This window comes from Lissotriton vulgaris, chromosome 3_2 (genome assembly GCF_964263255.1).
Source record: "Lissotriton vulgaris chromosome 3_2, aLisVul1.2, whole genome shotgun sequence".
NCBI classification, from domain to species: domain Eukaryota; kingdom Metazoa; phylum Chordata; class Amphibia; order Caudata; family Salamandridae; genus Lissotriton; species Lissotriton vulgaris.
Window position 1 is genome coordinate 319559539 of NC_141690.1, and position 72089 is coordinate 319631627.

A 72089-nucleotide genomic window follows, 5' to 3' on the forward strand; every position below is an offset into this window, starting at 1 on the left:
GGCTAGTGATGAGGGCCTGGGTGACGGTCTTCCTGGTCTCGGTGGGGATCCACCAGAAGATCTTCCGTAGCATGCGTAGGATGTTGAAGCACGCCGAGGAGACGTTGTTGACTTGCCTGGTCATGGAGAGGGAGGAGTCCAGGATGAAGCCCAGGTTGCGTGCATGGTCTGTCGGTTTGGGTGCGGTGCCCAGGGCGGGAGGCCACCAGGAGTCGTCCCAGGCGGAGGGTGAAGAGCCCAGGATGAGGACCTCCGTCTTGTCAGAGTTCAGTTTCAGGCGGCTGGTCGTCATCCACTCGGCTACCTCTTTCATCCCTTCGTGCAGGTTGGCTCTGGCGGTGGCGGGGTTGTTGGTCAGGGAGAGGATCAGCTGGGTGTCGTCGGCGTAGGAGATTATGCTGAGGTTGTGTTGGCGTGCGATGGCCGTGAGGGGGCTCATGTAGACGTTGAAGAGGGTGGGGCTCAGTGAGGATCCTTGAGGGACGCCGCAGATGACTTCGGAGGCCTCTGACTTGTACGGTGGTAGGCGGACTCTCTGTGTTCTTCCGTCGAGGAAGGAGATGATCCATTCCAGCGCCTTGTCCTGGATTCCGACGTTGCTGAGGCGCTGTACTAGGGTGTGGTGGCAGACAGTGTCGAATGCCGCGGAGAGGTCTAGGAGGATGAGGGCCGCTGTTTCTCCGTTGTCCATCAGGGCTCGGATGTCATCGGTGGCGGCGATGAGGGCGGTCTCGGTGCTGTGATTGGCTCGGAAGCCGGACTGTGAGGGGTCGAGGGATCCATTCGTCTCGAGGAAGGCGGCCATCTGCTTGTTGACGGTCTTCTCGATGACTTTGGCTGGAAACGGGAGGAGCGAGATGGGGTGGTAGTTCTTGAGTTCGGTGGGGTCCGCTGTTGGTTTCTTGAGTAGAGCGCTGAGTTCGGCGTGCTTCCAGCTCTCAGGGAAGGTGGCGGTGTCGAAGGATGTGTTGATGATGTCTCGCAGGTGGGGTGCGATGACAGCGTCGGCCTTGTTGAAGACGTGGTGAGGGCTGGGGTCGGTCGGTGATCCGGAGTGGATGGAGTTCATCGTGCGGATGGTGTCTTCGGTGCTGATCGGGGTCCAGGCGTGGAGGGTGGTGGTGGGGGGTGGTTGTTCGGTCATGGTGTGCGTTGGTTGGTTGTTGAAGCTGTTGTGTATGTCTGCGATCTTGTTGTGGAAGGAATAAGAAGCGAGGGAGTCGCAGAGGTCTTGCGATGGGGTGATGTCGTTGTTTCCTGCGCTGGGGTTGGATAGCTCTTTCACGATGTTGAAGAGTTCCTTGCTGTTGTGTGCGTTGTTGTCCAGCCGGTCCTTGAATGCAGTTTTCTTGGCGGCGCGGATCAGCTGGTGGTGCTTCCGAGTGGCCAGTTTGAGGGTGGTCCTGTTGTCCGGTGTAGGTTCCCTTTTCCAGACTTTCTCGAGGGCTCGGCAGTTCTTCTTGGAGCTCTTGAGTTTGTCGGTGAACCACGGGGCTTTCTTGCTGCCGGGTCTGCTGGGCGGGGTCCTCAGCGGGGCGAGCTCGTCCGCGCAGTTGCTGATCCACTTCGTGAGGTTGATGGCGGCCTGGCTGGGGTTCGCTGAGCTGGCAGGAGGGTGCTGGCTCAGGGAGGTGGCGAGCTGGTCTGCTGTGATCTTGTTCCAGCTTCTGCGGGCGGCCTGTTGCTGGTGGTGGTGGGTCGTCGTTCTCTTGAAGGTGAAGTGGACGCAGCTGTGGTCCGTCCATTGAAGCTCTGTGGCGTGGCTGAAGTCGATGTCTGTGCTGGAGGAGAAGACTGCGTCGAGTGTGTGTCCGGCGAGGTGGGTGGGGGTGGACACCAGCTGCTTGAGTCCAAGATTGGCGAGGTTGTCGAGCAGGGTGCTGGTGTTGCGGTCGTTGTTGTTCTCCAGATGGAAGTTGAGGTCCCCCAGGAGGATGTAGTCAGCGGAGGGGAGGGCATGCGGGCTGACGAAGTCGGCGATGTCCTCGCTGAATTGTGTGCGTGGTCCCGGAGGTCGGTAGATCAGGGTGCCTCTGAGGGTGGTGTTCGGGTTGGTGTGGATCTGGAAATGCAGGTGTTCGGCGCTGGTCAGGGTGTTGTCGGTGCTGGTCGTGAGACGGATGGTGTTCCTGTGGATGATGGCGATGCCTCCTCCCATCTGGTTGGCGTTGCGGTCCCTCCGGACGATCTTGTAGCCCTCTGGGATGGCGATGGCGATGTCGGGGGCTGAAGAGGCGTTCATCCAGGTCTCCGTGAGGAAGGCAATGTCAGGGGCTGTGGCGTCTAGGAGGTTCCAGAGTTCCATGGCGTGTCTGTGGACGGATCGGGTGTTGAGCAGGATGCACTTGAGGTGGGTGCTGCCGGTGTTCGACTTGGCGGGTGCTGGTGCGAGGCAGGTCCGGATGCAGGTGAACTTGCAGGCGTGGCAGCTGAAAGGTCCGTGGGTGCGTCGTGGTGTGGCTTGGTGGCATTCTGGGAGTCGGCCGGTGTTGAGTGCGATGAGGGTGGCGGCGGAGTACGTCAGGCGGGTAGGTCGGGGTCTTCGTGGGCCAGGGGTCCTGGCGCTGGTGCCGATCCGGTCGCGGACGGGCGCAGACGGGCTTACCTTTGGCGCGCCTTCGGCGCACAATCGGCGCGCCCGCTGCGCGTTCGCACGGTCGCCATATAAGGCGAAGTGCGCGGGTGGGCGGGGCAGCTGGGAGGCGGGAGCGGGGAGGGATACAGAAGGCAAAAGGGGCGGGGCTTAGCGGCGGTGGCGGGAAGCGGGGAGGGAGAGCGGAGGTCGGCGAGGTAGGCGGGCAGACAGGAAGGAGAGAGCAAAAACAAGGGCACAATTACAAAGAGAGACGGGCAAAAAGGAGAAAGCACAAAGTCAAGGGAAATAATTTAAACAAACACTAAGAGCAACCGGCAGGCAGGCACGGACCGCGCCTCTCGGAGGGGGGGGCGTGGTCAGCGGCAGCGCGACAGGCAGCGAGGCAGCTAGGCAGGGCAGAGGGGCACACGCAGCAGCTGGTGGCCGTGCGGCGCTGGGGTGTCCCACATATATACATATATGGTCAGAGTTTCCTTTTTTAGGTCGAGCGTGAGACAGCACGCAAGCGCTTCTCTACAAAGAGCTCTGGTAGTTGAGTACAAAGAGAAGCTTTGCCCACTCCCGCCCTTATTTTTCATTGGCTTTTGTGATTCTGATTCATTATAAGGCTTGTTGGTCCCTTCCTAATACAAATATGTCGTCATTTGTATCCTCCCATGGCTACTAGCCCCTTTACTTGGTTGTTACACGGGCATGTACTAAATGTAGCATCACGCTGCTTTGTCCGTGCCTTCTCTTCTCCTCCTCCACCCCCCACCACCACCTGCCCGCCCTCCAGTTGTCCGTGCCTTCAACCCACCCGCCCTCCCTCCCTATCGATGTCCGTGCTTGTATTCCTGGATGTTGAGCATCTCAAACGCTGAAGCTGCTCAAAGATGGCGCAATATCACCTAAATACATCTGTTTCTTGCTGCCGCCATTTCGAAATACTGGACCAAAACCAGAGACCCCAATTGTAAACATCTTCTCTAGGCGTGGCATTTCCACCACTACGGCCCAGAATCTCAGAAAGCCCAGTGCAAGGTAAGATTAGACGCTGGCCTGAACACAGAAACAAGGCTGGCGCTCACTGTTTTTACTGCCTCACCCATTAGAGACCACTGCAAAACGTTCTCCTTCGAAGCCACCATATCAAGTCATGTGCAGTATAGCTACACGCAAAAGGGAAACCAAGTCCGCTGTGGAAAGAAAAGTTGGAAAATACTTAAACTCGCCCATATAATGTCCACTGCCCTCTTAACGTTACAAAACAATGTTTTTGGTTGTTATACCAAGCAGTGAAAACGGTCTTATCACTGTTCGGTATAACAACAGAAATACTTGCTGTTTGACACCTTTTGTGCTAAAAAAATGCTCATACAACATACGTTTTGCTATTCTTAAACTACTTCACGAATTCCAAGGAGACATTTGGGGGGCATGGAACCAAGGCTTTCAAAGGGAAAGGTATTAAACAACTTTGCTTCCCCCATTTGACAGGGAGGGCACCAACACTTCTCAGTACGGCTGTGATCATTTAAATAGGAGAGCAGTAGCACTTCTCAGGAGCAAACAGGTATTCTGGAAAGCGAGTACCTGCACGCCTAGGTTTATATTCCAAGGAACTGACCAAATTTACCCTGCGTAAAGCTGCTCTGAAACCACTCTGCTCGACGCACCTCAAAACACTCCCCTTTCTCATATGGAATGTTTTACCTTTGGACTTTGAAACACTGGAAGGGGTGCCTTAATGGCACACCTATTTTTTGTTTTTTTTCTGGGGTTTTTTCCAGTGGTGCAATGGGTCTTTGCAAACGAGGGTCCCAAACCTTGCTGTGCTATAGCTAGGAACAGGGTTTAAGTGGGATAAAAAAACTAGGGGGTCTACCAGATGGGCATGGTGGGTATAATTAAGGGCGTGGCTTAAAAAAGTAAACCTAAAAATCTGTGCTTATCATAGTGTGCCTCCTGACTGTATTTTGCTGCTTCTGTCATTACATATAGATAAGTAACATCACACCTCCAAAAAGCCAGAACTAATGGCTTTGTCAATGGCTGTTAGTTGCATAAAATACAAAAAAGCAACTACATTGGCTTCGTTCTATATAATATTGAAAATGGTTCAGTTCTAAAATGATGAGACTGTGAAATATCTATAACCTGCATCTTTTAAGTTACATCAAAGGCAGTGAAGGGTGGTTCTGCTGAAGAGTTGTGATTTTTTTTTTCCACCAAGGGTGAGGGCAAAAATGGAGAGCCCGATAAGGACCCGTTTCAGCACCTGCTTTTTAGACCGGGCACACTTAGGGCTAGATGTAGGTAAATCACATTTACCGATTTTGAAAAACCGAATATTACCGAATTTTACCGATTCGGTATTTCAAAATCGGTAAATGGGATGTAGGTACCAACATCTGGATTTTTTACCGATTCCTTTCAATTCAGTATTTACCGATTCGGTAAATACCGAATCGGTATTTGCTATTGAATCCTATGGGCCTTGAAGCCCATAGGATTCCATTCAAATACCGATTCGGTATTTACCGAATCGGTAAATACCGAATTTGTCAAGGGTGCAGGGGTGTCACTTTGAGACCCTCTAGCACCCCCAAATTGGGCATGTGTGCAATGTGGCACACAGAAATGTCCTAAGGGCACGTCTGTCTGTCACATGGCACATGTGTACATGCACAGATGTGCATGTACACAGGAATCGGTATTTTACCATGGATTTGTATTCCATGGTAAAATACCGATTCTGAAAGCCATGTGCGAAAGGAAAATTGGCTACCCACATTTCAATCTTGCATTTTCGGTAATTTTACCGAATCGGTAAATTTTACTGATTCGGTAAATTTACCGATCGGCTATATGTAGCTATTCGGTAAAATTACCGAAAATGCCAGATTTAAGGGCCCCTACATGTCAATGGCCATTTACCGGTCGGTAACGGCCGAATTCGGCCGTTACCGGTCGGTAAATGGCTATTTTCGGCCACCTAGATCTGGCCCTTAAAGCCCTGGCTAGGAGTCCAGCCGTGCATAACTGATGAGCCCAACAAGTCAGGAACATATCTGTCACTGCTTGAGTGCATGTACGGAGGGGAAGTGTCCTAGCAGCGCGGGCTGGGCTACCCTCCCCTTTTGGAACAGAACCATGACTGATGCGATGTGCTTGGTTTGTAGTTGAACAGTAAGCCAAAAATGACTGCCAGGAATGCAGCCCAGTGTCAGGGACTGATCCAAGATTTTCAGCCATCACTTCTCTGCTTTTCTCTCTCACCTGTTGGAAGGGACAGCACGTTCCATTCGCGTGCACAGGCACTGCCATAGACTGATCCTTCACTTCGGTTGTTACACAGTATGTCTTATTTAGTCTGTGAGCATGATTGTCTTTAATGAGTTTCTCCTACTGCCGGCACAAAATTGACATGCTTTCCTTAACCATTCAGCATGCCATGCGCACTTTCATTTTCTAAGCAGCACCAGGACCAAGGCAGCCGCTTCCTTGAAATTAAATAGGTCTCCCATTTTAAAGAGTTTGAGTTATTGGCATTGTAAAGGACAATACCTTTTATTTATGTGTAAATTATCAAAACAGATAAATTAAAGGCATTGTCATTTACAATGCCAATAGCTTAAAATCTCGCAATTGTGAGACCTATTGCATTGCAAATGCTTGCTCTGCATAGTTGTTGAACTGAATAGGCGCTCTAAGAAGAACACTTTGGGGCCGATTCCCTTCTCGGTCGGAAGGGCACGGAATCGGGTTCAGAATTAGCGGATCCGATTCGGAGGCTGAATTTCCATCCGAGTCGTACACGGGTTCGGACATCGAAGTAGGATGCGAACAAGCGCAACATCTCCGTCCGAATAATTTCCGGGTCCGAACCTGTCCATACGACTCAGTCACAAGCAAACCGTGGCATGCAATTGAGACGTTTCACAACCGAGCTAGTACGATGCTCGATTCGGACCACCGGATCGAATCAGAGTGTCCGGCTCACAATAGCTCCCGGAGTTGGACCCATGGGTCTCCCCAGCACAGGCATGTACGGTGCGGATGGCCCCAATGCCAACCCACTCAAGGGGGCGCACTTGTCCGTGACGTACCCATTCCGTCAATGGGAGCCCATGTACGTGCCGTACAACCGGCTCCCATTGACCTCTATGGGAGTCCGACCAAACCGAGTCCGACAGCATACAGTCGCATTGTACTCACTCAGTCGGACTGCAGGAGTCCTGATCAATCGTAAAACACCCCAGAACCGGCTCGATCGAAGTGCTTTCCGACCCAGAACGGAATCGGCCCCTTTGTAGTAACAATTCAGGGATGTACGGTAAATGGTCCGTTGGAGCCCAGCATTTACTATTTTTTTTTATTAGGTCTCTTGTGCAGCATTTTCTATAAGAATAAAAACAGTATGAAAAGAATTGAGTCTTCACACTTAATCGGTGATTCAAAGGGGTTTACTAAGTGCTGTACAACATCAGCCTCATCCTTCAGCAACACATCAGCAATGACCAGTTCATTATGAATGCCCAACCCCCCTCAGCATACAAACCAATACATTCCAATCACTTAGCAAGTCTACATCGGTTCCAGAACTGGATGATCAGCTGTGCATGCCAAGGATACCACACAACTCCCTCCCAATACACCAAGAGCATAACAAAAACAAACAGTATAATGAATACATAAATGCATATTATCAGTGCTTAATGTGTAGAATAATAAGTGCTGGGGCTCTTGTAATAAGGCCACTGCAGCTTGCACCACACATTGACCGTGCCATGCTGTGAATGATGGTAACAACACAACTACTAACCATCACACTCCTACAACTGTGTCATAGGCTGGTTTATGTGTTGTATTTATTTATTATTCTTTCCAACTGTAGACACCTGCTTCAATGCACTGGAAGCTCAGAATGATGTGCTGTCCACAGAAATTCCCCCATTATAGTTAGTTCAGCTAACTATAACTTGTGCCCCCGCAATGCACTGCTGATGACATCACATATTACATCACTCATGACATGGTCAGTGACATCACTGATGACATCACTGATGACATCTCAAATGACATCACTGATGACATCATCCAGTGACTGTGTGTTTCTGTAAAGTTTAAATATGTTTAATATATATAGGGAAAGGCGTATTGAAGAATGAGTGGGTGCATATGTGTTTGAATGGATGATTTAGTGGGTGTGTGACAGACTCTATAAGTGAGTGATTAAACGTATCTCACTGAATGCATGGGTTAGTGACTAAATTGTGTGAATGTCTGTATCCATCTGTCTGTTGGTGTGTAAGCAGCTGCATGGGTTTGTGAATAGCTACATGAATGTCTATATGAGTTATTGATTGATTGTCTGAGTATCTGTATAGGTGCCTGAGTGTTTGTGTGGGTGGGGTGTGTGTGACTCTGTGCATAGATGTTTGAGAGGGTGATTCACTGGGTGCATGGTGTCAAGAGTGCATCTGTGATGGACTGTATGGGTGTGTTAGTGAGTGAATGTATATCTCAGTGGGACATGTGAAAGGCAGTATATATGTGTGTTTGAGTATATAAATGGCTATGTTATGTTATGGAGATTTTTAAAGCGCACCATTACCCGGAGGTGTCCTGGCATTGGTTACTTCTCGTGCAGCAGAACTAGGAGGGAAGAATTATTTGTTAAAGAGCCAGATCTTCAACCCTTTCCAAAAAGCTAGAAGGTTGGTAGCATTCCTCAAGTGGACTGGGAGACCATTCCAGGCGTTGGCTGCACCTAAAGAGAAGTTTATGCCGCCCCACTGGGCCTTTTTTGAGGGTGGGACTACAACCAGTTTAGCTTCTGATGATCTCTGAGTTCTTAGTGGTCTATTCCACTGAAACTGGCGTCTCAAATTATCAGGTCCCCCACTTGCAGCGCTTTAAAAACTATACACAGGGACTTAAACTAGTGCAGCTTTTCTATTTCTTTGGAGATTGGGGCGAATTTGGGAGTACCCGTAAGAAGTCTGTCCACAGCATTCTGAAGCAGTTGGAGTTTATACAAAAACTTTTGCTGAATATTTAGGTATAAGCTGTTACAGTAGTCCAGCCTCGATAAAACCAATGCTGTGACCACTGTTTTCCGGCATTCTAACGGAAGGAGCCGTATTATCTTCTTGACAATTCTCAAAACATGAGTAACACAGGAGATCTGTAGTGGTGCTTCCAAAATGGAAAAAAAACGCACATACACAAACTATTTTTAAGTAGACAATTATAATGGATTTGTAATAGAATCTTAAGTTTTTTAAGACGGAGTGCTACATAGACCACTGTCAATCACTACCAAGAGAGACTACTGCCAGTCAAAGATTGGCAATTATATAGCTACAGAAGAGGGGTCAAGGAGAGCACAATCCTAAAGCACATGTAAGAATAAATGACTAATTTTTCATACTGTAATTGAACGACAGTCAAACTATAGATATCATATAGTGTTCACATTCAGACATGAAGAAGAGCAAAGAGTTCATATTTTCATTTTCTTTATTTGAAGATCCATCATAAAAGTAGAGTTGACAAAAAAACAATTGACACGTGTTGCATCAGTACTTTTGATCAGTACCATGACTTTCTCAAGGCTATATAGGCGGAAACAGTCAGGATGCATCCAATCTCGTTTTATATAAGATGGAGTATAATGTAGGATTCTAAGATCATAACAATATGGATTAAAGATGAGCAACAAAACAAGGAAGTCCAAAATCATTGAGATCCACTGTAATAGTTTAGATAACTTATCGGTGATGCCAAGACCAGTATGCCATGTCACACATTATGCGACACGATGGATGCCAGGCTCAGTATATAAATATTGTGATTTTAACAATGTAAAGTTGAAGCCCTGACAAAAAAGTGTAAAACGGATAACAATCCTAGATATAGACCCGGTGTCCGGATAGTAAATAAAGTTGGCCACGCCGCGTAAGTATCAGCGAACTGCAGCACTGCCCCAAAGAGGTCTAGAGGCGGTGAAATAGCACGTAGGTCAGCATAGTAACGAAACCGAGGAAACGTTTACACTTTTTTTTCAGGGCTTCAACTTTACATTGTTAAAATCACAATATTAACATACTGAGCCTGGCATCCATCGTGTCGCATAACGTGTGACATGGCATACAGGTTGGTTAATTTGAAATTGAAGGACATGGCTTTGCAAAGCGTTAAAGATATGGGCCTAAATACAGCCTGAATAGAGTTGTGATAAATAACTGCCAACCCACCTCCCTACCGATCTGGCCTATTAGAAACCTGGTAGTGGCGTCGCTATCACCAGATCACCAGATCAGGTCCGGATGCCTTGTCCGTCCATGTTTCTGTAATGAAAGCTATCTTTATGTTGTTGTCCTCTATAAGCCTTGCACACTCTAGGCTATGTTTGATCAAAGACCTTGCATTAACTAGCATACATTTAAAAGTTTTATTATTATCGGGTCCGGCTGCAGCTGTCCTTTTAACCTCCTTGGGACTAATAGGCTGATAACAAATAGCAGGTAACATTGTATGACACTTAGAACAGGCCCCTAAAGGAGTAATCGGCCGTAGATCAAAAGAAAGGCATATACAATCTGCGGCCCTATGAACCCTATTGAGGTTCAACAGGGTAGTTCTGGAATATGTATAGACCGGGGACTCACCTGGTCCCAAACTGCCAGGGATTCATGCGCTGTGCGCGGACAGAGCGCGGATGGGCGCAGAAGGGCTTGCCTTAGGCGCGCCTTGGGCGCGCCAGCGGCGCGTCCGCTGCTCGCTCGCGCCAGTGTCCATTAAATAGATAATGTGAGGCAAAGACTAGCCTGCTACCCCACGTACGCCCAAGATGGCTGCCCCCGCCTGACTCAAGCGCAAGTCAAGCAGTGTCCAGGATACCCCCGCAAAGTTTAGAAAATATCGGGTACACAGGTAAGCTTAAAACGATAAAAAATAGAATATAAGACTTTAAGACTTTTTTAAAAAGAGGTTAGTGCAGTTTACTTCATGTACAAAAAACACTGTGCAAACACTGTGAAAAAGGCAAATAAGAATACTAAAATGCAAATATTACAGTTTTCATCAAAGCAGAAAGGCGAGATGCCAAAACCTTGTGCTGCCTATCTCCCGGCTCAAGCCTCAGGGGAGTAATCGAGCGCGCTCGCGCCAGTGTCTGATTAAATAGCTAATGTGAGGCAAAGACCCCACGTCCTCCCAAGATGGCTGCCCCCGCCTGACTTGAGCGCGAGTCCAGGTGTCCAGGATAAGTGAGAGTGTGTGATTATTAGTGTGTGCTTGTATCAGTTATTGTATAAGAGCGTTAGAATGTACTAGTATTTGTAAGAGTAAGTGAGCTGGTGTGTGTATAACTGTATAGGTGAGTAAATGGGAGTGTGGTTAATTATTTGCATGACTGACTAGGTGTGTGAGTACCTCTATGGATAAGTGGTGGTGTGTGGGTGTCTATATAGGAGTATGAGTGTATATGATAGTCCTGTACTGAGTCACCGTAACTATGATTGACTGTTCGGGGAGTGAGTGGATGTGTGTCTAGACCTAAGAATCAGTGAGTGGGTACGTAGTTATTGATGTTGGAGTGTCTATAGTTTTGAGAATGGCAGTCTGTAATTTAGAGTGGGTGTATCAAAAGGTATAATAGGGTGTAAGAAGATGCATGAAATTATCACATGGATGATGTCATCAGTGATGTCATCAGTGATGTCATTTGAGATGTCATCAGGAATGTCACCGACTATATCATGAGTGATGTAATATGTGACGTCATCAGCAGTGCATTGCGAGGGCGCGAGTTATAGTTACCTGAACTAACTATAACGGGGGAATTTCTATGGTTTTGTGCGTGTGAAATGTCCAACTAACTATAACGCCCCTGAAACCTACGTTTTTTTTCCTGTGAATTTCTAAGGTGTTTTGATGTTAATTTCTAATTATAACGCCTCTGAAACCTATGGTTTTTTCAGTCAATTTCGAAGGCTTTTTAAATGATAATTTCTAACTATAACATGCCTGAAACCTATGTTTTTTTTAGTGAATTTCAAAGGTGTTTTACATGCTAATTTCTAACTATGCCTACAGAGGTAGGACATGTGAAGAACGAAGAAAAAACAAACAGAAAGTAGCAAAACAAATGCAGAAAGAAGCAACAGGAGTCCACAAATACGAAGAAAACTGCAGGAAGAAGCCAGACATGTGCAGAAGGAACCAAAAGAGGACCAGAAAGATGCCTTGTTGCCAAATCATCCTGTGCCCAAAACTTTTTCAGATGGGTACCGGTTGTAACTAACTCTGACTAACCAGGCCTAGAGCCAGTGCTATGCTAAAAGACACTTAGAATACAGTGAAAACACCAACATACACTAAGGAACACTATGCGTTGGGGTACCACTGTGATTAGCATGACCTCCTCTGTAACATGCTAGGAGGATTAAAACTACCTCTTAAAACGCACCACGGGCAAGTTTGCACACTGGTCAAGGGAGGTGGGGCCTGAGGTGACATGTGTGCAAACATGCCCTTTGGCCGTTTTAAGTTAGGGGATAAAGTCTCCTTGAATCCTGAGGGTCCCTGAAGGCTAACTAACCCACCAGGTATGTCCAGTAAGTACCACACAGTTGTACTGTAGAGATGTGTAAAATGGGGCATGGCCTCGGACCACCTCTCTGCAATGCAGCTCAGTGGTACTTACTGGAGGTACATGGTGGAGTAGTTGGACCCAGTGACTCTCAGGATTCAAGGGGACTTAATTACCTGTCATAGCAAACAGGAGTGTCCCAGGGCTGGGCACCCCGGGACAATGCAGGAGCCAGCCCTGGGGGGTGGCAGTCCCCTGGGCCATCACAGGCTCCAGGAGGAGCCTGAACTGCTGACCGGTATTACACCAAAGTTGGCAACAAGGTAGCCCTTGCTTCAGAAAGAGCCCTTTTTAGTAAATGGTATAAATCCGTTCAGTAGTTGCTGAAAAATTAGAAAAAGAAAGTTTCGATATCTGAGCCCTGAGGAGGGATCAAAAACCCTCCCAGGCACGAGCTTCACTCTGATTGGCTGCCAACACTCCTAACCCTTAAGTGTTGGCAGCCATCTTGTGACTCGGTAGAACCGAGTCACAAGTAAACAGTAAAACAAATATAAAAAACAAGAAAAGGGGGTAGGGTATAAACCCCCTGACCACCAAGGCCTGACCCTGGGCCCCCAAAATTATTATTTTCTTTTTACATTTTCGGCCGGGTCGCGCTGGGTGTGCGAACCCCATCAAAAATGAAAAACGAAGCGTGTGCTCCCGCACTTAATTTTTCAAAGCCCCTGGGTGGGCCTGGCCCCAGGGACAATCCTCATTATTTTAGTGGGGGCCAAGGGGGGCCCCCACAGCCCCAGGGAACTCTACTTCCCCATGGCTACATTAAATAAGGTGATGTCATCAGTGATGTCACTGACCATGTCATGACTTATGTAATATTTGACGTCATCAGCGGTGCATTGCGGGGGCATGAGTTATAGTTAGCTCAACTAACTAAAATTGGGGAATTTCTATGGTTTTGTATGAGTGAAATGTCCAACTAACTATAACGTCCCTGAAACAATAGTGTTTTCAGTAGCAGGCGATAAGTCGAGTTAGGAGAAACAAATTAACATCAACCTTTAACTGGTGTAAGGAGGTCGACTATCTACTGCGTGAATTGGACCAAACTCAAAGCCAACATGTGATAGAGATGCTGGTCATGCAGCTCCGAAACCTAACAAGGCCACAATACCCAGCGCTGCCACCACCAGAACCTCCCCCCAGAAACACCCCCTCTACTACCATCGAGGCAGCGAAAACAGGACGACGGACCTTCCCAAAACACCATGGCCCCTCAGCTGCACAATAGCTGATTGTTGGGAGATGTGGCAACCAACTATGTATAAAGGAGGCAAGTCACCAATCAATAATAATGCACACGATGCTAAGTGTAAGGCTGATGTGCTGCACAGACCTCACCATGCAAAGCACAAACCTCTCCATGTGGAGATATACTATTGATACTTGTAGTGTAGTGCACAATGGACGCAACCATGTTACCTCAGGCAGTGGGGAATTTGTCAGTCATGTAGCTGTGTTTTCCCCCCTGGAAGTGGAATCCGAGTGGGCTGGTCCGACGTGCGCCACTCCACCATAGGAGTATGAATAAATAGGCCAGGCCCTGGGCGTGGTTCACTTGTGGGAAGAACGACAACTCTGCCAGAGTGGCAGCCCTCACCCTGGTACGTGGCTGCCACCATGACTGCGGGCCTCCTCCACTCAAGCCCCCTGCAAAGCCAGTGGAATATCACCGCAGACTTCTGTCTGTACCGACTACTGCCTTCGAACTACACTGCGGACATTAGGGCTCACATATCAGATGCAGTGGCGATTGCATATGACGCAGTCCAGTACGCCAGACACGTTGCTCCCAGTGTGGCCCGCACAGACAACGCTTGATCACAGGCTGCACACATGCTGTGTGGTTCAGGTGCCCCTAACTCACTGCACCTTAAGTCATTGCCATGTGGCCTTATCAAGTCAAAAATCATTAGATAAAAGACATTTCTCCCAGTGAAGCCCGCCGGGACCACGTATCATCGCAGGATGCGCACACGCTGAGTGCTTCAGGTGCCACTAACCGTGCAGCTCAACTCAACGCCACATGGCTGTGTGCCCATCCTGACCGCTGCCTCCACCCTACACTGGGGTTAACACGGTTCACAATTCAAGATTAGTAGTGACGCAAATTGTGTAAGAGAATATAATGGGTTAAGAAGACCAAATGCTCTCAATCTGTGCAGCTCAATAAACGTCGCGTGGCAGTAGGCCTTTGCTGAATTCTGCCTTCGGCCTATACTGTGGAAGACCGTCGACACATGGTGTTGAGTAACCCTGTTCAATACAAGCCTATCCCACATGTGTAACTGTGTCTTGAGTCCTGAATGGCAGCGGACCCAACTTCATGGCAGCGACCACAGCACCAGAATCCCTTCAATCAGTGAGGGGTATTTGCATATGGAAGGCCGGCAACACGTGGTGCCACTGAACCTACACTACGCAGGCAGGTGGGTCCTCCAACGTATGCACATGGCTGTGGGCCCTTGCTCACCGCTACCTCTGACCTATACTGTGGAAGACCGGTGACACATGGTGCCACTAACCATCTTCAACACAAGCCGATTCCACATGTGGAACTGTGTCTTGAGTCCTGAATGGCAGTGACCCCAACTCCGTGAGACAACCACAGCAGCAGACTCCCTTCGATCAGGGAGGCATATGTCCATATGAAAGGCCGGCGACACGTGCTGTCGCTAACTCTGTTCAACACAAGCCGATCCCACATGTGTAACTGTGTCCTGAATGGCAGTGACCCCAAGTCCGTGGCAGCGACCACAGCACCAGGCTCGCTTCGATCAGTGAGGCATATTTCCATATGCAAGGCCAGCGACACTTGGCGCCACTAACCCTGTTCAACACAAGCCGATCCCACATGTGTACCTGTTTCGTGAGTCCTGAATGGCAGTGCCCCAAGTCCGTGGCAGCGACCGCAGCACCAGGCTCGCTTCGATCAGTGAGGCATATTTCCATATGCAATGCCGGCGACACTTGGCGCCACTAACCCTGTTCAACACAAGCCGATCCCACATGTGTACCTGTTTCCTGAGTCCTGAATGGCAGTGACTCCAAGTCCATGGCAGCGACCACAGCACTAGACTCCCTTCGATCAGTGAGGCATATTTCCATATGCAAGGCCAGCGACACGTAGTGCCACTAACTTTGTTCAACACACGCCGACCACAGCACCAGACTGCCTCTGATCAGTGATGCATATTTCCGTATGCAAGGCTAGCGACACATAGTGCCACTAACTTTGTTCAACACAAGCCGATTCCACATGTGTAACTGTGTCCTGAGTACTGAATGGCAGTAACCCCAAGTCCTTTGCAGCGACCACAGCACCAGACTCCCTTTGATCAGTGAGGCATATTTTCATATGCAAGGCCAGCGACACGTAGTGCCACTAGCTTTGTTCAACACAAGCTGATTCCACATGTGTAACTGTGTCCTGAGTCCTGGAAGGCAGTGACCCCAGGTCTGTGGCAGCGACCACAGCACCAGACTGCCTCTGATCAGTGAGGCACATTTCCGTATGCAAAGCCGGCGACACGTAGTGACACTAACTTTGTTCAACATAATCCGATTCCACATGTGTAACTGTGTCCTGAGTCCTGAATGGCAGTGACCCCCAAGTCGGTGGCAGCGACCACAGCACCACACTCCCTTTGATCAGTGAGGCATACTTCCATATGCAAGGCCGGCAACACATAGTCTCACTAGCCCTCTTCAACACAAGCCGATGCCACATGTGTAACTGTGTCCTGAGTCCTGAAAGGCAGTCACCCCAAGTCCGTGGCAGCGACCACAGCACCAGACTCCCTTCGATCAGTGAGGCATATTTCCATATGCAAGGCCGGTGACATGTAGTCCCACTAACCCTCTTTAACACAAGCCGATGCCAGATGTGTAACTGTGTCCTGAGTCCCAAATGGCAGTCACCCGAACTTCGTGACAGTGACCACAGTACCAACCTCCCTTTGGTCAGTGAATATATGCATATGGAAGGCCGGCGACACGTGGTGCCACTGAACCTGCACTACGCAGGCCGGTGGGGCCACCAAAGTATGAACGTGACTGTGGGCCCTTCCTCACCACTACCTCTGGCCTACACTACGGTCAGCAGGCCTCACAATTCAGATAGAGTCCCGATTACACATGACGCATTCCCGTAGGCAAGATACAATGCTCCCAGTGCGACCCATCCACAGCAAGCATCATCACAGGCTCATACAGTCTCAATGCTTCTAGTGTCACTAACCCTATTTGAAACAAGCCGATCCCACATGTGTAACTGTGTCCTGAGTCCTGAATTGCAGTGACCCCAACTTCATGGCAGCGACCACAGCATCAGACTCTCTTTAGTTTCATTTGTTGTTGTTTTCTTTAAATCTATACATGACCAAGATTCTACTTTGTCCAACCTCACAGGAACACTTTCAGGCCCAAGAAGGTTGTTGGGGGTATGTTGGTAATGTGAGAAGAGGGTGCGTTACCTGCATATGTGGGGAGAGGCAGCGTCAAAGGGGTATATCTCACAGAAAGAACTCCAGCATGTTTTCACAACTGCCTCTGACAGATCCAGCTGACAGACTGAATCACAAAATTATTTTTCGATACTTATGTAGAGTGAGTTATGAACAGTTCGCACCCAGGCTCAGAGAGGGACAGCTGTAGCCCATCCCCTCGACTCACAGACGCAGTACTACAAGAGGTCCACGTCATTGTGGCTATCCCAGTCCTGTTCTGTCGTACACCAGGCCAAGCCACTCCGATTATATTCTGATGTTTGCCCAACATAGCTTCCTGTTGCAGGCATACTCGCTGTTGGTGTGCAGGTCAGTGATCTAGTTCTCAACATCTCACAGCCACCCCCTGAGGGCAGGTTTCCACACACACCACACCCATCTGGCACATGCGCCACAGGCCATGTGACCATGCAAATATAATCGATCGACAACGTCACATCCTTTATTGCTGGTGCTGGCTTGATGGCAGACGCTCCATGGGTCTCAATCAGAAAGAGTCCATGAAAAGTTACACAGAAGGTTAGCTGTACTCTGAGCTGTATGGCCTTCAGGGGCCTACCACCAAGTGGTGCGGACTTCAGATGCACAGGGTTAGTGCCACCCAATGCTCATGTGGCCATCAGGGGCCTACCACCACGTGGCGCAGATCTGAGTTGCACAGGGTTAACGCCACAGGAAGCTGCTGTGCCTGTCAGAGGCCTACCACCATGTGGCACGGACTTGAGTTCCACAGGGTTAGTCACACCCTAAGTTCAATGGCCTTCAGTGGCCTACCACCATGTGGCGTTGACTTGCGTTGCACAGGCTTAGCTGTACCAAAAGCTGATGTGGTCTCTGCCATTGAAGACTCAGCAACATGCGGAGAAGATGATGTGGTCTCCACCATTCATGACTCCGGACTCAGTGACATCTGTGAGATCCGCGGGGAAGCAGGTGTGGTCTCTGCCATTCATTACTCATGACTCAGCGACATCTCTGAGATCCATGGAGTTTTGCTGGGCATGGAGAGTGGCCAGTGCTGCACACTCCGGTGGCACCAGGTAAATATTTCCTCATGGATGTGCAGAGGCTGCAGTGTCTCTATCTCTCTCTCTCTCACTTCCCCCCCTCACTCTCTCTCTCACTCTCTTTATTCCTTTCCGTCTCTCTCTCTCTATCTTCTCCCTTTCTCACTCCCTTTCTTTCCTTCCCTCTCTTTTTCTCTCTGGCTTTTTATTTATTTCTCTGTTTCTCTGTGTCTCACTCCTTTGATATGCGCATTACACACATCCTTATTTTGTGCTTTATTTTCCAGGCTCTGTCGTCGACATCCATGGTCCCCACAGGAGTGTTCCTCCTTCTTGTTTTGTACTATTTTTGTTAAATTTGTTTAAATTTGAAAAAAAACGTTTTTGTTGTTTTCTTAACTGCTGTGTGACTCTTTCTTGTTCTTATTACTGTTATTTGTTGTTGTCCACCATGGTGTTTAATTTTGGGGCAGGTATCGCGGGAATACTGGTGATGTCTGCAGTGATCGGGACAGATGTGCTGACTCCAACCACTGTACCCAATGTGCACCAAAACAGAATGGGGAAGTGGGTCAATTTGGTCACTGCATACTACGACACATGCAATCTCCCAGGCCAAGTTCCCAACATGCATGCTAAACATCCATGCATGCCATAAATGGGCACCATCATGACACTCCAGGTCTTGGGCCAACAGGGGTCACACACACCTGTCGTAATCCATGTCAGCTACCCACTCGTTGGGGAGGCACACGTTCGTGCACCACTGGGATAGGCACGTGCGAGATTGCAATACAGGTTGAATGCAGGTGACGTCAGCAATGCCGAAGCTCAGTCGGTAAGTGATCTGCAGTACTGCCCAAAGCTGTGCACCTAGGACATGCAGCAGACCTGCAAGGTATAGGTGGATGTGAATGGAGTTGACCATGCGTTCGGGATGCCTTGCCATTGAGTCAGTGGCTGTGCTTGTAGCTGCACTAGCTTGGCGTGTGCCAGTGTTGTGAATGAAATGGCACAGATTGGTGCAATGAGCCGGGTGTTTGTGCAATGGGTGCAGGGCAGGAGTGTGGTAGGAGTACGTGTGAAGGCCATTTCACGCACGCTAACTTCAACAAAGGACTTTTGAGTATGAGATGTGTACTCGTTGTTCTCAAATCGGGCAGTGTGGAGTGTGGGAGACGGATGCAAATATTATTGTATCTGTCAGGGATGGCTGGCCACTTGCAAGTTCCTTCTCGGAGCAGTAGATGTGCTAGTGCAAGATAGCTCAGACAAAGAACCTTTCTTCCCCACAGTAACTTCTCTAGCTGCATTCATACAGGAAGTGTACAAAGGCCGGTCGTGGGTGTTGTGGGATATCTGCGACCCTGGTCATCATGGATGAGATGCCCAGCACATGCACATGGGTGGGTCAGATGTGCTGGTGATGTCTGCAGTGTTCAACTGTGGTTTTGTACCTATGCATTCTCATGTACCTCTTTTGTACTGACGCTTTTGGACGTTTTTCTGCCACAGGCGAGTGCATTTGTGTCCCGTGTTGTGCGAATGTTTGTGTTTGGACAACATTGTGTTGGATGTTGATGTACTCTGCTTCGTATGTGTGTGTACTGCATTATGTGGGAGATGTCCCTTCATGCAAGTTTTTGTTCACCATTCTTCCTTTCAGCCAGTGTGGTTTTCACTTCTATGCTCATTCAGTGGTGTGATGTTGGCGGGTTGTGTGACTTGTGCTCCTTGTTGGTGGGTTTCATTTTGGCCATAGATTGTCTATACTTGTGCTGTGCTTAATTGTGCATGTGTGCCATTGTGCCCATCTCCCCCGTCCCACCACTCCCTGCTTCTTCCTCTTCCTGGTGCTGTTGTGTCTGTAATTTTGTTGCTCGACACATAAATACATGTAACTAACAAATTAGAATAGTTCCTTGATTCATTTAGGTTTCAAAACTTCTCTCTATTGTTTTTTTTTAATTTTCCATATAAACATTTTTTTTTAATATTCAAGGACACATAGAAGTCAGAAGTGCAACGTATTCCATCCAAGTTAAGGGTTCACAATTGTTTTAAGTTTGAACAGTGCCTTCCAAATGCAAGTAGCAGGTGTGGTTGAGTTGAGCAAATGTTATCCTATGATATGTACTCCACATGAAAACTGCTTTTTCTTAACCAATCACAAAGATGCTTTTCCACAAAACAAATGTGCACCCTACTTTTAAAAAACAATGCTTTTCATCTCCCAATCAGGTATCATTTTGTATGGCAAAAAATAAGTAGTTCCCCATCTTTAAACATATCTCTATTCTACGAACGGACTGCATGAGCTATAGACATCTATCCATTCCTCCCAGCCATACCTTCAAAATGCTGGTGTGGATCGTAGGACATAGCTATGTTTTCAGGTGCAAGAGGTTTGCAGAACAGAGATGTATTGATTTAGACCTAGGTTTACCAAATGTGGACATTTAATGGTTTGGACAGAGAGGATTGAAGTGGCACCATTTGTTGCCTTTGGTTAAAACCTGTTTGCTGCTTCAACACCCTGAACTCATGATTGTGCACTGTGGTGGAAACGACCTAGGCACATAGACTGGGGTAGGTTTAGAAATGCTAATGAAGGCAACCTTTTGACAGTTGATGTTGCTTTTGCCTCAAACTGTCTTTGTGTATTTCAATATATACCAAAGACAGAAGTGGAAATGGTCAAACCAATTTTGTCCTCAGTTTGAACAATCTAGGAAGAATGTCAACAAAGCTGTGTCTGCATACCTCAGAGACCATTGACCGGGGTTGATCCACAACAACAACAGATGTTTTGATATGGCTGATATCTACAGAAGTGATGGAGTACACTCCACAGATCAGGGAAATTGAGTTTTTCTGAATAAACTAAAGCAGTGCATCCGCACTTATATGTAGCTCCAACTAATGAACACAAGGGCTCTTTTTAGAGCCACCTTATATTCCCAATTATCGGTTCGCAGAGTGACAGCTGCAATCTGGCTAGCACAGGGAGACCTGCGGGCAATTGGGCAGGCTTGCAGAGGGACACCTGCGGCCCGTGAGCTCAGCTCGCACACGGTGAGCTGCGGGCAGTTGGCTCGGCTCTCACAGTGTGAGCTACGGGCAGTCGGCTCGCAAATGCACACCAGGGTGCTGGCTCGGAGAGGGAGAGCTCGGCTCTAACTCGCAAAGGGACAGCCCCTCCTACACCATTCAACCCAAACTTTCAATATAGGAGCTAATAAAAAAAAGTTACTTTTTGGATAAAATCAAGTAAGCGTGGGCGTAAAATTTGTTTCGTTGGCGGAATTTGTGGATTTTTGGCAAATTCGCGGTCTGTGAATCAAGCGAATTTGCCCAAAAATCCGCAAATTTGCAAGCCGCGAATTATTTTGCTTGGTCGCGCTTGAAAAATACAATATCGCGCGCGCAGCGTTGACTTACCGTGATTCTGAGTCCGCCGAGTTTTTTTTCTCCCGGTTTGCGTGTGCTGCGTCATTTTCGATCTTGCTGCGTGATCGCCCGAGAGTTTTTCAAAAGCAATTACGTCATCCGGCTCGCCATCTTGCATAGCAAGAGTTTGACAACGCAAGTACGTCATAAGGGCCCTCGATTACGAATTGCGGGAGTAAACAATGCCGAACACGTAGATACGGCGTGCAGCTGACTTCCGGCGGGAGATTTGAACAGGTCGCTTTCCCGAAATTGCAAAAATTGCAATTCTGCACAAGAAATCAACCGCAGGAAGCATAAACCTTCTGAAAATGATTATTTTGATCAGAATAACTCCTCAGAGTGACATTTGGCTGCACTTTTTGGTGCAAGGAGTCCATTTCTTTTTGGGGGGGGGAAGAAAGTGCCCCAGAGTCTCTAACTTCCTGTTCCTGTCCAGCAGGCTCCTCCCGGTGCTTTGGCCATGTCCTGGTCACTTTTGATTTGGATCTGGAGCTGGAAGGATTACTCTTTGTGGCTGCTGCTGGATATTTGTATTTGAGGACTTTTTGGACTTTTGAGTTTGGATCACTTTTGAACTTGAGATTTTAGAAGTAAGTTGGTATTGTTTGTTTGGGGCATTGCAGTTGCTGCAACTACAGTTTTAAAACTTTTTTCACAACTTTAAAAAAATATATATTGTGGGTAGCCAACGTATCCAGTAGGCCAAGGGTTAGTCATGGGTGCATGATACAACTGTTTCTGTAATTTTTTTTAACTTAATTCTCATTTATGTCATGGAATTTTAGCTCACTGTTATATGTTGATTTTTTTTTTAAATTTGGGGTGCCTGTAAAGCCTCACTAGCCAGTAGGCCCAGGGGTAGTGAGTGGTGCATGGACCAATCTTTCTGTGGGGTGTCTTGAATTTAAACATCATTGAGGGCATGGATGGCATTGGATTGTGGTGATTTTTATGTGTTTTTCAACTTTTTGGGGTGTTGTTGGGGCCTAGCCATTTGGGTGGTGGCCATTTTGAGGGCTGGTCCAGGCAGGGCCTGGCCATGTGGCTGGGGGTCAAGGGCCCATTTTGAAGCCAGGCAGTGTGCTCAGGCCTGCACCCATTTTGCCTTATGTTCATCCAATATGCCCATGGGTACTCAGTGGTGCATTGACCAAGTCTTTCTGTGGGGTTTCTTGAATTGAAACATCATTGAGGTGAGGTTCTGTAAATTACGAATTTTTTCGTGTTCAGCCTCCATTTTGAGATCGCCGCCATTTTGTGTTGCCCTCACTCAGGCAGCTCGGCGAACGCGATGTTTTTGTCGTTTCTGCTTTGCGTGTCAGGTGGCTTCCTCGCCTATGTTTGCTAACGAGTGTCAGGGTCTGGCCGAGTACACTAATTCCTGTCTGAGCTGATTAATCCCCGTCCAGATTACATGTCATTTCACACCAAGTTATCTTATCTGCTGTCCTTCGCTACATGTCTCATGCATTCTCCTGTTTCTCGACTGTCCTTCTACGACACGCAGCTGTGTTTTCTCTGCTTGTAAATTGAATTGTGTGAATTCGCTTGTGATTTACTTAAGGGGTCGAATGACAAACAGAACCGGGAACTTGAGTTGCTTTGGTCTTAAAACATTGTCTATAACATTTGACTATAGCTCATGCTCGTGTGTGATTGCATTTTGCATTGTGTTGTACCATATATAAACCTGTGCACCACGGAGGTAAGTGGCAGTCTCTTTTGTACCTTGTTGTACTGATGACTTCTAAGACCACTGTACTAGCTGCACCTAATAAATACCATCTTCTACGCCAGACGTAGAGTCTGTGTCTCTGTTTTGACAAGGCAGGTGAATCCCGGGGATTTAGGCGTACCCTGCTCCGCCGGGCCTTAAGGCTGCGGTTCTCCAACTGGCACCCAACGTGGGGCGACTTCAGCGGTAGCGGTTGAGCCCGAGGGTCGTGAGGAGCCCCGCAAGAAAACTCCAGAGGAAGCGCACCACGTGTGTCGGAAGTGGACCGAAGGTCTTTCACGGCGCGGCTACTCCTCTCCGACGGCTGCTGACGACTGCTGCCCTGACTGTCGCCCTGCCTTGGACCCTTCTGAAGTTTTGGTAGAGCGAGACAATAGACGGACCTTCGCTGGCGCAGAACGATTCTTAGTTAAGTATTTGGTGGGTCGCTCCCACAGACCTTTGTTTTGTTTTGTTCTTAGTTTCTGTTCAGATATTGCAATAGCTGAAGCCAAGGGGTAAGTACGATTGTACTGTTTCACTGATCTATACCCCTTGTTGTTTGTGATCTGTCTAGAGAAGTGACGATGCCTGGGCTGAGTAAGTTCAAAAGGTTTTGTTGTTTGGGTTGCAGAAGGGATTCCCAGTTGGAGGACTCATGTCCGATCCCTCTGGTTGAAACTCCGACTTATGAGCTCTATTCGAAACATGGTATTGGTCCCATTACCTTTAACGAGACATGGGTCCGATATACGAAAAATAGTGGAGTTTTGAGATGGCCCCAGAATGGTAGCTTTGATCCCGCTATATTAGATAATTTGGAAACAATTCTGTTTAAAAGAAAAGCCCGGCCGGCTATGTTTGACTCCTTTCGCCTCTGGCGCAAAGAAGCCAAACAGAAAGTAATCAAGCAAGCGAAAAAGGATAAGAAAGCACAAGACATGTCAGTCCTGCAGGCTGCCCAGAAGTTTAAGGACAATGAAGTAGATGATGCGAAGGAGATATCAGAGAGACAACATCGTATGGCGATAGACAGATGCTATCCGATGTTGCCTACTTCCTCTTTAGATAAAAGTAAGGAATTAGAAGAAGATTCCCTAATGTCTTGTTTATTGAATTCACCTCCGCCCTATGCTTAGAATGCGAATGCTCCTCCGTTACCCCCTCCTGTCGCTCAACAAGTGGTTGCTCAACTACCGATTGTCCAGCAACCATCTCAGCCCCTTAATGCTTCCTTGCCTGCTTCTGGTCCGCCCTTACAGCTTGTACTTCAGCCCCCACCTTCTCCCGCTCCTATTCCTCAGCCTGCTACATTTAAGTCTCCGTTGCCTTCTACATCTGTAATACCTCCTATCCTTTCGGTTCTCCTATTTCACAGAGGAGGATAGCAGATGCTGTTTCAAGTTTCTTTTCTCCTTTTGTTAGGTCTATAAAAATGTTTCCAGCTTTCTCTAGACGACAATCTCGTTGTCAACTTCCTTTTGGGGACGAGAAAGTAGCTTAGGGTTCTCTCGCTCGCAAAAGGATTGAGCATGGACCAGAATATAGTACCGATGATATCATGAGTTGCTTTCATCAATGGGGGGAACCCACGCAGAGATATGTTTTCAATATTATGTGTCAAACTCTTATTAGAAGTTGGGAAGATATGGAGTTAGATACAGTTCCTTCGGACATCCTGAAATTACAAGCTGATTTTGATAAAGGTTTTATTGTAGGACACCGAGTTGAGGAGGCAGTAACTAGTCTTATTGCGTTTTGAACAATGTTTCTGTCCTTGTCTTTTTCTGAGGCTGATCCCGTCAATATAAAAGGTAGCAAGAACTATCCGATGCATGAAGTCCCTCCCGTATGGTGAGAAGAGGTGCTTGGTCCACCTCAAATCCCTGCTCATTTCCAGCGTATATAGGTTCACGAACCCTGGAAGAGGTCTGAAGTATTGGCGCTTAAGCAAACTCTTCCCGACCCCCGTAAAAATCCTGCTGAATATTACAAAGAATTGTCCCAAACAGTTCACGCTTGTATTATGAATTTGGCCGACATTGATATGTTATTTGGAAATGTTGTTCCGCAAGGTATATGGGCACGGTTTCGCAAGGAGAAGTATTTGGTCGAATTGGGTGGTGATTGGGCTGCTATTAGAGCTGCGGATGCGAATCAGGTGGGTGGTGCAAAACCCGAGAATTTGATTACGGCTCTTCCAGGTAGAATAATTGAGTTGATGAAAACAATGATGCCTGCAGTACGAGTAAATTGGGATAAGTTGGCCTCGTGTAAGCAAAAAGATGAAAGTGTCTCGGATTTCTTCACTCGTTTCGAAGAAACATTTATAGACCACAGTGGTCAGGACTTGAGTGTAGATGGTGGTCAGCGATTGTTTGTGGACAAGTTTGCATATCATTTGCTTCCCGAATTATCGAATAAATTAAAGAGTTCTGAAAGTGCATGGGCTGTCTCTTCTCCTGCTAAAATATTGGCTACTGCACAGTATTTTGAGAATAGGGATAAGGAGGAGAAGAAGAAGCAAGAGAAGAAAAATAAAGATTTGAAAACTAAAGTTCTTTTACAGCAGTCGGATCCGCCTCGCTCGAATCAACATCAGCAAAACTCTCAGTTTCAGGAGCCTCCACAGTTTCAGAGATTGTTGCAAAAGCCTGAGTATTTTACACCGAGACCATCATTAGGTCCTAATCAATGCGCATATTATAGGGAAAAAGGACATTTCAAGAATAGTTGTCCGGTCTTATTACAGCGTAATAATGGGATGTCTGCTTCCCGAGGTCGTGGTAATTTTCATATAGGATCTAGAGGTAGAGGACGAGGTGCGTCCTCTAAGGAGCAGCGTTCTCTTGTTCCGTCTACTTCGAATTACTTTGACCAGCAGACAGTTCCGTCTACGCAGTATTACAATGATGATTACTACGTTGAAGAGAGGGCTGACAATTTTCAGACTGAATAGGACAGCCATGGACGAAGTGAGGGAGTTGTGTCGATTCCAGTAGATCAAAAAAGGCTGTATGTCACTGCCAATGCAATGGGTGTTTTAGAACCGTTTCTTTTGGATACTGGTGCGATGAGAAGTTCTATTATTTATTCTAAACTCCATGGGGCACCTTTGTCTGGCTTAATAAATACTTCTGTTGAATTTTCTGGCGCTCTAGTCCATAATCCGGTTTCTTGCCCCTTGCCTGTTTCGATTGGTCCTTATGATTTGGAAGCTCCACTTATTTTGACAACTGGTTGTGGTGAGAATTTACTGGGCGTAGATTTGTTAAAGCGACTGCATGCGACATTGTATTGTTCCCCTTCTGGTGTGCATCTCACGTTAGGAAAGAGATTGATGTCCCCCATGTATTTATCTTGGGACAAGTTTCCACCTGAGTTACTTTCTCTCCCAGAAAGTCTTTGGGCCACAGGCCCGAATGACGTAGGTCGTCCTGCGATCCCACCGTACGTTGTCACAGTTAAAGATAATGTTAGAATGCAACGCATTCCTCAATATCGTATTTCTAGTGATGGAGAGAGCGCACTGTTGGCTATGGTTGATGACTTCATTCAGAAAGGTGTGGTCGAAGAGACTAAAGGCAATGTTTGCAACAGCCCTGTTCTTCCGATCCTTAAGAGGACGGATCCTTCACAGCCTCCTGTCTATAGATTTGTTATTGACCTAATGGAAGTCAATAAAATAGTAGTACCACAGTTTCCTGCTGTTCCGGAAATTACAGCTTTATTGACAATGATTCCTGCTTCAGCAGTTTGGTTCTCGGTGATCGAGCTTAAGAATGCTTACTTTAGCATTCCCATAGCTGAGGAAAGTAGGGATATCTTTGCTTTCTCTTTGGGTGGCTGAAGTTTCCGATTTAAGAGAGCTCCTCAAGGCTATTATGAAAGTCCCTCTATTTACAGAAAAGCTCTTAAATGTCAGCTTGATACTTTTCCTTTGCCTCCAGGTGCTACGCTTGTTCAGTATGTGGAGGATTTGCTGGTGGCTGCTGATACGGAAGATGTGTGTAAGGACAAGACTGTTGCGTTGTTGCATCATTTGGCTGTTCTGAATCACAAAGTATCGCCCTCCAAGTTGCAGTATGTCTGACAAGAAGTGACCTATTTAGGTCATCTCTTGTCATCTCTTGTCGAAGGAGGGAAGGCGATTGACCCCAGAACGTATTCATGCTATTTCACAGATGTCTGTACCCACTACGTAGAGAGAAGTGCGTGCCTTTTAGGATATTACTTCCTACTGTAGACAATGGATTCCCAATTTTTCACTTTTGGCAAAACCAATGGTGGCATTAACGTTGAAAGATACGCCCCATCCACTCCCTTGGATGGATGAATGTCAGAAAAGTATTGTTGATTTACGTACTGCCCTGTGTTCCGCTCCAGTGTTGGGTACCCCAGATTATAGTAAGACCGTTACATTGTACGTTCATGAGAGAGAAGGTTGCGCGGTGTCAGTCTTGAAACAGCAATTTGGAGATAAGCAAAGGCCATGTGCCTATTTCCCCGCTACATTAGACCCAGTAGCTAAAGCTTTGCCCAGTTGTCTTAGAGCTACAGCAGCTGCCACAATTTCTATTAGACAGTCTGCGGGATTAGTATTGGATAACACACTCATTGTTATGGTTCCACATGCAGTGGATACTTTGTTAAGTAGAACTAAGACACAGCATCTCACGAGTGCTTGTTTGTCTGGTTACGAGCTGACACTTCTAGCGAGCCATATACATATCAAAAGATGTAACACGTTAAATCCAGCTACACTGTTGCCACTCCCAGATGAGAAAGACGATCAGGAAAAGCATGATTGTTTTCTTCGAACAGAAGAAGAAACGAAGGGTAGGATTGATTTAAAGGACACTCCGCTCAAGGACCCAGACAGAATCCTATGGGTAGACGGTTCTTGTTTTAAGCTTCCAAATGGAGAAACCACTTCTGCCTATGCTGTCACCACCTTATGCACAATTGTTGAAACGGCGCGTATTGGACATAATTCAGCCCAAGCAGCTGAATTGATAGGTTTGACTTGAGCGTGTGTGCTGTTGAAGGGAAAGAGAGTGAATGTGTACACAGATAGTCAGTACGCCTTCGGTGTTGCGCATAGTTTCAGAAAGTTGTGGAGGGAGAGAGGATTCTTTACCTCCCACGGGACAAAGATTCAGCATGGTCAGTTAGTGACTGATCTTCTTGAGTCACTTACTTTACCAGCACAGATAGCGATCATAAAGTGCAGCGCACATAAGAAAATCACAGATGATGTGGGTCGTGGAAATGCGTTTGCAGACGAGGTAGCAAAAACTACAGCTAGAAACACTACTAGTCGAATGTATGTGGCAGGTCCTGCAAATTGGGTGAGGGAAATTGGAATTTGTGAAGATACCATTGAGAGTGTGAAAACGATTCAGGGAGAAGCCACTGAGAAAGAATTGAGTATGTGGAAAGAAAGGACATGAATGTTAGATTCGACGGGTTGTTGGACGGAGTTGTCGGAACATTAGCGATGGTTGTTACCGGACGCTTATGTGTTGCCGGTCTTGACTATGGCTCATGGCCCAGCTTACATTAGTGCAAAAGGCGTATGTAAGCTTTTGGCTCCGTTATGGCAAAATGAAGGAATCCCGAAATGTGCAGAAAATGTGGTTAAACATTGCATTGTTTGCTTAATGCATAACCCAGGAAAAGGAACCCCAACTCCAGCAGGTAATTTTGCTCCCCCGTCACATCCCTTTGAGGTGTTGCAGATCGATTACATTCATATGGATCGCTGCAACAACCACAAGTATGTTCTGGTGGTGGTATGTGCCTTTTCCCGCTGGATAGAGGCCTACCCCTTGAAAGATAACACTGCTTTGTCAACTGCTAAAGTGTTGATTAAGGAATTCTTCCCTAGGTTTGGTTTGCCACGCATTGTCTGGAGTGACAATGGAAGTGAATTTGTGGGCCAGATAATGCAGAAAGTATGTTCTGGTCTTGGAATCAAACAAAAATGTCATGCGGCGAACCATCCACAGTCAGCGGGTTTGGTTGAGTGTTACAATGGTACGCTCAAGCTTAAGCTGGCAAAGATTCAAGCCAGTACAGGTCTTGCTTGGCCTGATGCTTTGCCCCTATCTCTTTTGTCAACCAGAACTACTGTGCACTCTCGTATGGGACTTAGCCCATATGAAGTAGTATTTGGACGCCCAGCTAATGTTTGGGGCGTCCCCCGTCCCAAAAGATATTCAGACATACCATATCCTCTGTTAATCGACTATTTACATGATTTGACTACTAAATTAAGTGTTATTTGTCAACAGGTACAGAGTGCTCTGCCAGAGGCCTCCACAGACCCAGGTCACACCATCTTGCCTGGCGACTGGGTCTGTGTGAAGAATTTTTAACGGACTAAGAATTTGGAGCCTCGTTGGTCTACGCCTACGCAAGTTCTGCTCGTTACTCGCACGGCTGTCAAGGTGGTGGGCAAACGAAATTGGGTTCATGGAGTGCACTGTAAAAAGGTGCCACTTCATTACCCTTTGTTCAGTGGATTCTCAGTGGTGTAAGAGAATCGGACACTGCAGCAGTTCCTTGTTTTGTCCCATTCAGTGATGCTCAGATTTATGGGACTCAGTCTGAAAAAGCGGATGACAATATTCTTCGAGCTGCTGTGCCTGTGCATCGTCTAATAGACACCACCAACCCAGAAATATTGTTTAGAGATCAGACCGTGCCGAGCAAAACACGCTACAATTTAAGACCAAGACCCAATGAACTGAACTCTTGAACACTTTTTTATGAATTAAAGACATTATTTTTTGTCTTTTTTGCCTTTTTGTTTAATATTAGTATTAGATGTGCCATCTGTCTCCGTCGCAGGGTCACGGTAGGAGACTCAGACTGTAACCTGTTTCTGTTCTTTTAGTAAGCGTCTAGTGCCTCAGGATATATAGAAGTGATTAGCTGAGTGATCAAAGAAGAGTGCTGTGAGCGACATTTTTTTAGATAAAGATGGATGGTACAATAATTGTAGGTACGGAAAATAGGAAGCAAGAAATGAGATCAAAATATTGTAAATTATTACGTAGTCAATTTGGCGTAGCTTTGTGTGTTCTTATGTTTTTGTGTATTTTATTAGCCTGCACAGGATGGATCGTCCACATTTTGCAAACAATAAATGTTGCTAATACTACGACTTCTTTGCCTTCTCGTCTTTCTGTCTTTTCACACAAAATGCATACTTTACCCCCTCATGAACATATAAGGAGAGCCGAGTATATGAACAATACGTTTTTTCAGTTGTTGCACCAACATCAGTTGGCCATTAATATGACTGATTGTTGGGTGTGTGGACTCATGCCACACAATACACAAAAAGGAATGCCATATTTGGTTCCTCCTTTTTCACACGAGGGTTCAGCTTGGGCCTATTTGACTATGTTTTCGGCCACATACCACAACAGACTTAGAAGCCCTGTGAGAACTCCTGGGAATGGATTAGATTTTAGCCACATCTCATTGATAAAAAGCATAGTGGTAATGGCCAAGATTGTAGAGAAGAGTAAGATTCCATTAGATGAAAAGAAAGCTTATGATGGATGGAATGTTACCCACTATGTCTCCATTCTCAGCGACAAAACTAGAAAAGGCGAGCCTTCCCCAGTGTGGATTGTGCCCCATAAAGGCAATCTTTGTCTCCAAATTAACAGCAAGAAAATTGCCGACATCCAGAAATGTACATATACATATGTTCTCTCATCTCTTGATTTCCCTCCGCTAGTTCAGTCTCAAGGAACATATTTTGTTTGTAACAATCAAGCTTACACTTGGTTACCTTCTAACTTTTCTGGAACCTCCTACAAAGCTTTTCTCCTTCCCCCTACATATACGGCTTCGTCAGACCATCATAGAGTGAGACATAGCAGAGGCGTGTTCGATGCCAAAGACATGGCAGAACAAGAGGGAGGAGATTTCCTTAAAGGATTCCTTCCCTTTTGGGGCCCGATGGTCAACAGCAGACACATTAGGCAATTGGTTCGAGTGGTTGAGACCACTATTAATGTTACCGCAGGAGCGTTAGGTAACATTACAGTAGAACTTCAAGCGGACCGTCTTATGACGCTTCAAAATCGAATTGCGCTAGACGTGATCCTAGCTGATCGAGGAGGTGTCTGTAGATTGAGCGGATCTAGCTGCTGCATTTATATTCCAGACAACGCTCCTGCAGTGTATCAAGCCATTTCCAAATTGCACACTGTCTCCGAGTCGATACATCAGGACGAAGGAGATTGATCTTTTATGGGATGGTTTTGGGGAATATTGTCAACTTGGGGATGGAAGATCTTGACGTTCCTTGGAGCAATTTTAGCTGTCATATTCTCTTGTGTTCAGTGTGGTCCTGCAGTTTGTGGCCTGTTGGCTACTCTATGCGTTCCACGATCTGCCGCTCGGAAGACAGAGAATATTAGAATGATGGTGCTGCAACAGCTTGAAGATCTCATGAACATCAGGGTTGACTCTGACTCAGATTAGCGTGAGTTGGTTTGTTTTTGCCTGAGTAATGGCAAAAGGAGGTTTCCGAGGTTCTGTAAATTACAAATTTGTTCGTGGTCAGCCTCCATTTTGAGATCGCCGCCATTTTGTGTTGCCCTCACTCAGGCAACTTGGCGAACGCGCTGTTTTTGTCGTTTCTGCTTTGCGTGTCAGGTGGCTTCCTCGCCTATGTTTGCTAACGATTGTCAGGGTCTGGCCGAGTACACTAATTCCTGTCTGAGCTGATTAATCCCCGTCCGGACTACATGTCATTTCACACCATTGTTTCCTTTAAGTTATCTTATCTGCTGTCCTTCGCTACATGTCTCATGCATTCTCCTGTTTCTCGACTGTCCTTCTACGACACGCAGCTGTGTTTTCTCTGCTTGTAAATCGGATTGTGTGGATTCGCTTGTGATTTACTTAAGGGGTCGAATGACAAACAGAACCGGGAACTTGAGTTGCTTTGGTCTTAATAACATTGTCTATAACATTTGCCTATAGCTCATGCTCGTGTGTGATTGCATTTTGCATTGTGTTGTACCATATATAAACCTGTGCGCCACGGAGATAAGTGGCAGTCTCTTTTGAACCTCGTTGTACTGACGACTTATGAGACCACTGTACTAGCTGCAGCAAATAAATACCATCTTCTACGCCAGACGAAGAGTCTGTGTCTCTATTTTGACAAGGCAGGTGAATGCCGGGGATTTAGGCGTACCCTGCGCCGCCGGGCCTTAAGGCTGCGGTTCTTCAGAGGGCATATATGGCATTGGATTGTGGTGATTTTTATGTGTTTTTTGACTTTTTGGGTGCTGTTGAGGCCTGGCCATGTGGGTGGGGGCCATTTTGAGGGCTGGTCCAGGCAGGGCCTGGCCATGACGCTGGGGGTCAAGGGCCCATTTCGAAGCCAGGCAGTGTGCTCAGGCCTGCTCCCATTTTTCCTTGCTTTCGTCCATTATGCCTAGGGGTACTCAGTGGTGCATGGACCAAGTCTTTCTGTGGAGTGTCTTGAATTTAGGTTTAAAGTATTTTATTGCAGCAGGAAAAAAGAAGGAAACAACGTAACAGACAAATAACCACAGGTGCACCTCAAAGTCAGTGTGCATGATACAATAGATGCTTAAAGGCAGTTCTTTCAGTGCGGCGGGCACATTCGTGCCAGAGTCTCACAGCCAGCACACCTGTGGGTGGGAACAAAGGGGAAAAAAGAAAAAGGGGAACAACTCCTTCCCTCCCCCCTCCCAACCAACTGCCCCCCCAACCCCCCGAGCCCCTCCCCCCACCCCCTGTACTGTGCCGTCAACCACTTGCTCTTTCCGTTTGGCAGCTTGGCGTTCCCTCCTTCCACCAGTTGCCTACATGGGCCATTTAATCAGGCGGATCTGGCGGCCGCGTCAGCCGTAGCAGTCTAAGATACCTAGGGCAAGTGGTTTCCTTGAATTCTGAACTCAACAAAGTATGGAATGGCGCCCACAGCTCCTCAAAAGTGTCCACGTCCCCCGCCACCACTAGGGACAACTTCTCCATGCCCAGGACATGCCACAATCTGTGTAGCCAACCAACAACAGTGGGAAGCGTGGTAGTGCGCCAGTGTATGAGTATGTTCTGTACTGCTGACCCCAGGGCTATCGCTGTCTGTCTACCTCTCTTAGACCTCAGAGGGTACATTAAACAATTCGGCAAGCCCAGTAGGACATAGGCGGGGAGGCGGGGTAATTCTATCCCAAATGACTTATCAACCTCATTAAGGACCTCTTCCCAGTAAGGAGCCAGCAGGGGACAGTCCCACAGTATATGAGTGAGTGTGCCAATCTGGCCGCAGTTGCGCCAGCATGTCCCGGGTATCGAGTGGTCCATGTCATGTAATTTCTCAGGGGTGCGATACCAATAAGTTGTGATTTTGGTGAAGGTCTCCGTGAGTCCGGTGTGATAGGCGGAGTGACGCGCTCGGTAGGAGATGTGGTCCCATTCAGTGTGGCTCAGCACTCGGCCAAGTTCCCGTTCCCACCGCTCCCTCCCCGGGTTGTAGATGTGAAAGGGGGGAGGCTGCAACATCCTATACAAGTCAGAAATAAGCTTGGCGTCCGATGAGCGAGTCACTAGCCAACGCTCATACGCCGTGATCGTCCGATCCGCAGTCGCTCGCACCTGAGGCTGTAGCGCCCAGTGACGCGCCTGCATATATCGCATGCGTTCTGTCTCGGGGAGGCCATAATCCCGTCGCAAGTCCTAGAAGGAAACGACACCCTCCGGGCCATACAGATGAAATAAAGCGAAGCAGCGGGCCGCTCGCCAATGGTCATAGGCTCCCGGCTCCATACCTGGGCCAAAGTCCGGTATACCAACTATTGGCGTGAAGGGAGAGGGAAAAGTGGTGAGGTCGTGCTTGATGGCCACAGAGTCCCACACACGGAGCGGGACCCGTGTCACGAAGGAGGTATAGAGGTTAGGAGGGCGGTGGGCCCTCTTCAGGAAGGGCACCTCCTGTAGCGTTCTGCCCGCCACCGCCTGGTCCTGAAACAGCCAGTGTTTGTCCGATTCCCACCGGCTCCACTCCACCAAATAACGCAATTGAGCAGCCTGAAAGTACTTCTGCAGGTCCGGTATCCCAAGGCCACCAGACTCCGGCGCCAGTGTGGCAATGGTTCTCTTGATCCTAGGCTTACGGCCTTGCCATACAAAGCGTGTGATAGCAGACTGAGTCTCCGCTAGCCATCCTTTGGGGGGTTGTAGTGGGAGCGCCCGAAACAGGTACAAGACCTGCGGCAGGAGGGTCATCTTCACTGCGGCCACCCTGCCCAGCAGCGACAACGTGCCCCTATCCCAACGGGCCAGTTCCTCCTTGATCTTTGCACTTAAAGCCGTGTAGTTGGCCGTGACCATAGCGGGGAGAGAGGGTGCCAGAAGAATCCCCAAATACGGAATCCGGTCCCCAGACCAGCTCAGAGGGAATAGCCTCTGTAAGTCAGCCCTGGTGGCGCTAGACAGCGAGATGTCAAGGGGCGCAGACTTTCCAAGGTTCACCTTGAAGCCCGCCACTGTCGCAAAGAGGTCCAGTTCTGCGATACATGCAGGTAGGGACCTCCGCGGATCGTCGAGTGTCAGGATTACATCGTCCGCATAAAGACTGAGAGCATGATGGAACTCTCCCATTCGGACACCTATGACGTCGGGATTCTGGCGAACTTTTTGTGCAAACGGCTCCATATAAAGAGCGAAAAGCAAAGGGGACAGTGGGCACCCTTGTCTGGTACCACGCTCTATTGGGAAGTGCCGGGAGCTGCACCCATTCACCCGTACTACCGCGGATGGGAAACGATAGCAATTGAATACCAGGTGCCTGAACTTCTCGCCGATGGCAAATTTGCCCAGGACCTTCTCCAAATAAGGCCAATGCACTCTGTCAAACGCCTTTTCCGCGTCGATGGAGAGGAGCATGCGTTCCCCGGTATCCGCGAGGCCTTCTCCAGGAAATGGGTCACCCTCTTTGTATTGTCTACAGTCTGCCGGCCTGGTACAAACCCGGCCTGATCCGGGTCAACCATGCCCGGGAGGTGGAGCGCCAGACGTGCCACCAGAATACTGGTGAAAATCTTCAGGTCCGTGTTTAAGAGTGAGATTGGGCGGTAGGACCCGCAAGCAGTCCAGTCCTTGCCCGGTTTCGGAATCACAGACACCGTGGCCTGAAGGAATTCTGGGGGGATAGCACCCGGCTCCGAGAACGTATTAAAGAGGCGCGTCAAAAGTGGCGCGAGTTCCTGGCAAAAGGTCTTGTAGAAGAGAGGGATAAAACTGTCAGGTCCCGGGGCCTTCCCGTTCTTGAGCCGGGAGATCGCCGTGACCACCTCCTCAATCCGAATCTCCCGCTCCAGATATTGGGCCTGATCCGGCGTCAGTGACGGGAGCGACACCGACTCTAGGTATTCTGTTTCAGCTCGCACGGAGGGGGGAACGCCGGCGTAGAGATCAGCATAGTAATCGCGGAAAACTTCCGCGATCTGTCCGTCCTCCGTGACTGACCCTCTAGCGGGGGCAACAAACTCCTTCACCCGGTGCTGTTGGTGCTGCACCCTGAGCTTGTGCGCCAGAAGCCGGCCGCACCTGTCCCCGCCGGTGTAGTACTTGTGCTTCAAGCGAAGCACTGCGTACTCCGCTCTGTCCGTGTCAAGTGCGGACAGGAGTTTCCTGGCGGCCTTCAATTGTCTCCAGACCCGGGGGGCACCTGTCCGATGATGCACCTGCTCTAGCTCCCGCACCTGGCGGGTAAGCTCGTCCCTCTTGAGCTGGCGATCTTTGTTCTCCGCCGAGGAGATGGCGATAAATTCACCACGGAGCACAGCTTTCAGGGCAGCCCATTGCGTCGCGCGAGAGGTGTCGTCGTTGTCGTTTATGCGCTGAAAGTCCACTATGGACGCACGGATCTGTTTCACCGCTGATTGCCTATGCAGTAAAGTGTCCCTGAGATGCCAGACCCCCCTCGAGTGAGCTACTGGAGGCAGACGGAAGGTGCCCTCCAATGGTGCATGGTCTGAGAGAGATAGGACCCCCATGTCGGCGCTCGAGGCCAGTTCAAACATCGGGCCCGTCACTAAAAGATGATCCAGCCTCCCGTATGACTTATGGGCGTGGGAGAAATAGGAATATGCGCAGGTTGCGGGGTGGAGGCGGCGCCACATGTCGTGCATATCAAGCTCCTCCAATCGGGTATGAAACGGGCCCGAAAGCTCCCCCGATTGTTGGCGCCTCTGCACCGACCTGTCCAGAGATGCGTCAAAAACCACATTCAAGTCCCCCCCAAGGACAATGTGCCTGTCAGGAGTGGATGCCACCTCTTCTAGTGCCCTGTGTAGAAACTGGTCCTGATGGTCATTGGGGCTGTATATGGAGCCTATAGTAAACACTAAACCCCCCACCTTGATCCTATACGCCAATAGCCTCCCCTTTTGCTCCGCTACCTTCTGCAAAACTTCCCCCCTGAACCTTCTTGATATCAGGAGCGCCACTCCCGCTGTGTTGGAAGCACTGGAAGAAAAGAGCTGCGTGGGGAACTTAGGGGTGCGCAGCCTGAGACAATCCTTGGCCAGCAGGTGGGTCTCCTGCAGCAGGCAGATGTCGGCCTGGGAGTCCTCTAACAGGGACAGCACAGCCCGTCGTTTGACCGGATTGTTCAGCCCCTTCACATTCAAAGTAACAATTTTAAGGGCCATCAGTGAGGGGAACACCAGAAACGCACATGAAGGCGGGCGAGGCCCACCGGACAGAACTCAAAGGCCACAGCAAGCGGCTCCATTGCACAGAGAAAGCAAACCACCCCACGGCACAGTACAGTCCCCAAGCCCCAAAACTCCCCAAATGCGTGAACCCTCTCCCCCCGGAACCCCACACTCCCAACTCCACACTCCCCCCTTCCTCCCCTCCCCCCAGCGAACCCCCAGACCCCGAACTTCCCCGTCCAACTCCCCTTCCCACCCCCCTCTCCCCAAACCATTCAAAAAGTGTCATTGTCCCAGTCCGGTCCTTAGCGGACAAGGCCGTGGAAAGTCGTTCTAGTGGACGTCCAGCCACCACCACCAGCACCCCCGCCACCCCCACCCCCAGAACCCCCGCACCTGCGATGAAGATGGGCTAATGTAGACTCCCCCCGGAGTAAGTTCAGGCCTTCAAGGCCACATCGCCGCTCGTCGTTGTCCTGGAGGCCTCCTGGATGGCGCTAGACATTTCCGCTCGAATCGTGGGCGAGTCAGGCCTCGCAGGCGGTGGGGATCGCCTCTCCCCGACCAGTAGCCAGCCGTCTCGAGTGCTCCGCCTGCGGCGAGGCGCCGGGTTGTCCGTGTCCGAAGCAGTGATCCCCAGTACCCCGCAGACATCCTGGAGGGACCGGAGCTGGTGCAATGCTCCATTCCATCGAAAAATCAAACGGAAGGGATGCCCCCATGAATACTGCGTTTCGTGCTCCCTTAGGAAGTCCGTGGCGATCTTAAAGGTCTTCCTCTTCTGTAATGTGATCGTGGATAAATCCTGATAGAGAGCTACCGGGTGATCTTTGAAGCGGAAAGGCTGCTGCCGCCGCGCCTCGCGGAGAATCCGCTCTTTCAAGGGGAAGTCCGGCAGGAAAGCCAAAATGTCCGGGGGAGGCGCCGAAGCTCTGCGAGGTCGGCCGACCCTGTGCGCCCTGTCGATCCGAATCTGGAAGTCTTTGGACTCTCCCAGGATTTCGCGGAACAGGGCTCCCAAGTAGGCGGCCACGTCCTCACCTTCTTCATTGGATGGAACACCCCGGACCCTGATGTTGTTCCGCCTGGACCGGTTTTCAAGGTCCTCGGCGTGGGCCTGTAGCTCGATCTGTTGGTCTCGCAGCCGCAGGACCTCCTGTTGCAAATGGGTGATCTCCTCGTCTCTAGAATGGCCAGCCGCCTCCACTGTGTTAACTCGCTCTCCCAAGGAGTCCACCTCTCTCCGGACTTCCCGAACCTCCCCGGCCACCTCCTGCTTCAAGGCCTGAAAGTCCTCTCTCAAAGAGCTGAATAGGGACTCCAGGAACGATCAAGTCACCGGGGGCTCTCCACCGTCGGTGCCCCTGGAGCTGGTCTGGGGGCTCGGGGCAGGCTGGGTCCTGTCCTGTCTCGGGGCGCCGCGTCCCAGCATGTCCGGCAAAGTTCGATCGCCTCTCCTCTGCCCCCTGGCATTCGACATCACGGAAAGGTGGGAATCACCGGGGTCCGCGGCCTCGGTGAGTAGGCGCCACAGGCCGGGGCCGTTGAGCAGCAGAGGCCGGCCGGTCACACAGCCACTGTGGAGGAAGCACTTCAAGCAAGGAGCCCTCGCACGAGGCCGGGCAGCCGCTCCGCACTCTACAAAATGGCCACCTGTACCGGGCCAGGGAGCCAACGCCCGGGGATCGTGGCAGACCCCCTTCGCAGGTCCACGCAAAGGGCGCACAGTCAAGGGCTAGGCTCGCAGGGTGCGTGGCAGCCAGAGGCTGCCAAGGTGTTCAAGTGCGCCGGAAGCCCGATCTCACTCCGTAGCGGCCAGAGGGGGGGACCCGGAGCGGCCACGTGGCGCAGGCCCTCCCGATCCCCGGACTTGCGTAGTTGCTGTCGGCCGGCTCCGCCTCCGCTTCCACCGTCTACGCAGCTCCGCTCCGCCGACGAAAGCCGTCTCGGCACCCGCCTGGGCGCCGTGTCGCGTGCAAACTGGCGGCCCATCCTTAGTCGCAGGATCACCACGCCGGAACACCAAGTCCTCAAGTCTTGCGGCTCTCGGGCCTCCCGCAGGTCTCTCGGCGGCCACCGCTCCGGCCGGCTCTCGAGCAGTACCGCCGCCGCGGCAGGGCAACCAGGGCTCGCAGGCTGTTCTACACCACCACGGGGAGCACCGGGTGAGTTTTCCGCTCGATCTGGGGGAGATCAGCGGTGTTAAGTGGTGCAGGGTTTCCAGGGGCTCGGGAGCTCACGGCAAGTGCGTCCTCTCAGCCCGCCATCTTGGCCACGCCCCCGGAGTGTCTTGAATTTAAACATCATTGAGGGCATGGATGGCATTGGATTATGGTGATTTTATGTGTTTTTCGACTTTTTGGGGCGTTGTTGGTGCCTGGCCATGTGGGTGGGGGCCATTTTGAGGCCTCGTCCAGGCAGGGCCTGGCCATGTGGTGGGGGTCAAGGGGCCATTTTGAAGCCAGGCAGTGTGCTCAGGCCTGCACCCAGTTTGCCTTGCTTTCAACCATTATGCCCAGGGGTACTCAGTGGTGCATGGACCTAGTCTTTCTGTGGGGTATCTTGAATTTAAACATCATTGAGGGCATGGATGGCATTGGATTGTGGTGATTTATGTGTGTTTTTCGACTTTTTGGGTGCTGTTGAGGCCTGGCTATGTGGGTGGGGGCCATTTTCAGGGCTGGTCCAGGCAGGGCCTGGCCATGTGGCTGGGGGCCAAGGGCCCATTTTGAAGCCAGGCAGTGTGCTCAGGCCTGCACCCATGTTGCCTTGCTTTCATCCATTATGCCCAGGGGCACTCAGTGGTGCATGGACCAAGTCTTTCTGTGGGGTGTCTTGAATTTAAACATCATTGAGAGCATGGAAGGCATTGTATTGTGGTGATTTTGATGTGTTTTCCAACTTTTTGGGGTGTTGTTTTGACCTGGCCATGTGGGTGGTGGCCATTTTGAGGCCTGGTACAGGCAGGGCCTGGCCATGTGGTGGGGGTCATGGGGCCATTTTGAAGCCAGGCAGTATGCTCAGGCCTGCACCCAGTTTGCCTTGCATTCAACCCTTATGCCCAGTGGTACTCAGTGGTGCATGGGCCTTGTCTTTCTGTGGGGTGTCTTGAATTTAAACACCATTGAGGGCATGGATGGTATGGGATTGTGATGATTTTTGTGTGTTTTTTTACTTTTTGGGTGCTGTTGAGGGCTGGCCATTTGGTGGTGGCCATTTTGAGGGCTGATCCAGGCAGGGCCTGGCCATGTGGCTTGGGGTCAAGGGCCCATTTTGAAGCCAGGCAGTGTGCTCAGGCCTGCACCCATTTTGCCTTGCTTTCATCCATTATGCCCAGGGGTACTCAGTGGTGTATAGACCAAGTCTTTCTGTGGGGTGTCTTGAATTTAAACATCATTGAGGGCAAGGATGACATTGAATTGTGTTCATTTTTATGTGTTTTTCGACTTTTTGGGGTGTTGTTGGAGCCTCGCCATGTGGGTGGGGGCCATTTGGAGGCCTGGTACAGGCAGGGCCTGGCCATGTGGTGGGGGTCAAGGGGCCATTTTGATGCCAGGCAGTGTGCTCAGGCCTGCACCCAGTTTGCCTTGCTTTCATCCATTATGCCCAGGAGTACTCAGTAGTGCATGGACCAAGTCTTTCTATGGGGTGTCTTGAATGTAAACATCATTTAGGGCATGGATGCCATTGGATTGTGGTGATTTTTGTGTGTTTTTTTCGACTTTTTGGGGTGTTTAACTGATGTTCCTCTGGCTTCCATTGCTTTTAGGTGCACAAGAGAACCACCAGTGCCAGGAAGAAGTCCTGCAGCGGTGTGTGCAGCACAACGTCACGTGACGTCACGAGTGGCCACAGACAAGACAACTCTGCAACTCGTGCAACTGCGGCCTGCTGTTCTGACATCTGAAGAAGATGGGCCCAAAGAAAGGTGGCCGTAGCGCCTCAGTGAAAAAAGTTGCCAGTGCCACTGCCAGTAAGAAGGAGCAGAATAAGCAAGTGGCACCACCTACCAAGGAGACTGGTGTGCCCATAACACCTTTTTTGTGAAAAAAAACTACGCCTGCAGCAGCAGCTGTGTCCGCCTGGGACCAAGCTGGAAGCAGCACCTCCGGTTCATTGGGCTCAGTGTCACCACGCCAAGTTAGGTCCAAGACCATGAATGCTGCTGAGGCAGCCACTTTACTTTCTCAATCACCAACATCACAAGAAAGTACCATCCAATCAACGCCGGGTGTAACTGAGCTGACCAGTGTTCAACAACCACAGCCGCAACGACAACCACAGGTGCAACTAGTACAAGCGCAAGTACATGGGCAAGGAGAGGCGCAAGGAGAGGCGCAAGTAGAGGCGCAAGGAGAGGTGCAAGTAGAGGCGCAAAGAGAGGCACAAGTAGAGTTGCAAGGAGAGGCGCATGGACAGGTGCATGGAGAGGTGCAACTAGAGGTTCATGGAGCGGCACAACTGCCTACTACGCTTGTTCTTTCAGAAGTAGGGGCACATCAGGATATTGATATTCAAGCCGGGGTATCATCCAAGGAAGCGTCTTCTGAATGTGTTTTCAGTGCTGCTGGTGCCATTGTAACTTCAAAAAGGACCCGCCTCTCGCCCAAAAATGTGGAAAGGTTAACACTGATCAAGATGAATCAGTACTTCATACCACCAGATTACAAAATACGTGAATGCACGCAGGAAGAAGAGGACACCGACTTAGGTGACGAAAGGTCTTCTCTGTTAGCTGACCTACTCCTGTCTCAATTCATAGAGTTTGAGGACGAGCTCTACTTCCCTGACACCCAGGCCTGAAAAGGACTTCCTTTTTTTTCGTCCTTATTTACTTTTATTCGTCCTTATTCACTTTTATTCCTGTGTGTCTTTCTTTGTTTTGCAACTTTTACCACAACTTAACTCTCACAACAAGTCCATCAGCAGCACTGTCTTCATCTTACTTTTCTTATTGCTTTGAAGGTGCCGCAGTCTGCATTCCTGAGGTTCACAAGTTCACAACTCTATCATGCTCTTCTATCCTCCTCCTCCAGACTCCACCTATCCATTTCCCTCAAGGCAGATGGATGGATTACGAATAATAAAGAAACTTTGTTTTCATAGACGACTCCCCTCAAGTGGGACTGAAATTACTGACTGACTACATGCTTGCTGATTGCTGACAGAGTTACTTCTGAAATTGACAGGAGAGGCTGCCCTGTGGGCCCTCCCTTTTCGAAGAAGATGAGGACAAAAAGTAAAACAGGTAATGAATATTTGAGAAGATGGCATGCAGTGGACAGCAATGGCTGTCTGGCTCTGATGAAACCAATTGCTGTTTTTTTTGTGTGCATGAAATGAATCATATGTCCTGTCTTAGCTATTTTTTAATCTTTTACACAGTATCATGTCTACTACTCTTTTTTTTTACTTTGTTTAATTCACATTGTAATTAAATTCAGGGGCCACTCTGTTGCATTTTACAATATGCAAAATGTCCTTGGAGTGGACTCACTTGCCAATATACCTTGATGATTGATTAAATAATATATCTTTTTTCTTTACAGTCACTCTCTGGGATGTATGGATCGTCAGCATCGGTTTACGGAAGAACTATGGCCAATTCATGAGTGGCAAACAGGTAAACCAGTCTACAACTACTACAGCAGAATTACATATCTGTCTAATAGTTGTATGTAGTGGTCGAGGGCGAGGCAGTGTACTGTTGTTGTTATGCCAGGCAGAGTCCACTTCAGACTGCAGTTCATGTAAAATTGGGGCTATGTGGCTTGCTGCATACAATTAGATATGCTTTGTCTGTCTGACAAAGAGCATAGGTATGCTACATCAGGTTGCTTCACTCAGTGGTGCCTGCTTTGACCGTCTGCATGGCACTGCCTCCAGCTTGGGTCAAACATCCGTTATGTGTGCGAAATTTCCGGTTTTTCGCGAATCTCGCGAAATTACCGAAAAATCGCAAATTCTGGATCAGAAAGGAGTGGTTCGATTTTGTTCTGCCTTGCTGAGATTCTTGGGAATCGCTGGAACAAGTGTCCAGTTAAGTTTCAAGAGGATCGAAGTAGTGGAAGTGCTGAAAAAAGCAATTTTTGGTGAACAGCGCCATTTGCCATGTTTTGAATATACAAGTATTGCATGTTTTTGGGGGCTCTTTGGGGTGTTCTAGATTTGTGGGGGTGGGTTGGGGGGTCTTCGAGCACTGCTGGGAAGATATAATTTTGATTGCAAGTGGTTTGAAGAAAATCCATGGTGGAAAAGGGGGGTTTGGGCCTAGTTGCAGACAGCGTTTTGGCAAAATTTAAACTGAGGCTTAGCAGTATTACGTGTTTTTGGGGGGCTGTTCGGGGGGCTTCTAGGTTTTTGGGGGTGGGTTTTGGGGTCTGGGAGCCCTGCTGGCACAGTCTGACTTTGATTGCCTTTGTTTTTAAGAAAATCCATGGTGGAAAAGGGGATATGGGCCTATCTGCAGAGCGTGTTTGGACTGAATTGAAGGTAGGTCCTAAATTTTCTAAGTGTGAGTTTTTTTGCATTTTTGCTTTTTGCCTGTTTGGGGGTGTTCTACTTTTTTGCGGGTGGGTTGACAGGTCTGGGGGCATTGCTGGGAAGGTCTAATATCGGGCACAAGTGGTTTGGAGAAAATCCATGGTGAATAAGTCTTTCCGTTTTTGCTCACTTCCCTATTTTTGGGGGGCTGTTTGGGGGGTTCTAGGTTTTTGGGGGTGTATTTTGGGATCTGGGAGCACTGCTGGCACAGTCTAATTTTGATTGCATTTGTTTTTAAGAAAATCCATGGTGGAAAAGGGGAGTTAGGGCCTAGCTGCAAAGCGCGTTTGGACTGAATTGAAGGTAGGCCCTACATTTTCTAAGTGTGAGTTTTTGCATGTTTGCTTTTTGCCTGTTTGGGGGTGTTCTAACTTTTTGCGGGTGGGTTGAGGGGCCTGGGGGCATTGCTGGGAAGGTCTAGTATCGGGCGCAAGTGGTTTGGAGAAAATTCATGGTGAAAAAGTTTTTCCATTTTTGCTCACTTGCCATTTTTTGGGGGGCTGTTTGGGGGCTTCTAGGTTTTTGGGGGTGGGTTTTGGGGTCTGGGAGCATTGCTGGCACAGTCTAATGTTGATTGCAAGTGGTTTGAAGGAAATCCATGGTGGGAAAGGGGAGTTACGGCCAAGCTGCAGCGAGCGTTTGGACTGATTTGGACTGATAGGCCAAAAAATTTCTAAGTGTCACATTTTCCATTTTTGCTTTTGGCCTGTTTGGGGGTGTTCTACCTTTTTGTGGGTGAGTTGAGGGGTCTGGGGGCATTGCTGGGAAGGTCCAATATCGGGCACAAGTGGTTTGGAGAAAATCCATTTGAAAAAGGGGGGTTAAGGCCTAGGGTTAGGGTTCTAAAATCGCAGTTTACACTTTACACCTAGCTTGAGGAGAAAGATCCGCAAATTTTGCCCACACTTATTTATCATTGAAAAAGAGACTCAGAGTACGCACTTTCGAAATGATGCTTGTATGTTTTGTAATACTGTCGACTCTGAACCTGATATTTTTTTTTTTGCACTACACAGCGTACCTTATATTTTTTTCTCCGTGTTGTTTTAATATCACTTCCTGTTTTTCCATCAACAATTACAGGCCGGCTTTTACCCTGTGCAATGGCAAAAAGGATGACCTAAGGCTTAGCGACCCGCAATTCAGCATCCGCCAGGCAGGCAGTGGACAAGGTGTCTTCTGGTCCCCAACATTGATCGGCAGAGCGTCAGATGGAATGGAGGAGTACCGCGAAAAAGAGGAATGGCTGGATGCATGCAACTTCCCAAATGCAACAGGACAACTACAACAACATACAGTTACAGTATTCATCTTCATTTCTACTTATCTTTTAAGTAATGTTATTGCTGTGAACTTCTGTGAGTGTGACTCTGTGCATTTGTTTGCTCTCTGCTTCAATTCATCCCTCCAGCCATTGTATACATTTTTCTTTGCTATTTTTTAAACTAATTTAATGTACTAAGTGGTTCTTCTCTCTGAGGGCAGATAGGCAAGTGAAATTGCGTAATTACTGCAGCCATGTACTGTCACATTGTTTCTTCATCGTTAGTACATTGTAGAAAGTACTACTTACTTTACAGTAACCTATCCATTTAGCAAACAACTTCATGCATGCAGTAGTGCATACACTTCATTTATGTCCCTTAAAAGATTTATGAATAGCTTCGTATCCAAAGATTTGTTAATCTTCATTTGTTGTTTGTCCATGCTTTGTTTTTTTTTCCTCTCTCCACAAAACTTTCCCCACAAACCCCATTCCCGTCCAAGTTTCAAACCCTAACCCTCTTCCCCCGGGCTGTGTGGTTTATATTGAGGGGTGAGTAAATTACAACAATAATTCCACACACTTGCTAGGGAGGACAAGGTCAAAGCAACAGAAAATCTATTTCAAGGCTGGTGAAGGAATCTTAGGAGATATTCTTACTCAGCTTTACACAGACCCTGGACTATTTGAAAATCAAATCTGATTTTCATGGGCGCCATCAACTGTATTGATCATCAAGAACATCCTCCTCCTACACGTGCGAATGATTACGCTGCTGTGTCCTTCACCTTCAGTACTATTTCTTGTAGTTGCCAAAGCCAAACTCCACGCAACTAGTATACTTTGGAAACTTTAGCATTTGTTAGGCTAAATTATGGCACTGTTCTTGTGTACTATGCTATCTATCGTACTGTTGTAATGATCCGCTCAGGCCACTCAAGGTTTCATTTTCTTTTTTTTCATATGCTGCTACTGCCACTGTGTACCACCACTACTACCACCACAACGATACCATTTAATCCGCCCAGGATTGCCAACCTTCATCGCAAGTTGCCATGCAGCCAGCCCTGTGCCTAGCCTTAAGCCTATTCTCAAACACGAATCACAGGTAAGATAAGCGTTTGGGGGGAGGAAGAATAATGAAGTAGGAGGAGAGAGGAGAGACTGACGGTAGTACTACTAAAGTAGTAGGACAATAGAATTCACTAACTCTGTGAGTAGCACTTACTTTTGTAAACATTTGGTCGATTACTTAGACAATTTGAATCAAGCAGCCAGTTAAGTTTCAGGAAAACAAACGAACAGATAACACCCCCCCGCCTCTCCCGCAAAACAGTAAAAACGCGTATGCAATGTTTAAGTTGAAAGTAAATAATTATTTCAATTCATAACAAAAATAAACTATCCCGCAAGACCCGACCCACCCCCCTCCCTAACCACAAAGAATATCAGTGAAAAAGTCCCCAAAGTCCAATAAAAAACCCAACTCCCGATTCCCACCCCCCCAAAAGTCTTTAAAAAAGGGGCAAGGGACAGTCTCTCCTCCTCTACTACCGCCGGCGGTTACCTTTGGCAAGGTGGGCCCCTTGCTACTCGCAGAGGTTCTTCTTGAGCAGGCTCTTCATTCTCTCCATCTCCTGCTCAAGGTTGGACACCCTGAGGGTTAGGCGGTGGATGCCGGCCTTGCACCTGCTGTGGGGGGCAGCTGATTTTTTGCCTGCTTGTTTGGCGAAATTGGTATGTAAACTTCTGGAAGCCGGCATAATGCCAGCGCAGTCAACTTGCACCCGAAAAAAACAGACACAAGCCATGATGACACAGACTTGCGTTACTGCACCAGTCCAGAACATGCAGGTGGTGAAGCTCTTACTTTTCTATTACGGGTGGCTCTGAGAATACTCTGTTACAAGGGCTACTGCTTAATTAATTTAACTTTCACCCTACAGTGCCAATGACTACTAGAAAAGGAAAATGAAGAAGATAAATAATATGATTATCTATCCCTTCACAGGATATTTGCTTACATATGGGATGACTTTAGGTGCTTTGTTTTTTATTGAGTGAACACTCATAGGCCACACATGAATGACAGAGTTGTACTGAGGTAATTCAAATTTTTATGGTCAAGTGTGTCCCCTAACGTGTACCCCAACGGCTCCATGTACGTGCTTTGAGTACATGTAATTTCCCTCCATGATCAAATATGAAGACGCAAATACATTTGTGTCCAACGTTAACATGTCCTCTTTCAGATCCACCTTGAATGAATCGATAATTCAGTTCCTAACCATACCATGCCAACGTCTTTACATGGTACCCTTTTTCGTTTTTTCTGGCTCTGCCGAGCTAGGCCCTGATTTCAGCTTTCGAGCCCTTTCTGCCTTCTGCCTCTGAAAGCTGCAGCATGGACATGTATCCCTGACCTCTGCCTTACTTTCTGCCAAGCGAAGCGGTGCCTGGCTCAACCTGGCCTGCCTGCCAAGACAGTATTTCGCCTTCAAGTTATCTGTTCGGCCTCCTCGAAAAATACATTCCTGTCTAGTGATTTAGGTAAACATCTCCCCGGCTGCAGAGCAAAGAGCAAGCTTTCCTGTCTCCATGCAAGTAATTTACAGTTCCCGTTGCCATAGTAGGCCCATGGCCTCTGCACGTAGACACACAGACACATATGCACGCACTAGTATTCAGTATAGATTAGCCTCTGCCCGAGAGACCTTTTACTCCAGATAATACGTCCTCCAAACATAAGATACCAGATATGCTATAGGTCCAGGTCGTTCTGACATCCCAGACTTCTGTCTCTTCTACTAGTGTTAAAGTTCTCCCCAGTTACAAATCCATGTCACGTCATGCTAGTTGCGCGCGCATCCGCACTTTCTGCTGATTCTGCAACTTTCTCTGTGCACCCACCCACATGTGACAATTCTTGTGACGATTCTCTGACATGTACAGTGCACGCCTCCGTGTACGCCTATTACACGCCTTCTTTCACGCCTCCTGTTACGCACATGTGTTCTTATCTTCTCTTTTTCACCTGTTACGCCTACTGTATTGGATTCAATGACGTTATTCTTCTATATATAATGTGTAATGTTAATAAAACGTTGAATATCCCTTCCCGAACCCTAGTGGTGACGGAACATGATCTCCAACCTCGAGGTTTTTCTAATAAACCCCATAAAACTCAGATACCACGGACTCTGCCTCTTATTCTTATGAGCTGTCTTGTAATGATAATTATACGGAAAAATAGATTCGGTAAAATATTTACCACAGTACTAAAATTATTAACAGAGGTAGTGAGTGGCCAATGTAATCGCCGGATATATGCTGTGCTTGCAATACAAACTACTGCTACTGTTCATGGTAGTATTCGGAAAAATTACAACTTCTTTTCCTTGCCTTTGCTACACTGGAACGGACGTGCGGGTGCGGTGTTACATGCTCTTCAAAGTAACACTTACTTCATCCAGTGACCGTCTACTCTGTCTACATACACATATGCTATCAATGAGTCAGAAAGTACCATGATCCAGGCATCCATCCATTCAAAGTAAATGTCAATCATTCCTCTTAATGTCTCAACTCGAAAAACCTTAGTATTTCTCATGGAAAAACAACATTTTAATTTTATTTTGGAAACCGCAAGCCATGCATCCGTGATTGACTTGCATTTGAATTTAAACAAAATTATATATTGTACACACATACATTTTCTGTTTCACCCACCCAGGCAGTCCTCTTTCCTTTCTCCTTCCACCCATCCTTGCTTCATCCTTCAACCGGCCATGCAACTACGTAAACAAATTTAATAATTTGTGACTCTCTAGTCTAAAGTACAAACTGCCCTTTTTTCAGGAAAGGGTGTTTTTTAGTTCTGCTTAGCCGTAACATGTCTTGCTACACTTTTTGGCACAACTGATGAATGCTTGCTTTTTAACACACACTATTTTTCTCATAACAAACAGAAGCTTCCCTTCTAAGAACAAGAGCAAGATCAGATCATCATCACTTGGACGGAGTCAGCAACGATTCAGCACCACAAAGAAGACTTGAAGTTCCAACCAGGTGAGGGCTCACCCACAATTAATGGGTGAAATCACTAAGCACTTTTCAATTTTCAATCCACCGTTTATGTTTTATGATTAAATTGATTTAATAAATGTTTTTACTTTTAAATAAAGCTTTACAACTTGCATAGACTATGTGGTTTTTGATCATGAGTGAGTGAGCGAAAGGGTTTGCAATTTGCAAGCCTGAGTCCGTGGCTCTGAGAGGTCGGGACTCTGACTCCGTAGTCTTATGTCCTGGGTTGTATAATCATTGGGGATCAATCATCGATGAATTCGGTAGCTAAATGACTCTGACACACTAGCTAGTCAGTAAGGAGATTGGGGGTTCAAATTCTGTTATGACTGAGGTATGTGGAAAGTCTAACTGCGCCTAATATAATTGATAAACAATGCACTATTTTGTGTCCATAGTTCTGTTTGTGCCGAATAGTCATTGCAACAGTAGTAGTATGGATTGTCCTCCTATCCAATCAAAAAGTAAACTAGTATCTTATTCTTTCTTGGTAGCCATTGACATTTTATTGTTGGGAATTGTCAAAGCATAAACATTTAGAACACTTCAAAAGACATTATGGACAACCCAGAGGACTGCACTCAGTGCATAGAGCTATTGCTGAATAGAATGGGAGTTTTGTTTAACACCTTTTGCCAACTGTGCAAGCTTCGTTAGCTACACAGACAGACTAATAATAATCCAGTAATACCACAGGGAGTCATAGTAGAGGCAGGATAAGAATTTAAAAACAGTCTACAAGAAGATCAAAGACGATTTAGAAAAAATCGAATGAGGAACGTTAGGAAAAAATTGGTGCTGTAAAGGGGATAGGGAAGTATAATTATTAATATTAACAGGAAAACTTACTGGGGCCAGCAGAGGAGCCCTCGCCGGACCGATCCTGGCCTTCCTGATCTTGTCCCTTCTCCCGCCGGCGCCGCTACCTCCTCCTGTGTCCCCTTGCCCCTGGGGGGTGCTGATGTACAACATGGAAGAAAAACACAAACATGGATGATTGTTGTCAACCAAATCAAACATTTCAAAAAAACAATAACAAATTATTTCGGGGAAATGGACAACAATTGCACTAAATTTATTGACTTATCTGATGTGGTCTACTAGGATATTAGTATTGCTGAATCTGCAGACCGTCTACTTGGAAAGTTATGTAACTCACTAAACCAACTACAAAAAGGTTCGATTAGGACTGGCAGGCAGCACTCCGCAGCACGCGAAGTGACAGACACAGTTCATCGTGATTGCAGACCAGTGAGACTACTAAAAAGTTTCCTACTAAATAACCAGTCATAATATACTCAAACTATCAATCCACCAACACTATCTCTTCTTAGTGGCAGGAGTACAAAGGAAGGGCTGGCTTTGAGTCTCTAGGGGCAGATTTACAAGCCCCTTGTGGCTCTTTTGCTCCGTCATTGCATGACTTTTGTGACACAGCCGCAGCGCAAAACAGGCGCCATGGTGCGGGGTATATTAACAACGTGACGCATCTGGGAGATGCATCACAATGTAAAGCCCTGCGCCATCAGGGGGCGTTCCAGCACAAGGGAGGGCGTTCCTGCGCAGGAATGCCTCCTAAAAGTGGCTAAGTGAAATCTACAAGATTTCACTCAGTCACTTTTAGGCCAATTCTGCGTCAAAACCCTATGCCTGCTTGAAGCAGACGTACGGCTTGATGCAGCATTGGGGCGATAGGGCACCCCCGAGCATTGCTGGAGCTGCGTCATGCTTGCGACGCAACTCAAGCAATGCGCCGCCTTTACGGCACAGATGCGTGACGCATCTGTGTCGTTTTTGCCCCATGGTGCGCCACTTTTACAATGCGGCGCACAATGGGTGGTAGAGGCGTGGCACACAATTACTGGCTCATCCCTGCTAATTTGCAGGGATGGGCCAGTAATTGTAAATCTGCCCCTTAGTGTCTAGCATTACGCAGTTCTGTAAAGTACACTCATAGATAATCACTCAGGCCAATGAAATGAGCACAAAATCGAAAACAAGTAAGCATAGTAGCACCGCCACTGAGCAGGTGAGCATTGCACCTGCAATGCAATCACAGAAGATTTTGAAACATAATTTACCTACAATGTAATTGGGAGCATTATTGCTCTTCGGAAAAAAACAAACATTTGCAATATGATAACATAGAGCAGGAGAAAACAGAGTAGTAATTAAATAGCTACTACTAATCACCAAGCCCAGGGATCTCGACGCCTAGCAGGTCGTGTTCACGGTCCAGGATGTCGGGCCACCGGTGCGTGGCCTGGCTGTAGGTGCGCCGGGCCCGAGACTGCCGATACATGGCCCGGCACACCCCGACGCTCCCGGAGCCCGTACCCGCCAGGGATCCTGCCGCTTGCCGCAATGGTCTTGGGGAGGTGGCGCTGGACATAAAAAATCAGTGCGGCCACCCCCTCCGCGCTAAAGATCTCCCGGGCTACGACTTGCTCCCCTCTCAATTGCCCGCATGGGAGCCAGATACAGGGTGCGAGACCCTTCCCCTTGTCCTTCCCGGCTCCCTTTGCAATGGTCCCGGACAGGAATGGAAATAGGAAATAGGAAAGAGAATAGGGAAAAAGTAAATAAAAGAAGAGGTAAAACAAAGTAGTTTTAATATAACCAGAAGTAGAAAAAAAACACAAAATATAGATCTAGACAAATAGAGAGATAGATAATGAGCAAAAAAGAGCAAACAAAAGTTCAAAGAAACAAAGGATTGCAAAGATTAAAAGAGGATAGAAAAGCCAGGCCCAGAACCATAGCAATGAATGAAAAACAAGATGGCTTCGCCCATTGAGGCCTGCGTGGGTAAGTTTGCTCGATATTTCCCCCGCGAGCACGCAAAAACACACGCAAACTTGTAATAGCGCGCCGCACACAACGCGAGATTGCCAATAGCGCCCGGAAATGGAAATACGCAACACGCACAAGATGGGCGCGCCCATGTATGACCGCATGGGTAACTTTGAGGTCGGTGCGCTGCAAGCGGCCCCCGAATACGCTTAAAACCCTGCAAACTTGCCCAAAAAAAATCTGCAAATTCGCACAAATTCGCGAATTTTGCAGATTGCAAATTTGCTTTCGCAGGAATTTGCGTACAGCGAATTCGCGCATTTCACCCATACTTAGTTACAAGCACATAGAAGACTTCACGAGGGGGGTAGCGCCACCCCCCTCCCAACATAAGTAAAGCCCCGTGGCTACGCAGACCCCAGCAGACCCCCACAACCCATGCGAGCCCCTGCTATTATTTTTTAAGAAATACCCCCAAAACCTAGCCCTTCCAAGGGCCTCATTAAAATGAAACGCGAGAACCAGCGAGCCCAAAGCAATTTTTTTCAGATTTTTTGGGCCTTGGAGGTCTTTCTGGGACCCCCTCAGCAAACCTTGGGGGTCAGGGTTTTTCTACCCTGCCCCTTTCTCTTGTTTTATACCTTTGTTTCTCTGTTTTTGGGTGACTCGCTTCTACCGAGCCACAAGATGGCTGCCAACACTTCCTGCTAGCAGCCGATCACAGTGAAGCTCACGCATGCGAGTTAGGCTCTGCCCATATATCGTAACTTTTATTTTTCTCATTTCTCAGCAACTGCTGAACAGATTTATATCATTTTTAAAAAGGTAGCCTTCTGACCCAAGCACTACCATTCTGCCAAATTTGGAGTAATTCCTTTCAGTAGTTTTGGCTGTAGCCTTGCACAAAGTTTTTTATGGGAAAAAAAATGTTCAGTCTTATTTTATAAATTTCTCAAAAACTACTGAACGGATTTACACCATTTAAAAAAAGGTTGCTTTCTGAACCAAGTTCTGCCTTCCTGCCAAATTTGGGGTAATTCCGTTCAGCAGTTTGAGCAGTAGTTCGTCGCAACATTTCCTATTGAAATTAACATGGAGAAAATGACTTTTGTGACCCCCTGTTTTTTCTCAGCCCCCGCTTGACGAATCACCCCCAAACTTTCAAGATAGGAGCTGACCTTTTCTGGGGGGAGATTTTCAGAAAGATTCGTCAAGCAACTCCAAAGTTATTAGCAAATCAAAAAATACTTTTCCAATGGAAACTAGGTTCTAACTATATCTACCTTCTGGCGACCGCCAGTAGGTAATATATATAGATATGATATATAGGTCGTTTTTAGTACCTTATTTGTGCTTAAGTGGGATTCAGTTGCTTTTAAATAGCTTTTTAACAATATATGTATGAGGAGTGGGCGTCATGTGCTCGAGTTAGGCCAGGTAGGAATTAGTATCCTTCTTGCATTCACACTCATCGTTGTCCTAAAGTTGCCCTCTATTTGCCACATTAACATATAACACACATTTTGCATGTGTGATGCTTGGATTGGTTTTGCAGAAACACCACCCTTGCTGACACAAAACACTCTGTGAGAATCCTATCACACTGCCTTAGCATTTGGTGCAAAGCCTCTCAAATGCGTAATAGAAATGTGTTTTATTATTACATCCATATGGCAACACCACTATCTGTAGGGCACAAGCAATGGTTGTCTGATTGCAATCTTGACCCGAGTGAAGGATACCATTTTCTGTATGTAACCCTTTGTAACCTAAAGACACTTCTGCTGATCTTGAGGACTCTCTGAATGCTGAAGCTTTCGCGCAGCAGCTGACTGACATCTCATCTCCATGAGTGGTGTCCAGTTTGTGACCAAAACAGGGTCCTGCACTCCTACCCACCAGGTAAAGGGGTTGGATCACCCATAAGGGAGTTTTCTTAGCTGAAAGCACATTCACATCCTAGACAGGTAAGTTAGGGTTAGCTTCCTAGGAGTTGTTATAATCCTTTATATGTATGCATATATAACTTGTCTCAACAAGATGGTGGAACCCTTCATTTTTTTTCTGTGGACACTTATTATAACTTTTATCTGTTTCTATCTATTAATCATTGCAACCCATATATTCTATACAAGAATCACTCTGGTTTAATAAATATCAAACATGCCTCTTTGTGTGTGCTTTCCATATTTCTCTGAGCAAAAGAAAGCACCAAACGATTGGAATCTGTCAGCACGGTTTCTGAAGGACCAGAGTTGCCACTTTCAGTAGTTGCCAAAACTGTTTACTTCCTGTTCCAGTTTAGGGGGTGCTGGTAGTGGTACTGCAAGCTAGTTGGTACAAGGACCAACATATCCTACGTGGGTACATGGAATCAGTCCAGCACTATCCTAAGTTTATGTTATTCACAAACGTGCAGTTCTTACTGGTTGATGGAAACGGGAGCCACATCAATGACATGCGGATTGGTATGATGTGAAGAAACTTTTTACAAGCTGCTTGCACTGCTGTTTTCAGGGGGGGGGGGCAGATTATTTTTTATGAGGATGCCTATGAGTAGAGGGTTACTTAAGATCTTTAGTTTGCAAATCCAGGCCCTGGAGAATCAGCATTTTAGTTCTGCTACTGACATGAATTTTACATGCTATTGCTAAAGAATATAAAAATGTGTTATTTTATAGGTTAACATTTTCTCTATAAACCTTACAATTTGAAGTGAATGGAAATGAACCCAGTCGTTACCCTTAATTAGTTGCATATATATTGATTAAAATAAGGAAATTATTCATTTATATTGCTCCTTTGGTAATACGGAGCTCATGTGACACTTCTAAGTATTGTGGTAAGGCTACTGACATGTCAAGGAGTGGCAACTTTAAATGTCAAACATTACTCCCAAAACCCTATTTATGTTGTATTTTTGGTGTATCCATCTAACTGCTGAGGCTATATGTATAACGAAAGCATCCAGTGGAACCAAGGTGAGTGCTGAGATAGAAGCAGCTTCTACCTGTGTCCCCTAGTGATTCCAATTCCTTTTATCAAGACATGCAGAGCTTTAATGAAGGGGATGGTATTATATCTGAATGTAGCCAATTTTTTATGAATCTGAGAATAAAGAAATATAAAAGATTTAACATTCCTACTTGAAAGAGCTTATAGATGAATTCATTCTGGCAAGTGGGCTGTTTACGTTCAACCCTGAATCAGTAAACCTACCATTTTTTCAAACCTCCAATTCTCATTTTATTCTTAAGAGATGTAATTGGCAAATTAACATTGTTTTCGGCACCGCACTTCAACAGTCCAAAACATATGTAAGATATTGGGTATGAGTACTAATGGAACATTCAGTTCACTTTTGGCAAGCCAGAATTGTACACTGAACTAACTATAACTTCCATCTCTGTCTTGCACTGCTTATTACTTCACATATCTCTTGTGACCTATTAAATGACGTCATTGACAACATCACTGATCAGATGGTTCGGCTCAGGGAACTCTTGAATGCCGTATATTATGAAATAAAGGCAGACATTCATAGCAAAGCAACAATGGTCATATTGAACTTATAATTAGCATTCCTTACAACCAGAGCCACTGGAACTATGTGATTCTGCAGCCATGACGTTTTCTGCTTAATACATAAACTGCTGCACAATGTGCAGATTTTAACAAAAAAATTCTATGTCTAACTGAAATAAATTAAACGTTGCGTAAAATGTGGCAACATAGTGTAAGGCTAATCACAAAGTTTGAGTGGTCATTTTTCAGTTCCTTATTGCAGTACTGGGTTGGACAACTAACGAAGTGAAGTATTCGCCCAGACATTGTTAAAGTTAAGTGCAGAGTTGAACAGCCAGCAAAAATAGTCAAGGCAAAAATCTGGAGGTAAACCACCACAAGATGGTAATTTCAAACAGTGGGTGTTCTGGAATTTTTAAGCAAGACTGGAGAACTAGGGGTACATGCATCAAACTTTTTAACGGCCATGAATGGGGCGATTAGCAGAATTGGCCAGTTTGTGACTGGTAAAAAGCCATTCCTGATGCATCAACACAAAATGCATACGCAAATTAGGTATTCGCATTTAGGGAATTGCAAATACAATGCAAGAAGCATTTTCACTTTGCATTAGGGAATCGCAAATTACCATCAACTTCAAGTTGATGATAATTTGCAAATCCTCGAAAAAATGCACAAATTGCTTTAGGGCATGTGTGTGCCACGCATGTGCACAATTATTATTTTTGGGGGTGCATCGGGGGGGCTTAGGCCCCCTAGCCCCCTTGCAATTGCATTCGCAATTTGCGACTACCTAGTTGGTAATCACAAATTGCAAATGCTTTCCCATTCATTCCCATGGGACTCTAGGCCCATAGAAATGAATGGGAAAGCATTGCCTAATAGCAAATAGAAATTTGTGACTGCCATTAGGGAATGTGTAGGAATCACTATTACTTTTTTGAAACCTACATGCATAAGGAATTGCGACTCCCAAATAGTAGCAATTCCTTATCTTGATGCATGTGGCTCCTAGAGAAATCCCTCCTATTTTATATATATATCTCTCTCTCTATATATATATATATATATATATATATATTACCTACTGGCTATCGCCAGTAGGTATATATAGTTAGGATTTTTTCTCTATGGGACTTTTGAAAATTCTATGTCTAATAACTTTGGCGTTTGTGGACGGAATCGGCTGGCATTTTCAGGAAAATAGCACATTTTGTTTCTGAGCAGCCCCTGAAAATTTGGGAGGGGTTCGTCAAGGGGGGGCCGAGAAAAAAGGGGGGTCCCAAAACGCGTTTTTCCCATGTTAATTTCCATAGGGCGTTTGGCCTCACTTTTAGCTCGAACGGCTGAATGGATTTGCACGAAACTTGGCAAAATTGTAGGGACTGTTAGCCCGATGTGCCTTTGCTGGGTCTCAATATATGTGCTCCAGTGGATTTTGAGAAATTAACGTTTTAAAAAATTTATATATCTGTGACAGCGTCCCAGATAGCGCTCCAGATCGCGTACTTTTCGCGTCACGGAGCTTAGCGAAGCGATGCTGATTGGCTCTCCGGTGTCTGTCAACATTCTAAACAGTCCGGAGCGGCCGCCATCTTGTCTCTCGGTAGGATCGAGAGACAAGAAGAGGTGAAAAACAAAGGGGGAATTTAATGAAAGGGGGCAAGGTAGACCCCTCTTGACCCCCTAGGAATGATGTTGGGGTTATTAAAGGGTCCCGTGGGGAAAATTAAAAAATTTGATTTTTCACGGTAGAAGCGCTTCTCGGTTCGCAAATTAACGGCTGAATAGATTTGCACGAAACTTGGCAAAATTATAGGGACTGTTAGTTCGATGTGCCTTTGCTGGGTCTCAATATATGTGCTCCAGTGGATTTTGAGAAATTAACGTTTAAAAAACAGGTATATCTGTGACAGCGTCCCAGATAGCGCTCCAGATCGCGTACTTTTCGCGTAACGGAGCTTTGCGTAGCGAAGCTGATTGGCTCTCCGGTGTCTGTCAACATTCTAAACAGTCCGGTGCGGCCGCCATCTTGTCTGTCGGTAGGATCGAGAGACAAGAGGAGGAGAAAAACGAAGGGGGAATTTAATGAAAGGGGGCTAGGAAGACCTCTCTTGACCCCCTAGGAATGATGTTGGGGTTATTAAAGGGTCCCGTGGGGCAAATAATAAAAATTTGATTTTTCGTGGTAGAAGCGCTTCTCGGTTCGCAAACTGGTAGCGAAACGTGAATTCGCCATTTGTGTTTCGATTTCATTAAATTACTAGGTATAAGGGGGTACGGGAGACGTATCCTGACCCCTTTTGTTTTCTGAGCGTGGCTGAGGAGGCTCATATATGTTGATACATGTCTTCCAGCGGCTGTTTGAGCGGTTTTTTTTGTTGCGTGACGTCTGTTAACGTTCGATTCGATGGAAATCAGGAAGTGTTGACCGCCATTTTGTCACTACGAGTAAATATTTTGTTTTAAATAATTGTTATAAATGAATCCTTATTGATAAACATTGTCTGCGCCATCTTGTCTTTTTTGCAATGCCACACTTTTGTTGAGCACGGCAGCCATTTTAGATGCCTTGACCAGACCCACTCTCTGCACGCTGCCGATCCTCAGCATGGCTCCTCACCCTCGCAAGCATCTCCCCCACGCACTGGTCACCCCCGCTCTCTCTCTCATGCATGGGCCAGAAACCTCCTCCCATGTGCGCTGCTCTTCCCTGAGAATCACACCCTGTGCCCGCCCGACACCACCCTTTCACCCTATTCACTACCGCACCCTCTGACACTCCTCTTCCTCTGTGTCCGATTGTCCAGGCCGGTCCCAGGCTATCACCTAGCCCTGCAGATGTAGTTTATGGCCCCAGCTGTAGAGAATCACCCCACTTCAAAGGAGTTACAGTAGATCAAGGCCCCCACCCGATGAGATCCGTCACACCACATGCGTTCCTACTATCTGATAACCATCCTGTATTGTGCTTGGGGAGGGGATTCTCACTGTGAGGGTGTGTGGGACCGAGCCTGAAGCGGAAGATTGTACATCAAAGTTTTTACAATTATGTGTCACATTAAAAATATATAGCACTCCAACAAAGTAGAAGGAAAATAACACTTTAATAACTTATAAATATATAGAACGCAACAAAAACAGTAAATACATTTAAACATTTTTTTAAAAAAGAAGCAACAATGGTCAGTAGCTGTGTTTTGTGCGAATAGTCCCAAGGCAGCACAACGTGCTGAGTTCTGGACGGCACCCAGGTGATGTTACCTGGGTGCCGCACTGGTTTTTGGTATCCTACAATGCAGCTCCGAAAAACGGCGTGGGGCGTCCCGGGGGGTGCGCGGGGAGGCCTCGTCAGTAGCGGTCTGTTGTGCGAATAGTCCCAAGGCAGCAGAACGCGCTGAGATGTGGATGGCACCCAGGTGATGTCCAGTAAGTTGTCGCACTGGTTTTGGCATCCTACAATGCTGCTCCGAAAAACGGCGTGGGGCGCCCCGGGGGGGGGGGGGGGGGGAGGGGGAGGTGTTCGTGTCCGTTTCATTTGTGTAATCGTTTTATGAACATGTACATTAAAAAACTAAAAGAAATGCCAAGAACGTCCCATGTGAAAGTGAATTTTATCTCGCAATTTTTTTCTTTTCCTTCTCATGAAAAGAAAGTTAAAGCCAGGTTCAATACCTGCCTCATCTGCAAAAAAAAAACTCTCGAGAGGGACCGAAAAAAAATATTGCTATGGTAATCATACCATGCATCGGCACATGGAGAGGTGGCACCCTTTTAATTATTCTAAAGCACAACTTCGAAATTTGGGGGATAACCCCCGACTGGCAAAAACATCCACCAATGACTTAGCAATAAGTGAGTCAGAGGCAAGGGAAACGGTCCCAAATCTGCAAAAGAACTTTGGGCAGATGAGATTGACTTGTGTAGCATGTGGAAAATTAATTTCATGCGGAGAGATCAGTATTACTTCAATAAATACAGTAATCAATGATGCATTAGAACTTAATATCAATTCATTTTCCGAACGTGTAATCAGTACCTGTCCCATGTCAATTCATTGTTCGAACTTATAATCAATACCCATCCCGAATCAATTCATTGTCCGAATATATAATCAGTAAAAAGTGCGACAAGTGCAACAAAATCATATCGATAATTCATTGTGAGCAAGTACCAAAAGTGTCGACAATTCTAACCTTCAATAAATACAGTAATCAATGATGCATTAGAACTTAATATCAATTCATTGTCCGAATGTGTAATCAGTACAAGTCCCATGTCAATTTATTGTTCGAACGTATAATCAATATCCCATATCAATTCATGTGCTAAAAACTACATACATATCTCATGATATCAAGGCAGAGCAATCGGGGCACAATAGTTTCATTTGTACCGGCGCCATTTTGGGTGAGGTCAGGAAGGTCCAAGTATAGTCAAAATGTCTGCACCAACTCGTGGTTGGACCGGGACCTCTTTCGGCAGTCTAAAAGTTTTCGTTGAAGGGTAGTAGAGGGGACTGGCGACATGAACCATCAGTCATAGAGGGGTGGGGGGTAAAAATCTCTCCTACCGGGTCATACTGGTGTCCCACCGGAACTGATCAAGTTGGTAGTCTTGCAGGATTTTGGTGATTTCAAGACTGAGGCCGGCGCCGGCATGAGCGCGCCGACGTCCCGCGGCTACGTCATGGTCGTTCCGTGGGTGATCATGGCAGTAATTCCCCATCGGGGGTCGGGGGCCCCCGTGGCTCTTATAGAATCTTCAAAGTTGAGGAGAACGTTTCTGGATGCAGGACTCATTTTCTAGTTGAACTCAGAAGCGCCGTTGCACCGCAACAGTGGACGAGACCCCCGCTGGGTGAGCGGAGCATCATTGCCTCGCAATAGTGGACGAGACCTTTTGTCGGGTGAGTGCAGCGTCGCTGCATCGCAAGAGTGGAGAAACCCTTTTGATGGGTGAGTGCAGCGTCGCTGCATTGCAAGAGTGGAGAAACCCTTTTGTTGGGTGAGTGGAGCGTCGCTGCATCGCAAGAGTGGAGGAACCCTTTTGTCGGGTGAATGCAGCGTCGCTGTATCGCAAGAGTGGAGGAACCCTTTTGTTGGGTGAGTGGAGCGTTGGGGGTGCAGCCGAGGGGCCCTCACCTGTGGGGGTAGGAGAGGCTTGTTCGCACCGCCTCTCCCTCCCAGCGCACCCCACGCCGACACCTGGCGTTGATATCCGTAATGTCCGGACCAGGCGATAAGAGGGGGGGGGTCGGAGGCAGAGGCAAGACATCCCCCCCGTGGCCTGCAGGGCGCCGCTTCAGGCCCGAACGGGGAGCTCATATCAAGCCGGGGCCAGACCAGGAGATACGAGGTGGGGGGGGTCGGTGGCATGTGCAAGACATCCCCCCCCCGTTGTCGCAGCCATTATCTAAGAATGAGAGAAGAATCCCGTCGGCCTCGGCTCCTCTCCTGGCCCACCTTACGGGATGACCTCCCCGGCCGACGTCTGCCAGCAGGACTCGCCCTACACGTGCCGAAGGCCTCGTCTTCCGGATGGGCGTAGCCGCGAACCTGTTGCACTTCGGGAGTTTCCGGAATGGGGGTAGGTATCTGCTGATTTGTATTTATTTCATGTTACTGTTATTGGGCGTGGCGGGCGGTGGGACAGACATGCTTGGAGCAGTGGGGGGGTGGCGGAGCCTAGCTACCTTGTGGCTGCCGTAACGTCAAGCTTGTCTTCTTTCACCACTTTCATGTTTCTTATTTCTAGCGAAGTCAAAAACTCATCAGAGGCCTACTGATTTTGTTCGATTTCTTTCCCTTCCTTTTCAAGTGTGTTTCATGCTAAAGTTTCTGTTTAACAGGATACAGGGATTACTTCGTATTTTACATATGTCTTCTTTATTAGGGGTTCTCTCCGGTTGAGTCAGATGATGTACCTCTAATAAATGGTCCGGGTGGAACTATTTTCTCAATCAGTGGGGAGTAGATGGGCATGACAGATTACAACGGGGGACAAAGGTCCGCATTACCCTTCCTTCACTACTTGCAAAGACTAGACAGAATATTTCTATTCCACGTTATTTGCAAACAGAGAGTACCTCGAAAGAACTATTCCTTGAACAATAAATGTCCAGACAATCAATCAATCAGGCATGACGGATTACAACGGGGGACAAAAGTCTGCATTGCCTATCCTTCACTATCTGCAAAGGGAGACAGAATATTTCTATTCTTCTCTGTTTGTAGACAGGGAATATCTCAAACAGCAATAATCGATAAAAAAATTAGTAGGATTATAACAGTTTAATAACATATAAATATATACATCGCAACAAAAACAGTAAACACCTTAAAACATTTTTTATTAAAACAGAAGCAACAATGACAACTAACAGTAGTGATATCCTGGGCGGGTGATGGAACTGGGATTGTTAATGGAAAAAGATCTACAGAGAAAACTATTGGTGAATTATACTTCTCCGGAAATTTAAAACTCACAAATGTTTTATTTGTGTAATCGTTTCAGGTCAAACGGATTGTGGGACAATGTTCACAATGGAAGAGTCACCAAAAGGCATTTGGATTGATGTTGCAGCAGGCTGCCATGTATATAGTTATTTAATAAAACGTTTTACCCTGTTACTTTGCTGGTGTGTTGTATATATTTATAATATTTGCATAGGGTTTGTCGTTATTTTGGGCGGGGTGGGTGGCGGAGCCGAGCTGTCTTGCAGCCATCATGGTGTGGAGCTAAGTTCATCTCACTAGTTTCGTATTTCTCATGAATGGTTGTTCTTAATGTTTCTATTTTAGCGAGGTCAAAAACAGATGCCATTAGTGGCCTACTGATTTTGCTCGATTCCTTTTGTTTTTTTAAACAATTTTTCACTATCTGCAAAGACTAAACAGAGTATTGCGACTCTGTGCTTGTTTGTAAATACAGAATGAACCAAAGAGAACCAATTCTAAAACAGTAAATGCTTGGATAGCAATCAATCAAATAGAGAGAGAAGCAGGCACGACGGATTACAACGGGGGCAAAGGCCTGCCTTAACTACCCTTCACTATCTGCAAAGAGAGAGTACTGCTAAGAGAAAAGAGGGGGGGGGCAGCGTTCAAAGCACATCAGCGTGCATAAACACGAAAATGTTTTTACCTATCATGTACTTGACATTTGACAGCTTTTGATATTTGCTATTAAAAAACCATTGAAATTCAATGAAAAAACCATAGGTTTTAGCCCATATATAGTTAGGGATTAGCATTTACAAAGCCTTATTTTACTCGCATAAAACCATTGAAATTCGCATATATAGTTAGATGCGCTAACTATATATCGCGCACCCGCAATCCACTGCATATTACATCATTCATGACATGCTCAGTGACATCACTGATGACATCACTGATGACATCTCAAATGACATCACTGATGACATCACTGATGACATCTCAAATGACATCACTGATGACATCACTGATGACATCACTGAAGACATCTCAAATGACATCACTGATGACATCTCATTTGACATCTCATTTGATATTACTGATCACATCACTGATGACATCATTCATGTGATTATACGATGAACCTCTTCAGACTCTAATATAACCTTAGATACACTCAGGTTTTGTAAATGCTAATCCCTAACTATATATGGGCTTTTTCATTGAATATATATATATATATATATATATTACCTACTGGCGGTCGCCAGTAGGTAGTTATAGTTAGGACCTAGTTTCCATAGGAAATCCTCAACGTTCTATTTGGAATAACTTTGGCCCTGGTTGAAGAATCTTAGCAAATTTCTCAAAGAAGATGGCTTGGTCCGCTGCGCTCCTTCCCTAAAAGTTTGGGAGGGATTGGTCAAGTGGGGCTTAGATAAAAGGGGGGTCCCAAAACGTGTTATTTTCCATAGGACCTTTAGACTCGGCTACAGGTCGAACGGCTGAATGGATTTATAAGAAATTTGGCAAAACTGTACAGTCCGGCTCGCAGATTACGCTTTTTTTGGAATGGTGTAAATCCGTTCAGTAGTTGCTGAGGAAATTAAAGTTAAAGTCAATTACATATCTATACGCGCGGACGGGTGCGCGCACTCAAGCGGCTGCGCGCGCTGGCGGAATTTTGCTGCGTGACGTCTGTTAACGTTCGATTCGAAGGAAATCAGGAAGTGTTGACCGCCATTTTGTCATTGCGAGTAAATATATTGTTGATTTCAAAGCGTTGGAACATGGAAAGGGGAGAAGGTAGAGATTGTTTTGCTGCGTAGGTTTTCTCAGGGTGTGCAGTAAGGCCCTTAAAGGCGAAAATATATATATATATTTTTTTTTTAAGTTGCGTGGTGCGCGCACTCGGTCGCGCACACCTATTTACAAGAGTGTGAAAATGGAGATAAATCAGAAGTTTGAGTGCTTTGATATAAGCTGGCTCTGAAAAGAGCCCTTGTGTTAATTGAGTTTTTTCTGCATTTATAAGTAAGTACCGATGCAGAGCCTGATGTTGCAGAGGAAGATTCTGTTTCCCTCATCCGTGAAATGAACACCATCTCTCCTATAGATGTCTTGCATGTGGTAACGCAAGTCGTTGTGGTAAATAGAACCCATGCTATAATCTCTGAGGAATGCAGAAACAGATTTATTTACATGTCTCCTTGCTTTCTCAATTTGTGCACAATGTTGATTGGACCAATTCCATTTCTGTCTTTAGCATATATTGGAATATACCAAGGCAGTTCGAGGAAAAAGTGTCATCAATTGTTGAAAGGTGTCTTTTAGAAGCATTTCCAGACCTACCCCAGTCAATGTGCCTAGATCGTTCCCACCACAGTGCACAATTATAAGGTCTGGTTCTGGGAGATGCATAAAAGTTTTCACCAATGGGATTTATTGGTGACATCTCAATCCTCTTTGGCCAATCCACGTTATTTGCACATTTGGTAAATCAAGGTTGGAAATTCGTCTGGTTGCTGCATATTTTCCAGTCCAGTGAATATAATGTCCTAAAAGCCAAACCTTCATTTTCAAGGCAGATGCACTCGTACTCCGATGGGTTCTGGAAGTGGAATGGCAGTTAGAAGCTAAAAGTCAGGATAAAAAAATGGATGAGGCTTGGTGTGGTTGAAAACCAAAAAATGATTGGTTGATTCTAATACGTGAAGATTGAAGACTACGTTGCATGTTAATGTTATGTAAAACTAAAAGTACTATTGGGTGTGAAAAAAATGACATTTAATAGAGCTGTGGATAGGCAGGTGTTTCTGGAGGGAAAACAGTGTTGTTACTTTGCTGTAGAATGTTGAGATATGAACTTTTGACCTGTGCCTTCAGCCAGGTGCAGAATGAGGTGTTACCATGGAAACAGCCAGAGATGGCAGTGGGTGATGGGTGACTTTTATGTGACATTGAAAATATTGTGAGGGAGAACCAACTGAAATGTAAATGCTTACGTTACGCGCTCCGCGCCGCGCCCCGGATTGCTTCCGGGAAGCTGCGCTTCGCGCCTCGGGCACCGGAACACTTCCGGGTGCGCTAATGCGGCACGTCATATGACGCATTACGAACAACGCGATACGTCGTTGGGGCTCCACCGGAACTGATCGAATTGGTAGTCTACAGTGTTTCTGGATGTTTCAGACTGCAGCTGGCGTTAGCATGAGAGCACCACCATCTCGTGGCTACGTTGTGGCCATTCCGCGAGCAATCATGGCAGTCGCTCCCCACCGGAAGTCTGCAGGAGTCGGGGGCCTCGGTGACTCTTGTAGAATCTTCAAGGCTGAGGGGTCGCTTTTGGGAATGGGGCCCATGCCCTAGCAGTCAAGCGTCCGAGTTCCAGAGTTGCCCAGAGCCATCCTTGCAGGCCAGGCAAGTCTGTGGAGCTGACAGCCATTTCCTGAGCTCCGTGGCAGCTGCCTGTCGCTGTATCGGAAGAGTGGGTGCAATTCAGCCGGATGGCGGGTGAGACGCTGTAATAGCAAGAGCAGGCGTAATTCAGCTGGCCGAGCGAGGCAATGTGCTGCAAGAGCGGGCGCAACTCAGCTTGTCGAGTGAAGCGCTGGGGTGTAGCTAGGAAACCTCCACCTGGGGAGGTGGGAGAGGCTCGTTCGCGCCGCCTCTACTTTCTAGTGCACCCCACGCCGTTTATTGGACCCTGAAGTATGGCACTCAACATCCAGAACTTATGACATTTGTGCAAGGCAGGAACATCGAAGCCTCTCAGGGACCAAGCATATCCAGAGTCCTTCCTACAGAAGGTGGTGGGGGTGGCGGCATTAGCAAGGCATCCCCCCACACAACTTGTCGGACCCTGAAGTATGGCACTCAACATCCAGAACTTATGACATTTGTGCAAGGCAGAGACATCGAAGCCTCTCAGGGACCAAGCATATCCAGAGTCCTTCCTACAGAAGGTGGTGGGGGTGGCGGCATTAGCAAGGCATCCTCCCATACAACTTGTCGGACCCTGAAGTATGGCACTCAACATCCAGAACTTATGACATTTGTGCAAGGCAGGGACATCGAAGCCTCTCAGGGACCAAGCATATCCAGAGTCCTTCCTACAGAAGGTGGTGGGGGTGGCGGCATTAGCAAGGCATCCCCCCACACAACTTGTCGGACCCTGAAGTATGGCACTCGACATCCAGAACTTATGACATTTGTGCAAGGCAGGGACATCGAAGCCTCTCAGGGACCAAGCATATCCAGAGTCCTTCCTACAGAAGGTGGTGGGGGTGGCGGCATTAGCAAGGCATCCCCCCACACAACTTGTCGGACATCACCTCTGGATGTACTGGGTGTTCAATTTCAGAATTGAAACTACTAAGAAGCAATTAGAAGTGTTGTTTTCATGTTGCAGCAGGCTGCCATGTAAATAGTTATTTAATAAAACGTTTTACCCTGTTACTTTGCTGGTGTGTTGTATATATTTATAATATTTGCATAGTGTTTGTCGTTATTTTGGGCGGGGTGGGCGGCGGAGCCGAGCTATCTTGCAGCCATCATGGCGTCGAGCTCGGTTCCTCTCACTAGTTTCATGTTTTTTCTAACCATTTATATGTTATAGTTTGCTAGCACGATACAGCGGATAGTCCGCATTTTATATATATGTCTTTTTTATTAGGGGGGTCCTCCGGTGGAGTCGGACGATCTACCTCTAATAAACGGTCCGGGTTGAACCAACTACCAACAAACGGGGCAGAGATAGGCATGACGGGTTACAAAGGGGACAAAAGTGTGCACTACCTATCCTTCACTATCTGCAAAAACTAAACAGAGTATTGCGACTCTGTGCTTATTTGTGAACAGAGAATGACCCAAAGAGAACCAATTTCGAACAATCATAGGCTATTGGCAGTGGGCAGAGAGGCCATGACACAGAAAATGGCTGTTACTTACGTGCATGATGGGGCCTAAAAGGGACTAGATGGCGTGGCCACTGTTTCGCGACTTTCACTTTACTTTTAACAGTGGCTGTGGTGAACATAAATGAACGCCGCTTATGTATACCTAATTTTAGTCATTTTCCACAAAAAAGCTTTTGATATTTGCTATTAAAAAACCAAAGAAATTCCCTGAAAAAACCATAGGTTATAGACCATATATAGTTAGGAATTAGCATTTACAAAACCTTGAAAAATCACTGAAAAAACCATAGGTTATAGACCATATATAGTTAAATATCTGAAGTCCATCTCTGCACTCGATGGAGATACAGGTCGTCGATCAGAAGATGTGCTGGCCACCTCTAATGGTAATAGCGTGGCCAGGGCTCTTGTCGTTGCCTCTGCAAATTGCACAGGGTGCACTTGTTTGACATGCCGCACCATGGTATGTATGGAAAAGGAATATTTTTTTGCTGGATTTCTTCTTGAGAGAACCAAGTCACATATCGTGCAGGTTACTTTTGGTGCATTCACTTTCTTTTGATCTTCAGGATAAGTGAAAAATTGCCAGATGAAAGATTTATTTTTTACTTATTAAAGGTAGTCGATCATTTTGGTCAGATTCGGAAGATGAATGAGATACGGTAGCCATTTCACCAAAGTCTTCCGAAAGATGTAGGACGTTGTTTTCTCTTGAGAGTAGAAAAGATAGTGAGGGAAGTGGGTGGAGTGCTGCGTGTAAATTCCAGAATTGAAACTATTAAGAACCAATTGAAAGTGTTGTTTTCATGTTGCAGCAGACTGCCATGTAAATAGTTATTTAATAAAACGTTTTACCCTGCTACTTTGCTGGTGTGTTGTATATATTTATAATATTTGCATAGTGTTTGTCGTTATTTTGGGTGGGGTGGGCGGCGGAGTCGAGCTGTCTTGCAGCCATCATGGCGTCGAGCTCGGTTCCTCTCACTAGTTTCATATTTCTCATGAGGGGTTGTTCCTAATTTTTCTATTTTAGCGAGGTCAAAAAGAGATCCCATCAGTGGCCTACTGATTTTGCTCGATTCCTTTTGTTTTTTCTAACGATTTATATGTTATAGTTTGCTAGCACGATACAGCGGCTAGTCCGCATTTTATATATATGTCCTTTTTATTAGGGGTGTCCTCCGGTGGAGTCGGACGATCTACCTCTAATAAACGGTCCGGGTTGAACCAACTACCATCCTGATTTTGTATATCTTCTGAGCTGGATTTAAGCACACAATTGTTAAAGTATGAAACGTTTTATATTTCTAAAAAAAATACCAAGGTGTGTACATCCGGTAACGCACGAAAGTTTAAAAAGACATTCGGCTCCATTTACTGAAAAGTTTCATAAGAATAAAAAAGAAGTCTAGGTACAGTCTCTTTGACGTACTATAAGTTCTTTGAGGGGTGTATGAAGAAATTCAATAAGTTCAAATTGCAAAGTTTTCACGAAATATATAGGCAGGTGCGCGCACTCGGTCGCGCACGAAAGCCTGGAAATGCGATATCCATTTTATTGACAACTGTTGCCGAGAGTGCGCACACCGGGGCGGGCACGAAAGTTTAGTAAGGCTATTTTTATTTACAGACAAATTTTAATGCGTTCAAAAAAAGGCAAGGTACAGACTTTCGAATTCTGTATCGCTTTACAAGGAGTCTCTATGCAACTTGAACAGTGAAGAAAACGGCTTGTTTTCGAAAAAAATATTGCCAGAACTTTATTGACAAAAGTATAGGTTGCATACACGACATATTTCTGAATTAGCATTTTAAAAACCAATGAAATTCACAGAAAAGCCATAGGTTTTACACACGTTATAGTTAGGAAGTAGCATTTAAAAAACCTATGAAATTCACTGAAAAAAACATAGGTTTGACACATGTTATAGTTAGCTGGAAATTTTACTGATATAAAACCAATGAAAATCCACGTTATAGTTAGTTGGACTCACTATAACTTGCGCGTGCAATGCACTGCTGATGACGTCACATATTACATCACTCATGACATGGTCAGTGACATCACTCATGACATCACTGATGACACCATCCTTGTGACATAGTGACAGACCTCCTTTCACTGTAATGTAACCCTTGAAACACATATTCAAAAATAGAAACTGAAATTTTAAAAAAAATGGAGATACCCATATCAGTTACAACAAGCAATTCAGTAATTCCAACATCTATATACACATCCAGTCATTCACCAACAGTTCTATATAGTCACTCATACATATACTCACTCATCATATGAAATGATACACCTATACATCCTGTTACACACCGACAGTCATCCAAAAGTTACTCACACACATACTCACAAGTGCAAAAACTATTGAACATCCATTTATTTGAATATAGAGGTATACACACACTTCCACCTTACTTGTATTGAAAATTACACATATTTATTCTCTTAAACAATCACTTATAGAAACACATACTTATTTAAACAGGAACTCTTACAATCTCTTACTCTCACATATACTCACTTATATACATCAATATTCACATATACTAGATTAAAACATATGTAGTTACTGATAAAGACACTAGTGAGACAGTCATTCACTCACTAACAAACACATATACACACTCATCCACCCATACAGTCCTGCACATATGCTGTCTTCAAAACACATACAAACAGAGAGTCAGTCACTCATGCATCTATGTGCTAAGTAATACCCCCACCAAACCATATAGACACTCATACTGATACTAAGAGAAACATCTAATAACCCATATACATACGCATGTAGCTACTTAGCAACACATGTAGCCACTTATACACAAAGTGAAACACTAATATATATATTTAAATATTTAAACATTACTCACTAATATTTATTTTTCAGAAAGACACATATTCACTGGATGGTGTCATCAGTGATGTCATGAGTGATGTCACTGACCATGTCATGAGTGATGTAATATGTGACGTCATCAGCAGTGCATTGCACGCGCAAGTTATAGTGAGTCCAACTAACTATAACGTGGAATTTCATTGGTTTTATATCAGTAAAATTTCCAGCTAACTATAACATGTGTCAAACCTATGGTTTTTTCAGTGAATTTCATAGGTTTTTTAAATGCTACTTCCTAACTATAACGTGTGTAAAACCTATGGTTTTTTCTGTGAATATATATATATATATGTTATTTCTTTATGAGCCTTTCAACCTATATCATGAGTATAATTGCATCAGCTAGTTTAAGCTTAAGCCTAGGTGCTGACCTTTTTTTGAGAAATCATATTAGTTCGTCTAAAATAGGAGGGATTTGTCTAGGAGGCACATGCATCAAGATAATATATATATTTAAATCCACACTGCTACAATACTTTGGACGTAATGCAATCTAGTGGAGGAATAAGAGACTAATACCTAGTAAAAATTACAATAAAAGGCATGTCACTCCACCAATTTTCTCACATCTCCATTGTTTTGCAGCCTAAAATATAAAACACAAGGCAACAGACTGTTCAAGAACAACGAAGGAAAAAGTTCAACCCTTTCCTGCTTCTACCTCATTATAGATTTTTGTATGCAATCCTCTGATAATCCATCCATTTATGCCAATCCCTTTGATACCTGTCTGCTGAAATGCACCTGAAACTTGGCTAGAAAATTCAAAGGGGGTATAGAAAAGTGATGGGATATCATTTTCTGGAAATCAAATTGTTTTTGACTTCTTTCACTAACAAACAACTCCTTCATTAGGTGGACCTGTCCCTTTTTGTCCTTCGTTTAAAATTAAAACCTGCCCCATCTCACTACATGCAAATTGCCTTTGTCATGTTAATGCAAAACTATGCAATGACTGACAAAAGAATCAGAAAGGCACTTAGAGTAAAAAAATCAATTTAGCTTTGTATTCAACTAGCAGCCCGTCCCGACGTTGTGCGGGTATGAATTGCTGCCGGCCTGTAGTATATTGTTTTGTAGGGTTTCGTTTTGAGGTATATGTTTTGGGGTGTTTGGGTATTTTAAGGGTTCAGATATAGTTTTGTGTTATGGGGTACAGGGGTAATTTTAGGGTTTAGGGATAGGTATGGGTTTTGGGGTACAGGGGTATTTTTAGGGTTCGGGCTAGGTTTGGGTTTTGGGGCATAGGGGTATTTTTAGGGTTCAGGGGTAGGTTTGGGCATTGGGGTACAGGGGTATTTTAAGGGTTCAGGGCTAGGTTTGGGTTTTGGGGTACAGGGGTATTTTTAGGGTTCAGGGCTAGGTTTGGGTTTTGGGGTACAGGGGTATTTTAGGGTTCAGTGGTAGGTTTGGGTTTTGGGGTACAGGGTTATATTTAGGGTTCAGGGCTAGGTTTGGGTTTTGGGGTACAGGGGTATTTTTAGGGTTCAGGGGTAGGTTTGGGTTTTGGGGTACAGGGGTATTTATAGGGTTCAGGGCTCGGTTTGGGTTTTGGGGTACAGGGGTATTTTAAGGGTTTAGGGATAGGTTTGGGTTAGTGTTTAAGGGTGTTGGGTTATTTTAAGGAGTAAGGGTGGGTTATGATTATGGGGTGCAGGGGTATTTAAAGGGAGCAGGGTGGATAGCATACGATATGAGACATGGCATGAAGGGTGGAATGTACCACACGCCCCCAGCATTTGTCACGCCCCCAGCACACGCCCACAGCACAACGCAGACACGCCCACAAGGGACTACTTTGCTGGTACGGTTCTTTTACCTTATTTTCTTTTCAGAACTAGATTTTATTGACATTTCAGATATGATTGCAAGACATCCACAGCACTCCGAACACCGGAGGAGCTGTGAGCATATAATCAAGAGGCACAGCATAGCAATCAGTACAGTAAGCAGGATAAGACATTAACATTGAACTACCCGAAACCCCCCAACCCCATAAAACCACCCCCTACCGGGTCCCACCCTAGCCCTGTTCACGATGGTCACCTGGATCTAAGCAAATCAGTCTATACAATAATGGTAATACACTCACACCCTCACCCCGGTTCACAGGACAATTGGTCTTCAGTTGCATCCTGCCGCGGCGGCGGCTCCAGCCACAACCCCCTGTAGTCCGCCCACCTCTTCCAAATTTTATAGTGCTTTCTGGGGCAACCACGGGCCTCAAATACTGGACGTTCCAGTCCCATACAATAATCCATGCCCCGTTTCCATACCTCAATCGGGGGAGCCCTAGGGTCTTTCCAGGCGCGGGCCACATCCCTCTTGGCCACTGTAAGGCCTAGGAGTAACAAGTGCCTTTTATATATGTTGCCACCCACCTGCTCCAAGACATGCAGGAGGCCCAGCTGTGATGTACGTGGGAGTTGCCAACCCAGAACCTCATCCAAACAGTCCCATATACGCCTCCAATATCTCTCCAGTGCCCCACAGGTCCACATGGTATGAAGGAACGTGCCCACCTCTCTGCCACATCTCAGACAATCAGGGGAGGCAATCAATCCGGCTCGTCACAGCCTCTCTCTCGTGTAGTAAGCCCTATGTAGGTATTTAAATTGGATAAAGCGCGTGTCGTACGGCTACGGCCGCCTCCCTTGGAGCCGCAAGGGCCTCCCTCCACCCCTCCTCGTCAATTTCTCCGACATCCCTCTCCCATTCGGACCGCAGGCCATCTAGGGAGGACGAACAATGGGTGACAAGTGATTGGTAGATGCAGGATATTTTCTTTTCTGTCAAGTCTCCCATAAACAATTTAGCTTCTAGCAGACTAAATTCCCGGCAGGGAGTCTAACCCCTCCAAGGCAGGGGAGATAGCGTGGTGGAACTGCAGGTATTTAAAGAACTGGGTACGTGGCATATCGTACTCGTCCCTCAGCTCCTGAAAGGATTTAAGGGTTGT